This window comes from Marmota monax, unplaced genomic scaffold, assembly GCF_021218885.2.
Source record: "Marmota monax isolate L192 unplaced genomic scaffold, Marmota_monax_Labrador192_F-V1.1 WCK01_AAM20220418_F8-fsc00014, whole genome shotgun sequence".
Classification (NCBI taxonomy): domain Eukaryota; kingdom Metazoa; phylum Chordata; class Mammalia; order Rodentia; family Sciuridae; genus Marmota; species Marmota monax.
Window position 1 is genome coordinate 1,944,258 of NW_026695222.1, and position 72,089 is coordinate 2,016,346.

At 38.2% G+C, this 72,089-nt stretch overlaps 1 protein-coding gene across 3 annotated transcripts; it reads right to left on the minus strand.

Annotated features, from left to right (window-relative positions):
- Window positions 1-15,636: 15,636 nt before the first annotated feature.
- On the minus strand, window positions 15,637-57,375 carry Btbd3 (BTB domain containing 3). 3 transcript variants are annotated; one of them, XM_046433608.2, is made up of 6 exons: window positions 57,240-57,346; window positions 48,227-48,345; window positions 23,673-23,946; window positions 23,085-23,175; window positions 22,408-22,526; window positions 15,637-19,586 (listed from the first exon to the last, which is right to left on the minus strand). In XM_046433608.2, the coding sequence occupies exons 3-6, from the start codon at window positions 23,813-23,815 to the stop codon at window positions 18,554-18,556; spliced, it is 1,386 nt and encodes a 461-aa protein (XP_046289564.1). In that variant the 5' UTR covers window positions 23,816-23,946; window positions 48,227-48,345; window positions 57,240-57,346; the 3' UTR covers window positions 15,637-18,553. The 3 variants fall into 3 exon arrangements, with proteins under 3 accessions (XP_046289564.1, XP_046289563.1, XP_046289562.1); XM_046433607.2 differs by lacking the exon at window positions 48,227-48,345 and having other exon boundaries at window positions 57,240-57,375; XM_046433606.2 differs by lacking the exons at window positions 48,227-48,345; window positions 57,240-57,346 and having other exon boundaries at window positions 23,673-30,040.
- Between the last annotated feature and the right edge of the window lie 14,714 nt (window positions 57,376-72,089).

The following is a 72,089-nucleotide window of genomic DNA, read 5'->3' on the forward strand; positions in this document are numbered from 1 at the left end:
GTTCGGTTCATGGTTGGCCATAGTTGTGGGCCCAAGGTGAGACAGAAAATCATGGCAAAAGGGTGTGGTGTAGAAAAGCAGTTCAGGATATGGCAACCAGGAAGGAGGGGTGGGGAAGCATTCACAAAGAAGAACAACCCTTCCAGGGCATGCCCTCAGTGACCAACCTCTTCTAGCCACGCCCCACCTGCCTACAGTTGCAGCCAGTCCATTCAAATGAGGGTAGACTGAGAACTTACAGCTCTCACAATCTAATCATTTTACCTCTGAATATTTCTGCATTAACAGGAGCTTCTGGGGGACACCTCATGTCCAAACCAAAACATGCCTCATATGTTCACATGACTATATTTGCATGGACCTTTCCTCCTAGGCACCTATTCTTTCTGATGCTGCTGCTGTTGCTGATATGACCACCTGAACTTCCATCCCCAAATGCCTCCAGATGCCCTTGTGGAGTCATGCTCTCAGAGATATGAGCTCCTCCTTAAGCTCTGACACACACCCCTCTGTGTACATGTGTGCATTCCTCTGGGTGAGAATCATTTCCCTATCATAGTCTCTTCTTACTGTGGTGCAGGGAGCCCCCCCACCAACCCACAAACACACACACACACACACACACACACCCATCCAGTTGGAGATCTCACACTAAATCTAAGAGTTCTGCTCTTCTCTCCCAGCCCAGTTACTGAATATGACCAGCAGTCTTCCTTAGTTATGGGGATTTTCTTTTTCCCTCTTGACCCCATGACACTTCCTGCGATCTGGCTTGACTTGTTCCACTCTTCAAGTCCATCAGATGTGTCTATAATTCTGAACCATGATTCTGGTTCATAAATTCTTATTCTTTCCTAATGCAAGTAGGTATATCTATTTAATAGGAATATCTTAATAGTACTGAAAATTTGTATTAGAATCTTTTCTAAAATTAGTAGTAAAAGGAACTGAGTTTGGGGTGATTTTTAAGATAGCAATAACTAACCTATGCACAGATGCCCTAAGAGTAAATTTACATGCTTATTTTAAAAATTTTGTTCTCTTTCTTAGCATCAGATTATTTTGTGGTTATGAAACTTTTTGCTTAAAGCCTCGTGTCAAATGGGAGACTATCTTACAACAAATAGCTCCTTCCCTTTGTGTGTACCTCATCCAGTCTAGTGCCTTTGCACCCGCCTCCACCTGGACCTCCACATCTCAGTTCAGAAGGAGATCTCAGATGGTAGTGCAGAGATGGTATTGCCAGTATTTGTCAGAAACAATCATCAAGGGCAGCATTGGGTAGTTGGATGCTTCTTTTCAGTCTCCTTTCATGAGTTTGAAAAACCACTCCCAGCCTATGCCTTCAACAGGGGACACTGCAGGGAAACAGTTCAGGAAACACTAGAGTCTTTCCAGGACTGACTGACTGTTGACAGAAGACAATAAGAGCAGTTTCCATTCTCCTTACTCTGGGACTGTGTGTGTGTGTGTGTGTGTGTGTTACTGTTTCCTTTTCCTGAAAATTTTTATTCTGAATTTGATCCCAAATTTGTCTTTTTTCAGTATTTCACTTTTAAGATATAAACTTTGTTATGATTTGTTTAGACCACTGGGGAAGGGAGTGGGAAGCAATGAAGAGTTCACTCATTGCACCCTTCTGACCCAAAAATCCTGGTTTATGTTTTTAAAAGGTCTCCCTTGCTGCTGTGTGCAAAGAAGACTAGTGTGGGGTAGGTTTAACTGCAGGCAAAAGCATTAGGAGGCTGTTTCAGGTAAGAGACCAGGGTGGGGAGGACTTGAATAAAAGCAGAGGAGTTGCAGAGAAATGGACAGATAAGAGAAATATTTTTGGTGTCAAAACAGCAGGATTTGCTAATAGATTAGGTAGAGGCAATTATGGGAAAAGAATCCAAAATGATTCTGCCTTAAGAAAATTGATTGGAGTTGTGTCTTTTACCAAGATTGAGATGATGAGCATGTTGTTTTGGTTTTCTTTTTGTTTTTGCAGTGCTGGGGATTGAACCTAGGGTGTCTACTGAGCCACACCCATAACCCATAGGTTGTTTTGTGTTTTTTTTTTTGTTGTTGTTGTTCAGTTAGCGAGTGCTAATCAAGACTTTCACTTTGGAAAGAAATCTTTGGGATGCCCATACAGAGAATTGAATGGAGTTATGAGAAGACAGCTAAGCATACAAATTTGGAATTCAGGCATGGAACTGCTATAAATTTAGGATTCATTATTCATCCTGTCCCCAAACTTAGTGAATAATAATCATTTTATTCTGTTCAGAGATTCTATGGGCTAATATTGGATAAAGCAGAGCAAGGACAGATTCTCTGTTACCTGAGAATTCTCTGGAATTTCAGCGAGAGATGACTCAAATGGCTGGAGCATGAAGGAGGATCCATTTCCAAGGTGGCTTTTCACTCAGCTATCTTGTCCCTAGGTTGAAGGACTAACCAGAACACTAACATGCCACCTCTTCAGCACAGCTACCTTGGGATGTGTAGTCCATCTATTTCATGCCCACTTAGGGTTCCAGGCGCAGGCATTTCCAGTGACCAAGGCCATGTCCTTGAATGTCCTAGCTTGGGAAGTCACACAGCATCACATCCTCTGGGCACCAGGACCTACTCAAGTTCAAAGGAGTGGACATCAACCCTAACTTCCTACTTGATGGAGTAGCAAAGAATTTAGAATCATGCATAAAACTGTCACAACTTATTTATCATCATCATCCGGTTCCCTCACTAGAAAGAAAGCTCTATGACACAGGGATCATTGTTTTGTCCACTGCTATAGCCTGACATATTAGTTATAGATCTTTGGAGAAACAAAACAATAGGATACCTGTGTAGTATATATAGAGATACATAAAGAAAGACTTATTTGGGGAATTGGCTAATGTGACTATAGAGGTCAAGTAGTCCCATGTCATGCCATCTGCAAGCCAAAGACCCAGAAAACTGGTGGTATAATTTAGTCTGAGTCTGAACCCTAAGAGTCAGGGGTGGGGGTACTGGTATAAGTCTCACAGTCTGAATGTCTCAGAACAAGGGGGTGTAATGTTCAAGGACAGGAGGAACTGAATATCCCAGCTCAGGAAGAGAGAGTAAAAATTTGCATATCCTCTGCATTTTTGTCCTTTAAGGGACCTCAATGGAATGAATGATGTCCACCTACATTAATGAGATGAATCTTCTTTATCCATTTCACTGATTCAATGCTGATCACCCTCGAAGACATACCCCAAATAATGCTTTATCAGCTATCTGGGCATCCTCAGCTGAGTCAAGCTGATACATAAAATCACACCTCAAAATACAAGCAAAGATGTGTATTTGTTGAATGAATGAATGAGGCATATAAAACTATGGAACCTGATTAGGCAGAAAGTACTAGAGGAAAGAGTACAAACCTCAATAACAAGCCCTCAGGGGTATGTCACCACTTAGGGGTCTGATACAGGAAAGGTAACAAAATTCTTTCCTACAGAGAATCTGAGCCCTTCAGTCAGTCAAGGAAATATGGCCATCTAGAATCCATGCTTCAACCTCTGCATAATGCAATATCTGGGGCACTGTATTCTCTAGCCTCATAGCTTCAAGTGCCCTTCCTCACAACCACAGGCTATGCCACCAACATGTGAAGTTCTAGGCCCCAAAGGCATTTCTTCAATTTTGGATTGGAATGGACCAATTCAAATGTATGGATTGAGGAAATACACATGAGCAAAGAGATTCCTTGTGCTTCTAGAAAAGGGGTGAAAACAGATAGGATGTGGCTACAGGAAAGGGGCCGAGGATGTCAGGGCCATCTCTCCTCAACTACCACATTCCCTGACACAAATCTGAGAGGCTGAGAATTCAAAACTTGAACCTAGCCTTCCATGCTTGCTCTAAAGATGTACATATATCAAAGTAGGGTGCCAGGATATATTTTTACTTATCAGTTGATTAGTTTGATGAGTATGCTAGGCCAGATTTAATATAGCAGTTTGCTTAATTTATAACTTTTAATATTTAGATATATATAATTTGTAGGTAGACATTTGTGTAATTATACTGGGTCCTATAACTGTCAGAGCTGGGCATAGCTAGATGGAGAATCTGCAGTGGAAGGGACAGTATTGCTATATCCAGAAGACAGAATATCAGAGACTCAACTCCAATCCACGTAAACCCTTACTGCACTTGCAATTAAAATTTGCTAAAATTAGATTATGTTGCCACCAGGGAAACTGTGAGAATGCCCTAATGAAATCATGATCTAAACTTCCAGGCTTTTCCAGATATGATTAACGAAGAGGAAGAATTTAGAATGCTTTCCTATTTAATTAGGAATTTTATGAACTAGGAACCCTCATTTAAACAGCTAGGCATAAATATCAATCTCTGCATTTTGAGAGGATAATTTAAGTTTTAAAATTCAGAAGTCGAATGTTTATGAAAATCAAGTCTCTATTACATGCTGGTAGAGCTGGGCTGATCACAGAGACCCCTTTGTCCACAGGAGGGTCTAACACAAGCCAGGTTTACTTTGAAATGTGTTTTCAGCTGAAAGTTTTTGCAGTGGGTTTTGCTAGAATTGCAAATTAAATTTCAGGGGAAATGATCTCTACCCAGGAACGACATGCCATACAAAAACTCTGATCCTATACCTGCCACAATTTTAACTACTTTTTTTTTTATTGTGGAACTTTCCAAACAGAAATATAGGTTGTTCAATTCAATGATTATCATCATTTCCTCCCATTTGTTCTGTTTGGTGATAACTCTACAATAGACTCAAATACAATCCTATTCTTTACTGAAGGCACTGAGGGTTTTTCTTAGTTGGTTTTGCTTTTATTTCTTTAACTTTCTTTATGTGGCTACTGAATGAGATTCAGGGGGTTTTTGTTTGTTTGTTTGTTTAATCATCCAGAATGATGAAAACTTGCTCCCCAGATAGACATCTGCAGATAAATAAAGGCATTCATCCTTAGTTATGGATTTTCACAGCATTCATGTTGGCCTCTCTTTTCTACCCATTATTGCACAAATGTTTCCATTGTTAACCAGAAAGGAAAATGCTTGGGGGAAGAAATGGAAAAGGTGACATCAATTTAACATAGCCTTTTGGAGTTAGCACAAAACGACAGGACAGCAGGAAGCAGTTCAAAAGCTTCCCCTGACAAGAGAAGCTAAATGATTCTGGGAGCTGCTCCCAATCAGGCATGGTATTGACAAGAGACCCACTCCAATAATGACCTATGGAAGATTGCATTCTGGCCGCACACAGTAATTTGTTTTTCTAACCAGGGCATAGTGGCGGGACATTGGAAGACTACACGGTCCCTGTGTAAATGGCAGTCACACTGCGAAAACCAAGGACTAGCCTCTTCTATTGATTTAGTCTGTTAAAAAAACCACTTATCTGGGTCTGGTGACAGTGACCTTCCCCTGTCTCCATTACTGTGACAAGATGGTATCCATAAGCTCTTCCACCAACCTGGTCCCTCCCTGTTCTTCCCACCTGTCATGAAGTGTGGTCTTTTAGCTGTGACATGTGAATGTCTTTCCATGAGAGAAAGTCTCCATCACCTTCAATGTTTGCTAATGAATGCGGATGGAGGGGGCAGGCAGGAAATGGGATAGGCTGCCCAAGGTCAAGGTCTATAGCAGAATTTAAATCTGAAATGAAGCCATTAGGGCAAGAAGGACAGAAAAGGAAGGAAGGGTGTGGAAATTCAAGAGGACCTTTGGCTTCCTATATGAGACTGAAAATGTGTAGTAAGGAAAGTTCCATAAGGTCTTCTGGCCTCCAGGGATGTCTGAGCCTGCCAGGGCAAGGCCTGGTTCTTTCAGGTAAAGAAAGCCTGTAATCTTTTCAGCTGCTGCAAGGGCTCAGACAGAGCTCTGTGGAGAGGCGTCAGGAGTGTCCTTGTTTTTTGCTTCATCCCTCAACCCTGAATGACTGTGGGTCTGGCCTGCACTCCAGACTATTTGGAAGCCCAGAAGCTGAAAAGCCCCCAAGGAAAAGACCTGAGAAGGTCATTCATGGAGCTCTGGCAAAAGGCTTGGTCAACTCACAAAGGCTCCTTATAGGGTTTGGGAGACAGGCCAGGGAGATCTAAGAGAACCACCTCCCCTACCCCTGGCAGCTTTTCACTATGCCACATCCCTCCCTCCACCCAAAGGAAGCCAACTCCTTTCCTTCATCCTCCTTCCAAAGGCTTTGCCTCTCAGAGGAAATGGTGTGGCATGCTGGCTCTCTCTCACACACACACACACTCACTCTCTCATATCTTTCTTTTCATTTTTCTCTCCTTCCCTGATTGAATTTGCCTATACTTTCCTTGCATTTCTGGATATTTCTTAAATCATAGGCCAAGGTTATTTGCATATATGGAAGAAAAGATTCAGTTTTATCATTCTATTAACTGTGTACCTGGAAAAGTGGGTATTTCTTTGCAACTATAGGAATGAGCTCAGTTCATTTTCTACCCAGCTTCTAAACTCTGTCCCCATGCATGAGACATCACAAAGAAAACCCATCACAGATACCCCCACCCAAACACCCAAAGTTACATAGTTATTAAATCTGTATATTATAAACTATTAGAAATAAATGTAGCTACCTCTGCTTGGTTATGCTTTCCTGGGGTATTGCTGTTGATGGCAAGATGTTTCTCCTGAGTGCTGTGGGAAAAGGGTGGAAAGGGGATGGGAAGTTTAACATGTGGTAGATGGGAAGAGGTTTGGCCTGGGAGGTGCTCAACTGCAGCTCCAGTTTTTTGTAGAGCCATTCTCTAAGAAGCCACCATGTCACACTGAATGTTACCAACAACCTAAACTAGATCTATGGTCAAGGACTTTTATTATAGGTAAGAGCACTGAAAATATTTAAATACATTGCAATTGTTCCATGTTGGCATTTGTTTATTTTTAAAAATGTTGGCAGTCTAAACAAATTAAACAGCCTAAGTAAGTAATGCTCTCTAGATTTCTGACAAATCTATGATGTAAAATAAATCTCAAATTTGAGGAAAAAGTGCAAGGATTCAGTAATTCTTCCAGTAACTAAGTTTCTGACTAGTTACTAATAGTAACCAAGTACAATTCCTGGGTGAGTACTGTGGTCTGGGTCTTAATGTTTGGGTCCTTACTGCCCATTCATTTAATGAAATCCTAATCTCCAGTGTGATGGCATTGGGGGTAGGGCCTCAGGGGAGTAATCAGATTATGAGAATAGGGCACTCTTGACTGGGATTAATGCTCTCATAAAAGAGCCTGAGAGACCCTTCACCCTTTCACCTTGTGAAAACACATCTAGAAGCTGCCAATTATGAACCAGAGAGTGAGTCCTCTCCAGACAAGAAATCTGTCAGTGCCTTTATCTTGGATTTCCCAACCACCAGAAAAGTGAGAAATGCATTACTATTGCTCATAAGCCACCAAATTTATGGTATTTTGACATAACAGCTCAAACTAAATACGACAGTGAGTAAGGAATACAGCAGGATCTGGGAGACTTTGGCAACTGAAACTTTCTGTGCTGTAGAGAAAGGACATCAAGAAAGCAGCCTTAGTGCTGTCCTCCAGGGGCACCAACAAGGGAGGGGCTTTTAAAGAAGAAAAAATAGATCCAATGCGTTACTTCTCTCAAGACTATAAAAAACTGGCCTAGGAATGTGACAGAAGGCACCAGGACAAACCAATACTGGAAAGGCCTCATGAGAAACCTTTTCTGGAAACTGGGCATAGTGGTATACACCTTATAATCCTAGCTACTCAGAACCTGGAGACTGGGGCAAGGGGATGGCAAGTTCAAGGTCAGCTTGGGAAACGCAGGGAGGGAGGGAGGGAGGGAGGGAGGAAGGAAGGAAGGAAGGAAGGAAGGAAGGAAGGAAGGAAGGAAGGAAGGAAGGAAGGAAGGAAGGAAGACAGGGAGGGGGAACAAAAAGAAACCTGTTCTGTTTAAGAAGCTCCTTGGTGACATGGTCACATATTGCAGTCTTTAATTAATTAATCAAGTCTTTCCTAAAAATTCCTTTGGAGTATGGGTTGGTGATGTGTCCAGGTTACTGGCAGTTGGAACTTCTCAGCTCAAACAATATGGGCTGGTCTCATGTCAAGGAATTATGAAGAGATGAAGAAATCAGAGAGAAACTCCAAGTGAAAGAGCTATGTGAAGCCTCTTGCTAAACAGAGGCCCTATTCTTTCTCCCACTCCCAGTCAACCCTTTCTGTAGAGCCTTTCTGGCCCCAAGGGGTGGCTGGGCTGTTATAGTAAACTGCAACTCCTTCTTTCCTGCCCAAATTCTGAGAGCCAGCAATCAGTCTCTTTCTATCTTCCCGTACCTGGATGAAGTTAGGGATCATCAAAAGAAAGTTTTCTGGGGGTGATGCTGTAAGTAAGAATAAAGAAACAAAGGAGAAATGTTCCTTCCTATTCATCCCACAACCTTTTCTTGCTTTACTAGGGTGTGGTTTCCAGAGTAAAATTTAACAGTGGGGCTAACAGAACTATATATGAGAATATAAGTGAGGTCATAAATGACAAGGCAAAAATGCTACATCTAATGAAGCATGCACTAACTCCAGATGAGGGTTCCAGTTTGAGAAGCTGGAGCTAGGGGATGAGACATGGTCTGATGAAAAGTTCTCCCTGGAGGGCTGAAGCCTGGGAGGGAACTCTCCTTAGCAGAGTAAAATAGCTATATGGGGAGGAAACTTGCCAAATAAATATTTGGGAAGTTTATTCTCTGAGTATGACAGAGATTCTTCCTTCACTCCCCTATGAAAGCTTTAGTAGTATCTTTATGTTCAGTAATGCTTCTTGCATGAATAGATTATCTTTGGGTAATTTCAAGTGGCATTGAGTCTGAGGTCCAATTTCAAAAGGAGCATCTTCTCGATTGGTAAGCTCCTCCAAAACTCCATTAACATGGAGACTGAAAGACTGCATGCATAAACCAATAAGCTACTCCTCTCTGGACCCACAATGCTGGGTTATGACTTTGTAACCCTTCTCAGTAAAGAGGAAGAATCTAATTCCTCAGGACTTGTGACTTGCATTGGCCAGTGAAATATAGTGGAAGATGATATACAAATTCTGAGCCCAAGTCTTAAGAGATTGTGCATGTTTGTTCTTGTTGCATATGACTTTTTTTGTGCCTTCACTTTCGCCATGAGAATTTGCCCAGGTTAGCTTGCTGGAAGATAAGAAATAATGAAAGCACAGTTGCCCCAGCAAAAGGTAGTCAAGTCCCACACATAGGAATGAGCCCAGTCAAGACCCACATAGCTAGCTGCCTAGAAAATCCGTGGGAGCATAAATGCATTGCCGTATGCTGCAGAGGTTTTGTGTGTGCGTGTTAGGTGTTGTCCAGGCAACAGAAGGCTGACAATGGAAGGCAAAGAGAATGTATTTCATGTGCGACATTCTGGGTATCAGATCAGCAGTGAGGAGGAAAAGGACAAGAAACAGGGCTACAGATCAGGCTGCAGAGGGCTAGCTAGATCAAGGGGTAGGCAAAAAAGAATGTAAGCTGCGTTTGGATGCTGGAAGAGAGGGTAGCGCAGGCAAATACATATCTGAAGGAAGTGGAATGGGCACACAGGACTCAGAACTGGACCTAAACATGGGAAAGCATTGACTGTGACCTTAAGCAGGAGCATGGTATGTGTTTGAGAGTTGGGACCAGCACAGACTAGACCTCTGGGCTCCTGAGATATAAATGGAGGGTTGAGGGTCCAGGCAGACAGTCAAGCAGAAGCAAGATCAACAAACTGAGGTCAGGATTAAAAGTTAAGGAATCGGAAGTGAGGTCTTCTATACTCCTGGCTTACATCCATGATTTCAACCTACTTCAAATTGAAAATACTCAATCTGGGGTGCAAAAAATTTGCAACTGCACTGAACATGCGCAGATTTTTTTCTTATTTTACAAGCAATACAATATGACAACTATTTTTGTAGAATTTTCATTGTATGAGGTATTATAATAATCTAGAGATTATTTAAAGCATGCAGAGATTTAATGTAAATACCTTATATAAAATGCCATTTTATATAAGGGACTTGAGTATCCACAGATTGTAGTAGTATCCAATGGGGGTCCTAGAGCCAGTTTACCCATGGACAACTGGATTTCATCAGTAATGTAGATGGTTTTGTTTGGGGTCAGCTCCAGGGTTCATGAGTTCAGGGTCTAAGCATTGGGCTGATTAATGAGAGTGTGTGATGTCAGGGTCCCTAGCAGGGAACATGGTCCTGAAGTTTTAAGTCCATCTGCATGTGAGTAAAAGTCTCAGGATCTGTCTACATAAGGGGTTCTCAACCCTTCAGTGAATCACTGGGAATCCCAGATCCACGTAAATCAAGGTGCCAGGCTCTGCCCTGGACCTCCTAAATGAGACTCTCTGAGGGTGAAGATCTTACAGGTTTCTTTTGCAAAACAGCTAAGAATCTGATCCTGAAAAAAAAGAACCAGAAATGGACTTTGGTAAGCCAACACCTTTGGGAAATGAGATCCTAGCACTGGCTCAAGGACCTTGTGAGTCTGCAGAGCGATGGTTACTCATGGGGAAGTCAGAGAAGTGCCAAGAACTGGGAGGCTTCTGGCACACCTGTGTTTACCTGAGTAAAATCAATTAACCACTCAAATATTCCCTGTAATATTCACTTCACTCATAATAAAGGTCAAACCTGCTTTTGACACATGATAAATAGTTTCAATGCTAAAACTGATTTTAATACCAAAATATTTGGAAAAAGGGGTTATTTTAACACTAGAACTAGTAAAGGGGAATTTTTTTTTTAACTTGCAAAAAGCATACCTCTTGGAAAATGTCTCAAAAAACTCATTATGCACACATGCGTTCAGCTTTTGCAGACAAATTTTCTGAGGAATCCTAGACAATTCCCTAGCAGAGAAGGCGTCTGATGTGCTAGAATCCATCTGCATCAGAATAAATCATTTCTGTATCTCATTAACATGACAAAATTGAAATACTTATTAGAAATTTGGTTAAAGTATGAGAATTCCTCAATAATACAAATCCTTTGTAGCTTCATATACTCTGAAGCTATTGACCATAGTGATTTAAAAGAACAGCAACAAAATTACTTTTTAATTATCTGCATTGATGACTTGTTAAAGGGTGTATAAAGGAAAAGCAAACTGGTTCACATAATGTGTATATAAGGAAAGCTCATGAATTTAGTTTGTGGCCTTTTATATTTTGTTCCACTTGTAACACTTCATGGCACTTGGCTTGCCAGACACTGCTATAGAAATACTGATTTAAGTAGTTGTCATAATAACCCCCTGAGGAAGGTGTTATTATCATGGCCATCATTCTAGGGGGATCAGAGGCTCAGAAGTTGAGTAACTTGCCCCAGTTTCCATGCAGATGGAGCCAAGCTTCAAACCAGGTGTTAGTCCTGCTCCAAGTTCTGAGTTGACTGCTACACAATGTCCATTCTCTTTTTACCTCTTACCTACAAGAACATAAAGACAGTTGGGCACAGTGGCACACATTTATAATCCCAGTGACTTGGAAGGCTGAAGTAGGAAGATCACAAATTCAAGAATACCCTTAGCAATTTAGTGAGGCCTTAAGCAACTTAGTTAGACCCTGTCTCAAGATAAAACATAAAAAGGGCTGGAGGTGTAGCTCAGTGGTAGAGTACTCTTAGATTCATTCCCTAATACAAAAAAAAAAAAAAAAAAAAAAGGAATGTAAGTACAGAATCAAGAGGAGTTATCTATAAATCAACTACCTAGAGAGGATGGTATAGGAAAAAATGTTTATCTGGGCTGGGGCTGTGCTCAGTTGGTAGAGCACTTGCCTGGCACAGATGAGGCACTGGGTTGGCTCCTCAGCACCACATAAAAAATAAAACAAAGGTATTGTGTCCATCTACTAGGAAAAAAAAAAAAAAAAATATATATATATATATATATATATATATATAGAGAGAGAGAGAGAGAGAGAGAGAGAGAGAGTGTTTTCCTGCTCCATAAGAATAAATGTGAGACAAGAGGTTCCATGCCAACTTCAATCAGTCACTTTTCCACTGGAGCCTGGGGGATCTCCTCTGCTCCTCAGCTTCTTCCTTCTCTCCATTCCCCACCCTGCTTTAGTCTTCATTTACTTTACTCAGAGCCCCAATTGTTCCCCTTGCCTCCAGTCTGATCCATTCTAATCTTCCTGAGCAGACCAGTTTCTAAAACACAAAACTGTTGTCTACTCTAACTCAAATCTCTTCAATGTCACTGCTTTATGTTGAAGAGTCAAGTCTGATACAAAAAGTGCTTGCTTCCTGCTCTTGCCAGTTCATTATCCTATTCCAAACCCGCCACAATAGGTGGTTTCTTTCTTCCACATGGACATTTTACCAAGCCACATTGAGCTGTCTACCATTTTCTGTCCCCTGATTATTTCACTCCTGGAATTTCCTCCCCTTTCCAATGACAATTTGAATCACCAACCTTAACCTAGCTACTTTTAAGATAGCCTTCAAAGCCCACCTCACGCATCATTTCTTCTTCCTCCTTGCCCTTTCTCAATCACGTGCATACAGACACAAGCATTCTTATCCTACACCTTATCACTACTGATTTGTACCCACAAAATCCCCTCCTCTAAAAACTGTTCAGCTCAGAGATACTCCATGTGAACTTCATAGTAACATCACAGGGAGCAATTTCTCAGACCCCTCTGAAGACCTAACAAACTAGAATTTCTAGGTTGGGGTCTGGTCTTTTGATTCTTCTATGTGCTATCAGTACAGCAGCAATGCACTGAACTTGCCACCATCACACACACTGCCACATCTTATTGGTTTCTCACTCCCTGGTCAGCACCTTTGACTGTCTGGGATGAGGAAAAGGATCAATAAAAGATCAATGAATGAATGAATGGTGAGTTAATCCTCTAAATGATTCATTAAATCTTTCTCTTCTTCAAAGCTAAATTATGCAGGAAACACTATAAATATTCTTTGGTCCACTAGCACCTACACATATTCTTAGAATTGGAATTTGCCTTTAAGAGTTGAGATCTATGACAATTTTTAATTTTGAACTGGTTAAGGATCAGTGTATTATGCCAATATTATAATAAGGGATACTAAAATAAAGTGAAGTTAGAGCTGTTCAAGACAAACACAAAAACAAGAATTCCGTAGTATGCACAGAATGTCTCTAAAGTACATTTTCATCTATTCTACAGTATAGCAGAAGGTGGTGCCCTCTGCTTCAAGTTTTAAAAGATTATGTGAGGTACCTTAAATAATCAATATCTTTCTTTTTACTACTTTTTGCACATAGTAGTTTAGGAAGGAAAATGAAAATTGGAAAACCCCAAGAATGCTATGTATCAAAATATTATCTCAGACCTTTTTAGTTCCTTCATCAGTGTTCATGCTACATGTTGCTCAGATATATTCCAGACCTTCATGTTAAAATTAATAAGGCCACTGATGTGACTTTAAAAAAAATCACTTTTCTAAATATGAATTCACTCCTTTAAAACAACTGATAAAACAAATGATGTAAACGAGATAAACTCTTAAATATAAAACTGTCCAACCAAAGTAATAAAAAGTACATCTTAATTTTTGAGGCAATATTCTGGACTGTTGTCACATCAAGTGGAAAACAACATCATCCTAATGGTAACTTTTAACATACCTGCTCTGGTCACTACCAGCAGCTTGCAGAGAAATATATAACACACATTTAACTGCTGACATGTAACTATGTAGCTATGTCCTATATACAGACCTGTTTAAAAGTTCAGATTTGACAAAGCAAAGAGCAAACTCTTTTTAACCATCTTGAGGTTAGAGACTTTAGATGGCAGAGTATAGATTAGCATCTACTAGTAAAAATATGTCCACTGGACATTTAAGTAGAACGGCAAATAGAAAGGACTGGGGATATAGCTCAGTTGGTCCAGTGCTTGCCTTGCCTCATATGCATAAGGCTTTGGGGGGAGGGGGAGATAGAGATAGATAGATAGATAGATAGATAGATAGATAGATAGATAATCTGAGAGAAAGGCAGGCAAATAGAAAAAAAAAATCATTATAAGGCATTCAGAGCCTGCATAAATAGGAATTATATCCTGCACATCACACTCCACTCCCCAAAGAAGTTTAGAAAAGGCTACCAAGGGGAGATACCCATGCTGGGAAAATGTACCCATTCTTTAAAGACTAATTTGTAGCTGCTGGTGTCTTACATAACTTGACATATAATCAATGGTAGTTGATTCATCTCTTCAGAGATTCATCTCTTCACAGTTATTTCCATCTTGCCTACCTGGCAACATCTTGGCTGAGAAACTTCACCAGTGCTAACATTAGTTATGGAAATCATGAACAACAGAAATAAGTAACTAAAGAGTAAACTCAACTTTCAAAAAAATTGTCCAGTATTACTGTTTCTTAACTACAAAAGACTTGTAGAGCAAGGAAAGTAGTTCATCAATAAACATAAAGGACTCTGAAAAGAATGTTGAAATGTACAAATTAGAAACTCAAAAAGCATGCCCATCTTCTATGGAAGCACCTCAAAGGACTCAAAACCTTGCTCTGACAGATTTTTCAGGACCACCTGCTTGCTTTGGCCCCTAAATTCTGTACCATTTAGTTCCTCAGAAATACTTTCCACCTTTTCTGTTTTCTCCCAAGTGTTAAGTTCCTGATTTTCCCAGGCAAGTCAAACAGTCAACTGGGAAGAAAGTATAATTTCAGTTGACTTGTTGATCTTGAGCCCCAGCAATGGAGGAGGATCATTCCCAACTGTCTTGGGATAATGAAAACAAACATATGGATTAAATTTAAACAGCAACAGAAAAGAGATAATGGCTAAGACTTTTCTGGATTAAAGATCTTTGCAATTCAGGTTGTAACTGTGATTAAGCTGATGAGAATGGGGAATTCCCTTCTTCTTTGGAATAATTCCAAAAATCTTTTGAATAAGTGTATGCTGTAGAAACTGAAACCCAAGAAGATGAAGTGGTTAACTATATAGGGATTTCACAATAAATTCTATCAGAAAAGCATCAGAAAGTGGCAGAGAAAAACAATGTGTATATAGACAATTACGAATGAATATGGGTGTGTTTTGTGTGTGTGTGTGTGTGAATAGAATGAAAAACTAATTGAGTATATAACTATATTCAAATTTCTTGTATGTCACTTTATCTTTTTTTTTTTTTTTAATTTTTTTTTAATCCTAGACTTAAGCTATTTCACACTGAGAGAAGCAGCAGCACTGGATCACATCGGAAGCCAGATGCCATTGAGTACAATACCCTGGTTAGTACAGGGAGATCCAGACATTTGATCAACTATAGCTTCAGAATGCCAGCCAACCACAAATTCCATAACAGGAATATAAATGCATCCATTCACTCCCTCTCATTAACTTAACAGTCAGGCTTTGAACAATGCAATTGATTAACATATCCATTGTTCTCCTATGCTTTTGCCTCAAAATGTTTACTTCCTTAGGGATCAAAGATATCTGAATACTTAGCAAATAAATGCTCCTACAAAATAATTTCTGTAAAATATATTGGCACCAAAAAGTGCCAGAATGAAACTTTTACTATTTCAAGGAAGTGACAAAAATGGTAAGAAAACAAATCTATGAACCAGTTTTATTTTATTTGCATTTAACATGAGTATACACATTCATGTGTCTAACAAGATCTGCACTGTTACATTAAAAATACAGTACAATAACATTCAACATGAGGTACTTCATATTTATATATTTTTCCTTCATAAATAATGTTGTAAGCTGCTAAAGTCAAGCACTGATGCATAAGTTGCTACAGTGTCTTGAGTTAGCTGAGCTTATTAAACACCTTAAAAAAAACAAAAACAAAAAAGACAGTTCAGTGCAATAATTATGTAGAAATTAGACCATTTACTTAAATACTATTTTAAGATATGCTTAAAGAATGTTACATTAGAACTGCTAGCCTAGTTACCCTTTATCCCCAGTATGAACAATGACAAAGACTGCCAGATACATTGGGAAAAGCATCTACAGCGTACTCTGTTTAATAAAGTTGTGTTTATACACTAGAGTTGCCTGCCTTGTCAGAACAATGGTTTCTAATTTTAAAAGCTACAAAATTCAAAATTACCAAAGAAAACAAAGCAAGCACATTAGCTTTCATTCCATTTTGTTGAAAATGCAGAAAGGAGACTTGGTCTAAAATATATAATTTTTTATTCTAAATACAATTTTCAAATTTTATCCACAGGCCAATCAGATGGTGAAAGTGTTTTGTTTTTTGTTTTTTTATTTTTATTTTTCTTCTCTTAATTGACAGAAAATTAAGTTCTTCTATACCCAGCGTACAGGATCTCATGTGGCTTTCGGCAGACTAGCTGTGCAGAGGGCAACTCAACTGACAGAGCAGTGAAGGAATGACCCCACTCTCAGGCGGTCCATCACACTCACCCTCTCAACTATGAAATTAGTGCTGAGTAACATTTCTTCTCCTCTGGCTTCACGTCAAGTGCCTTCTAACCAGTTTTACCATTTTGCATGATAGTTATGAGTTACTGAAATGTTTAACCATAATTTTAGAATAGAATCCTTTGCACAAGTATTTTTAAGTGAAAATTTATCTTTATTTCATTAATGTTTTGCCAAAACTACAACCTGTCATGTCCATAATAAGATAATTCTAGATAGCTGTTCTGGCAGTATTCATCTATAGTCACCAGTAACAACTTTCAGTCAGCTATGCTAACAGATGTAGGTAAATGGCAAAAGTGATTAAAACAGTTCCCATAATCCAGTGTTCTCCTCCATCAGGGACACTCGCCAAAGGCGACAGGCCCACATCTACAGAGAAAAAAGCAGCCCAGAAGCACAGTGAATAAGCAAGGGCAGTCACTCATTGGGCCTGGCTGGGGACAGCAGGGGGACCATTGTGTCCCACCTCTCACTAACCAGGCAGGGAGGAGGGAATTCCTGAGTTGGCAATCGCACTTGCATGCACATGGGCACATGGGCTCACAGGCACACACACACCCCAGGACTAACTCCTGGCCCCAGACAAGCCAGTTTCAGGCTTGCAGAGCAGGAGAAGGAGGCGGCCAAGGGACCACACTCTAGGTGGCGGAGAAGCCATCTCAGGATCACACTGAGCAGAAAAGCTGCCCAAAAACACATGGATTCTTCAACTGGCAGTGATCACACTGGGCACTGCCAGGGTCACAGGCACCAAACCAACAAAAGCCATCACTGAAGGAGAATTTTTTAATGAGCTTTTCCTCCTTTGCTTATATTAGCCATGGACAAATAAGAGAGCCAGATGTGCTGCTGATGCAGTGAATTCAGGGACAACAAACTCTGTTACTCCAACCAATTTCTGAAAACCCTGCAGGCATATATTGGCACTTTAAGGTGGCCAGAGGCCAGATTCTAGCAGTCCAGAATGAGAACAGAACTATAATCAACAAATAAAATAGCATATGGTCAAAGATTAGATAAAGTATATTTCAAATAAAAAAAAAAAACAACAAATAAAAGTATTTTATGACATTAACAATGTAGTGCTACAAAACCAGTTGTTACTCCATTCCTCTAAAGAAATGTTTGGTCCTCTTTTAAATGGGAGAAAAGGGATCAGGAATTCTATACAGTACGATTTATAAAAACAAGCAAATGATAGGGACCCAAAGCTATGTGGCAAGAAAAGAGTGCCTTTTTCAAACGCATTATCAATTAAAGTATTTGTAGTATGGGATTTTTTAGGTTCTCTTTTAAAACCTTTACTGTAAATTAGCAGGCCTGCAATTTTTTTCTATTGACAATAAACTTTTATAATTTCATTACTTCCAAAAGAAGTGTTCATATTGTGTTACCTTGTCTTCTTAAAAGAATATAAGTCTCCTTTGCCTATAAAACACCACTCAATTCCTTAGTTTCTTATTTTACACTGCCATTTTGAGTTAATGTGTAATAATCTTATTGGTTTAGGATTAAAAAAGCAAAGTGAGAAGCAACAACTTTAAAAGAAAAAAATGTAAGAGCCAAACATGACTACTTTCTACATTCTAAATTATTACTTATTATAAAGTAAAATTTCTCTCAAAATTGTACACTGAGGTTTATCTGGTTTTTTGGGGGGGTGGGCTTTGTTTAAAAATAACTCTTGATTGTTATTATTTTAGACTATTTCCATTCATCAAATAAAATCCAAAAGGAAATTTGAGGTGATCCAAAATTTTCTTTAGAGACATGAAATTGGGAGGTCGGTGGGGCATCTGAGAGAGCATAATCTCTCCAGGTGTATAGACGCAACTCTGAAAACCACAAAGCCTTAGTAAGAACTTGGCTCTTTTAAGCATATAGTTAAAAGCGGAATGCTGCATTTTAGCCTGTACATAATTAAAAAGGGTAAAAGAAATTAGAAACTGCCTACCGCTTCATTCATAACAAATTACCTGCACTGATCACATATCTGCAGATGAGCTAAGCATCAAGCAAGGAGAGGCCAGATGTGCACCCGAGCTCACACTGCTTGGGGAAGTGAAGCTTTAAGCATAGAATATAAGTTCAGGGATCTGCCCTCCCTGTACCCCAGTGCCATTTGTGCTATCCGAGGAGCATTGAAACTGGACAGTCACTTTGCCACACTGAACTTCCGTCATGCCTTCTTGTCCAAAGTAGCTGAGTTCATTGCCATCCAGTATCACACTGGCTGTGTAGAAGGTGTCCGGCTCGATCTGCACAGGATACTCAAACCACACAGGGAAGGTATTGCTGGATCCATCTGAGAAGTACTTGCTCAAGTTCTGCCCCAGGACAACACCCTGCCGCTTGAGTTCAATCTTGGCACTGTATTCTGCAGAACCACAGCTGGAGCCATACAGCCCAAAGCCTGCAATAAACACTCTTTTATCAACAGCAAACTGGATGCTGTCACAGCGACCCCGATAGCGCCACTGGTTGCTCCTATAGGCACAAGACTGGAAACGGTGACAGCGCTGGGGGACAAGGCCCTTGCGGGCTTTACTCACAAACTGCAACTCTGGCTTTTTGGCCGCAGTGTACCAGAGGAAGATGTCATTGGTCTCATTGAGAGTTAATACTCCGGACTGGGCAGCACCATTTGCAAAGTCATCAAGGGCCATTGTGGGTATGCGGATCAAGTACAGTGCCTTTCCTAGGACCTTACGTTTATTTTCAATGCTCAAGGCTAGATCTTGTCGCTGGCATTCTACTTCAGCCCAGTTGAGAGCTGCCTCAAAAACCACGATTTCTTTGGCATTCAGAGTTTCCCTGCGGAGGATACTTTCTAGTGTCTGGAAGTCGATATCACAGAATCCCTCAGACTTGAGAGCTAACTCAGCCTGGGCATCGATTACCTCCCAGCAACGCTGGGTCAGATCAGGCTCCTCGAACAGACAGCTCTGGGAGAGGAGCACACAGGCATTCTTGGCGCTCAGGCTTGTCTCCAGGAAATTAACACAGGCTCTGGCAAGGTGAGGGACAATGTATTTTTTGGCAGCATACAGTGTAGCCAACACTGTGTCAGCAGCCAAGTCAATTTCATCACAATAGATATATCTGAAAGAAAACATACAATATATAAATGGAATTTTCACAAAATGAGCATGCTCAGCATGTAAAGAACCAACTATTTTCACATTTGTTCCAAGAACATCATCTTATGTGACACTTATTATAAACATGCTTAAAGAAATATCTGAATTATATTTATAAGTTATTACTATCTCAGCTCAGTAGTAAGTTTGTATCATGAAAGGCATTAACTTAGTATTACCATTCTGGCCTATGTTTCACATGCTATATATAGTGTCTTCTCAACAAAAATAGAAGATACTGTAACTATTCAAACTTGACTCAACATCAGAAAAAATAGCAAAATTGTATTACATATGTTATATTTAGATAAAAACAAAATGCCTTTACTACTATAATTTCAGCATTAACCCTATCTTGATGCTTTTGGATTTCTCCTAAAGATTAAAAAAAAAAAAAAAAAAACTGATACTAAATATTTTTCAAATAGATCCAAGTTCACAAATAATCAAATATGGACTTCAATTCTACCTTCCAGGTTACTCAGAACACAGCAGGCTCTGTGCCAGTTTATTTGTTTAATTCAAAACTTCTAAATTCCTCCCACATATATTCTTTTCACCTTCAGAATTAAAGAATACATTTTTTCCATACGTATTAATTAAAAGACAAAATGGGAAAACTTAAATGTAGAGTTTCTACGTCAATAAACCACACTTTGTGGTATTTTAGAGGATAGCGATAGTTTCTCAAAATGGAATGTGAAAGTAGAAATTATCTGCTTCTGGTAGATGGTTATGGTTAACATAAAAAAAATAGAAATAATAACATTTACCTTTAACTTTTTCTAGCTAAAGTGCTAGGTACTTTATCTGAAGTCTTCCTGTATTTATTTTATTTCATCTTAGTAAAAGACACGTTAACTCAAAAAATCAGCAATACCTTCTGTGAAAAAGTAGAGAAATTCAAGCATGCAAAGAGAAAAATGTCCACGATCACAAATGAAACCTGCCCTTTTGCTCCTAGGAAGCCCTTCTCCTCTCTGATAGGCTAAGCCAGATGCCATTTGACAATACACTTGCAGCTCAGTTCTGCTTTGACCAAGAGCCAGGACTTTGGGAAGGATCCTGGAACATGGTGAGTAGGTTTGTAACTCTTACCCTGTAATTGTCAAGGGCACAGTCATCCCCTTGACAATCTCTTCTCCTGGAATAATGGCTTCTCACCCACAATGTACAAGGAAGGAAATCTGGTCATCAGTATCACAACTATGGCATGGCAGCCAAAGGCATCTTACAGCATCTCTGACTCCTACCACTTTATGTGGCCTGTGTGTACAACTTTAAAAAGCTGTATTAATACATGCTCTAGGTGATACAACTATGAGAAAAGACACTTGACCAATGCTGAATCAAATGAGTTAGGTGAAATGTAGCTCTTGGCCATCTTGCTGCTTCCTAATTATGCATATGTCTAGAACAACTCAACAAACTACTTGGCTGTAGTGAAGCCCAAAATGCTGAAGTATTGCTGCATTCTGCTCAGCAAGAGATAATACTGTCAAAGACACTGAGTTGACTTCCTCTGATGGAGGGTGGGAGAGAGGACCCTTAGAGGTAAAACTGATTTCTGCACGTACTTCTCTAAAAGACCACAAAGATTAAAATTGGTGGATTAGTTTAGGCTTTGGTGCTTCACATGCTTACTTGCCTTTCATTTCCCTATATTCCACTGTGAAAGTCCTAGTCAACAGCAATTAGATTTCAGAATTTTAATATGAATAAAAAATACATTTAAGCTGTAGAACTATAATTTTTCAGCAGGTAGTAATAAGACATAGCAACATTTTAACCATTAATGGGAACATTGTCCAACTTGTTGACCCACTGAATGATTTTTTTGAACAATAATTTTATTTATTTCAGTGAAATGAAATCCCTAGAGCAGCAGATGACCTTGAACTCAGTCTTTAGTGTCCTAGAAATTAATGCAGATTAAGAGAAAGCATATAAATAATATTTAGAATAACACTAAATTTTAATAACAGGATAGACTATCACACATTGTCTAGCACTGGTACATAGTACAGAAGATGATTCATGTATCTGCTTGACATATACTGGAAGCTACAAAAGACCCACTAGATAAAAAGCTAATGTAAATTAATATTACATATACTTTTGTATTTCTAGATTACCAATTGAAGTTTTTCTGTATACATCTACATGAAATCATAGAAAACGATTTATAACTTCCAAAAATTTCTCCTCTAATATCAAATGCAAATGCTTCTTATTCTGGAGAAAGTGTCCAATTTTATAGAAGAGTAAGTGTACCGTATTTGTGCAAAAAGATCGGACTAAGTCAACAGACAGCGAATTCTACATTTGCTGTTAGGAGATAACAACTCAGAAAACTTAGAAGTCTTCCAAATTGTAGTGTTTAAATAAGGTATATAATTTCTGGAATTGTGAAATAAAAATGTATTTCTTTGAAGACTTCTTCACACATACTGATTTCAGATAGAACATGTGCCATTAAACAATGCCTACACCTGAAAGTTATTTTTCTTTAATTACAAGCCATTAAGAACCAAATTGCTATACATGCCACTTGCCCCCACATCCTGTGCCAAGGTGTGGATAAATGCTTGGATCATTCCACATGCTTTCCAATTAAAGATGAACAGCAGTTTTCTCCAAAAACATGTACAGGATAAGCAGCACCCTCTTTCTTCATCAGAGTCTCCTTTTTTTGTTATGCAGAACTTACATTTAACTTTGAAGCCAGCAGGGTACAAATATAGCATAAACAAACTCTTTCCAAACATAGAAATAATGCTTACTTCAGCATGGCGAGAAAAGCAGCAGGTTCGACATCTGGTATACGGATTTCATCTTTGTCCTCGGCAAGTTCTCCGTAAAACATTGCATGGAACACAGAGCTCCCAACAGCTAAGACATACTGTGGAGAAAGGGAAATCTTATTTCATGCACTAAATTGAAAGTGTTTTCAGCAAATCAATCCAGAAAAACAACTCTAAGCAATCAGGTTTAGTGGGCATAGAGTACCTAAACCTGTTCCTTTGAAAAAACCAAGATACAGGGTATTTGGCAGGGAAATATAAGATGTTCATACAAAATAGCCTCTATGCTAATTATTTCAAAGCTTTCAGAGATTAACGCAGGGGTCCCCTCATTGCAACATAAATACAATAAAAGCTTATCTCACTATTTCTAGGAAAGGGGTCAATACATGACTTTCCTAACCTGTCACAACAACTTCCCAGGGCTGGAGAGTTAAGAGGGTATGTTTCTGTGAGAGATATAAAGCAGTATAGTAGGAAACAATGAAAAAATTAAGCGTGGTCAAAGCCCTTTGGATAGGGTATGCTTTCTCTGTAACTGGGGGAAACATGCACTGCCTGCCATCGGCAAGCTGCCCACACCAAGTTCCAGGCTGACTGAGAGGGTCCCTTTTTGTAAATCTCAGGACAAAACCGGTAATGCAGCTGTTGCTTACTTTGTGTCCTGGCAACCGCTGAGTCCCACCTGGTGGCCCAACCACAAAATGTACATCTGCCATCAAATCATTATTGAACATCACCGCATTTCTATAAACAGAGGCAATTCATTAATTCACAGCAGCCAGCATTCTTAATCCCTTTCTCCAACATAAAAAGACTCACAAGCTAAGCAACAGTTTAGTAACTTCATAGCAAAATTTAAAAAATAAAGATTGAAACTAAACAACTGTGTTTGTAGTTATTGCAAACACACAGGAAGTAGCAAAAGTTTTTTTTTTTTTTTTTTTTTTTTTAAGTTATACAAACTTTTCACAAGGCTAAGGACAAATTAAAGGTTTCTATTTTTCATGGCCTATAGAATATAACCCTGTCACTTAAATATTACAGCTTGCAAAAACATTTTTGTCTAAGAGAAAAACAGCTGTACTGTTTTGGAAAAGATACAAGGCAGTTTTCCATTACCAATAAAGCTTCTGGGAAAAGAGGAAACACAGATTTGTGTTAAAATACATTACAGGTTGTTCAAAAGCACAAACTTCAACACAGGAAAACTTTTAAAGTACATGTGCTGGCTCAGTACTTACCTTTCTCTAATGGTGGGATAGAGACCCTGCCAGTTGGGGGCCGGGATCAGGTTGTTGTTGCTGAGATTCTGCTGGTGGTACTGCTGGACAGTGGTGCTGCTGGAGTTAGCTGGTTTTTTCCGGGGAAATATATCAGCAGCCATCTTCTTCTTCTTTTTAGTCTTCAAGGTAATTATTTCATAACAAACTGGGGGCAACTTGCTGCTGCTACTGCTAGTGCCGCTGCTGTTATTTGCTTTCTTTGAGCTTTTCTTGGACCTGTTCTTTACCGTCTCTGGAAGCATCAAGAAGAAGGTGAGACATTTCATGTTCTTTTCCTTGTCATCTACCATGAGTACAGTATGTTTCTCTTTACAGCTAGATATCCCAAACTGGTTCAAACATCAAGGAAAACAGGCTGGCCGGAGCCAAGATGTTAACAGAAACCAACAAGCTGATATTTTGCTTCTTTTCTCAGCCAGGCAAGGTGACCTTTTCACTATGTTGAATAGAAACTGGCTTTAAGTTTTATCCAGTACTGGGTCTGTTAAATACATCCCCATCATGATTCCTGTTTCTCTTACTTGCTCATAAAAACAACCGTTTCCTAGATCACCTGAAAACGCTACACCGAGCGAAGACGACAGGCACAGAGCTGTAGCACTTGTTTTCTGAATTAGGTTAGCAAGATGTGCTGGAGCTGAGTGAGTCTGTTCAGCCAGCTGAAGTTGTGTGGTGAATGGATCGGAGGAGAGTAGGTATTACAGCCCTGCAGATGGAGTCAGACAGCCAGTGCTCGGAGCCAATAGCTGAAGTCACCAATCATGATTGGACCAAGCAAAACAGTGACACCTATTGTAACGTGCATAGTTCTGATATTAAAGGAACAGCAGTTGTATTCTCTGTCTACTGTATATTTAAATAAGATAAACAATGTATGAAATATATTTGAACATAGGAAGAAAGGAGTTTATGCCCACAAATTTCTCTTTAGTTAGAATATACATTTTTATTTTTTCAGCTAAACAAGCAGATCAAATTAACAAAGCATAGGACAGACAGCTATTTCTAGATTTCTGGTAAAAATATTTTTTACAGCAGCATTTAGTTTCAAATATTTTAGACAAAATCCTCTATAGTCTGTAAGTTTCAAAGGATTAACCATAGCAAAACCATATTAAACATATTTATTACATCTGAAAGAGGAAGGAGGTTGTTTTTCCTTTTCATTTTTCAGTTTCTTTAAATGCAAGTTATATTCCAGTATAAAAGAAGAGAACTAAGGCCATGTGTTCATTTTACCTTCCAGCGTTCTCTAGCTCCTGTCTTTAACAGGACTCCCAGGTCACAAAACATTATTAAGATAAGATTATACCAGCAGGCTGAGCTGCACTGAAGCCTAAGACAAATTCTAGATGTAAAAATAATATTCAAATGAGATAAATCTGGTAATCAGTGTTTAAAGGCTGTAATTCACTAAAAATATGTCAGATGGTGCTCTGTTCTTGATCTCAAAATTCCAACTTAACTGTTATTTCCACATTTAATCTTGTTATAATTTTAAAGAATATAATCTACAATTTCTAACACAGAGCCAATAGTAAGGCTATTTAAGATGATAAATGTCTGATGCTACCTAGTTAAAATGCAAACAGGTTCTCTCTGCTTTGGATCAGAATATAAACTACTGTATGGTTTTCAAAAATATGAATCCTCCAACAATTTCTAGTAAAAAACAAAACCAGAAACACCTGCTGTAGAGTCTTCATATGCATATTTATTTGTAAAGAGGGACTAATGAAGATATTTAATCTCACCCCTATCTATTTGGATTATTCTCATTTGTGGGAAGCACATCAGCCACTTGCTGCCCCCCACAATCTAATGTACCCTTCTCAACCACAGCCCTGATTGTTGCATTTTATGTAAGTAATGACTAACAAAATGAGAACTTAGCATATGAGAACTATTAGTGTTAATATTATAATTAGTAATCTAATAAAGATAATTCCAACAATTTTTAAACTCCCAGGATACTAAATCACTAAATTAAACCAAACAATATCCTCCTTTCTGTCATTACTATTATTCTAAAAACTATTTCAAAGACACTGCAGAACACAACTGTGTAAAGAGAGCCACAATCTTTAGCATAAGGTTACCCATCCCGATTTTATATGGACCCTGAGTGCTACTAATTTATTGCAATTATTGTATTATCAATCACAGGGCTAATATATCATACATCTATACATACAAATGACCTTCAAATACATTTTAATGAACAAAGACAACGGGATCTGGAAAGGAGTTTAAAAAAGCACCTGGAAAAAGGCATGAAGAAACAAGTAGGCTCCAATTTAGGTATCTACTCAGAATATGGTTAAAAACCAAAGGATTTCAATTCTCCAAGGCTACTGAACTTGGATCATATCCCTCCTCAGCAAGGCCCCACCCTGGGAAGGCCCTTCTGACAGAAATTCATCTCACAAATCTAGTATCTGGCTTTTCAGGTCAGAAGTAATCAGGATGGAAAGAGACACCAGCCACTTTGAGGAGACATCATTAACTAGCAGATGAATGAGACAAAACAGAAAAACATACAACAGCACCATGGAAGGCTTTGTAGTTCTTATTCATTTTGCATATAGCTCAATATTCACCACAAAGAGAGCCTCTAAAAAAATATGGCTTTTGCAACACTAAGTTGAAGAAAAAAAAGAGTATATGCAAATACTTTTAAGAAAGAAAATTCTATAACATTTAGAAAATGATCTTTCTGAAATTAAATATTCTAGTTATGTGGAAAATTAAATTTTGTAGAAAGGCTTGAAAATCCCAGTTAAATGAAGTAGTGCTAAGTCTGAATCACCTAGAAAAGTGCTGCAAAGAGGGGTATCATCAATTTTCACTCAGGTGAATGTTGGGGCAGATGAGAACAGCTGTTTAAAATCAAGACAACGGGGGCTGGGGTTGTGGCTAGCATGCGTGAGGCACTGGGTTTGATCCTCAGCACCACATAAAAATAAAATAAAGGTATTGTGTCCACCTATAACTAAAAAATAAATATTTAAAAGAAATAAAATCAAGACAACAGAAAAATGATCAGACAGCTATCTTTTCTTGCCACAGTAATAAGTCGGGTAATACAAGTTCTTGCTACTAAAAGTGTAATCCCAAGATCCAAAGTAGCATCTCTCAGGAGTGTTTACTGAAACCCACAATCTCAGCCAGATTCTGCATCACAATCTGCATTTTAACAAGACCCTTCACATTTATAAATGGTATGGAATTCAAGTTTGAGGAAAAAACTCACAGAGAAACTAAGGACATTATAGTGCCTTCCCAAAGATCCCACACCAACATTTCAGCTCTCAAGTGAATGAACAAAACAACTCAAACCATTTTAATTTGATTTTGAAATAAAAATTAGCCCTCATATCTTGTTCTGAAAGTCCTTCTGGTTAAATGTCAACATTTTAGGAATAGGGGTGCAGACAGCCAACTGAGAGGGCTTAGGATATCTGCTAATCCTATGGAAAAGAAGTTTAAGATCAGATTATTTTAAAGGATAATGACAGAAATTATTTTAGTGGGAAAAACAAAGGATTCAAAAGTGCCAAGTGTGAAGCAGATGAACTATCTTTTTAAAATAATCTACTTCACAATTCTGTTTCAAAAAATTAGCAATGCAGCAGGGTAAAATTAGTAACAAAGTAATATGGTTCAATCCTAGCTGGACCACTTGAAGTAACACAGGGACAGCAGGGATTTAAACAAATCATTCAGCCTTTAAGGGCCTCAGTTTCCAGTTATAAAGTGAAGAGGTTCATTTACAATAAAAGAGTGTTTCTCATCTAATAGATGAGTTTCTCCAACTTTATACTCAATCCATAGTAAGAAGGACATTTTATATTCTGACAGTATAAACACACATAGATGCATACAAATCAAAAGAATGAACAAAACAAAATTTACTCTGATATTTTCTACTTTATTCTTTTGTTTTGTTTTGTTTTAATCTTGACCCATTCAATTGTTCTCATGATCACAGTTTAATAAACATTGATCTAGAGTATTTTGAGGGGCATCACCAAAGAATTTACCAACCAGAGTTTTTTTCTATCAAGAATTTGGACCAAGAATACCAGATGGAAAAGTAAGGCTCCACCCACAGTGGGGTATCCATGAAACTTTTCAACCTGCAGGTAAAATTGGCAATGTGCATTTATTTTTCTGGAAAGAGTAATGATAGCTTTCATCTATCCTTTTGAGTAATCCATGACACCTAAAACAATAAAATCTCGTGAAAACTCTAGTATTGATTTAAATATACAACTTTATGACTTATTCTCCCTTGATTAAATATAAACAGTTGAAAATCCCATCTATTCAGTCTATAACCCAAACCTATCACATACTGGGTTGAAGGACAGTAAAGGATAACAGCCTAAGACCTACTGTCACATTTTAACTCTAACATGTCTTTCCAACTAGCATTCCATCACTTGTTCTTACACTTACACTTCCTGGATTTTATAGCTGCTCTGAGACACAGTAAATATCTGATCAAGAAACCCACCAATCTTTAATGAAAGCATTCCCAGAACATACCATGCTGATTATTATTGCATGTTGTGCATACAACAGGAAAGATTAGGAACCAAGCTCAAAACTTGTAAGTTAATAATAGTGGGGTTTCAGTTCAGCTTACAAGCACCACAAAGTTAAATCACCATGATCGATTTCATTCAATTCTCAATAATGACAAAATTACCAATAGAATTTAAGGTCCAAAAGAAGGTTTACAAGCTGTCCTACCTTTAGTACAATTTTACATACACAGATTGGGGACATGAATGAGATTTGTAATTGAAAGGGACTCTAGAAATCATGTAACACAGCTGTTGGCTCGCAGATAATGCAAGGGGATATCAGAAGTTTGTAAAGATTGGTGAAAAGTCCACAATTAAGTAGTGGGGCAACACCTGGACTAGAAGGCAGAACTGCAGGCCACGTTCTGTTTATTCCACTCTGATTTTCACTCACAGTAATCAGTCCATATCCTTACACAATGTTCTGTTTGTATTTCTAATCTACTGTATAAGAAAAATACATGTGCAGAGTTCAGAGATGAAAATCATGAACATGTACCATTCACAGCCCTACAGGAGCACACTATAGGAAAGAATGCTGAGACACTTTCTGGAAAGAAACAGGAAAGAATGTAACAGGAAGGAAGAGCCAGGAGGAAGCCTAGTGAAAAACAGAAGAGGCTCTCCACATAAAATGAAAGTTAGAAAACCAATCATTCACAGTTAACATCAAGTTCTACATCCACAACTCACAATACTGGCAACTCTTGTTTAACTTGCTCTAACTCTGGACTCTGTCTGGACTTGTACATGGTTTACTATAAGACACCTAAAAAGTAACAGCAGTGAGGTTAGCTGAGGTTTAAACAGGGCAAAGCAGAATAAAAAAAAAAAATCACTTTAAAAAACGATTCATTGCACATAACAAAGTAGTTTTATCTGATAAATCAAAATGAAATAGTATTTTGTTTTCCTTATTTTTCCTTTCAATACTAAGCAAAAGTTAGTTATACTTGTTGATTTGGGAGGTAAAAACATAAGTGACAAAATATTGGCAGTTCATAAAGATAGTAGCAGCTGCTGGAAAACAAACTATATGCTTGCTAAATTTGGAAATAAATATGGAATCAAGCATTGGCAGCATATATAGTGAAAAAAAGCAAGAGCCAAATGACCTTAAGGCTAGTAACTTAGGATCTGTGAGTCTCATCTGCCAAATGGGTAATTATATCCAGTTCACCCCTCTCATGTTTACAGTAAATGCAAAATTATATGTTTGTAAAAGCACTTTGATAAAGGTGGAAAACACTACAAAGGTAATCTCTATTAACATTACTTGTGATGCAACCAACAAAAAACACAAAACCCCAAATAAATATGGCTCCCTATCCTTGTACTCTTCCAGGCTGCATAGCTCCAGACCTCTCTCTCCAAGCCTGCCTCTTGCCCCATCTGTAAGCCACATGGGTCCTGAGTGGCTATAAATCTTGCTCTGATTTTGCAAATAAGGGTCAATAATCAAGATGCATTGTTTTATGTTTTGATCAGGTCCACACCCAATGTCTGAATCCTGTAGCATTATTTTTAAAGCTGGACTTGGAACCCACATTCTAGGCCACTGTGGACTTCAAACCACAATGATGCCCTGGTGTACCTACCTTCTGACAAAGCCTGAAGCTGCAAGCAGTCTGTCTAGCCAGCCACTTTACAATGTCTATGCTAGCAACTCAATTTGGCCTCTCTCAACAATGAGCCAGTACGAACTATAACGCCAAGAGTAATAACTAATATAAGCCTTTGAGCATGGCATACCTACCCAGAGCTGTCTAGAAGGATGAGGCTCATGGTCAGTTTTACCAATTCATCTTCTTATCACAACACAGACCTCCAGTTAATCCTGAACTGTATTTTTTAAATTTAGGGAGAAAAATGCCTAAAGTTAGAATGCGACAATTTTCAGGAGGCAGGAACAATGATTCTTTTTAGAATTCTATATGCCACTTAACAAGATATTTCATGATTACAGCTCTTAAACATACTGTGTCTCAGGTTGCACCTTGTTTGGAATACTAAACAACTCATCTAAATTCCAAATTATTCTCTTTTATATGTTAAGTGAAATGATCTTGAAAAGGAATATTTAAAGTTTATCATGAGAGACTCTAAAGATAGCTACTTAAAAGAATATAAGTTCTTTTATAGAGTTTAAGATACTTTGGTAAAAAAGTAGTCAACTGGAAATTGTTACATAATATAGATGATCTTATAGATTTCCTCAAATATGTGATTTCTTTTCTGATTCTGGCTTTCAAGGATTAAAGAAACTATATAATATTTGGCAGAAATAATAATTTAAAAAGTTTCCTTTATATTTAATATTATGATTATGACCTTTACACAACTAAAGTGCTATGTGTAAATAATGTGCCATATTCTATTGATTATATACTTCCCCACAAACACACATACATTTTAGCATCTCTGAAATTAGGTTGTATCTTATAATTGATGGCATCAACTGAATATAACTATTAGGATTTTTTTCCTTAGTGTACATAAAACAATGGCATATCATAACTAATGGCACTTGACAGTCAGTGAAATAAGGGAAATTTTATGTAATTCAAAAGAAAGAAAGGGATTTCTTCTTTAGGTTTGTTAATTATTCCCTTAACCAAGCAAAATGACGGCTCAGAATTCTGGCTGAACTACATTAGAATAATTGAGCCTTCATCAAGTAGTCATTTGATAAAGTATATAATCACAATTCTCAATTGAGACTGCTACTATGACAACCGTTGATATGGTAGAAAATCTAGATGGAAATCTCAAAATGAGAACTTCCATTGCTAGGACTGGTAAGAATTCCAGCATTAATATAATCCATTTCTAATACTCTCCCATAGCACACAATTATACACGTATATAAAACTGATTCAGAGTCTATAACTTTCTGGGCAATATTTGCTGAAGAAATTTATCAATCTAAGATTAACTTAAAACAACTTCATATAAAGCATAAACCTAGAGCTAAATGAGTCCTTAAAAGATACTGAGTACTTTCATACTTCAAACAAATAGAATCTAAAAATGTTAGTTTAAAAGGGAGAAATATTATCATATTATAATGATCCCATTACATACATATATCGACTTTCTGTTAGGTACTTAACACAGTTTAACTAAAGAAATGTCCAGGGCTCAGGAAGTCTCTTCTGAAAAGCCTTAAAGGGAGATCTTCTGTTCCAACAGGAGTTATATCCTACTAGAAACAGCTGGAACAGAACAACCTCACCCAACCATCTGTAGCTTTTTCCAAGTCATTTGCTTTAGATGACAGAGGAAGAAAATCATGCGTTTTGATCAAAGAAAACAAGCTAGTTCCAAAGATACTGTTTACTTTGGCTGGTGATTTTTTTTCTGATATTAGGAAGATAATCAACAAGAACATCTTAACAATCATATCAAAATCCAAAGCACCTGACTTAGGTACTTAAAGAATATCTTACTCTGCTTGGGAAAGTCACCCCTTTCCAGTGAGCACATGCAATGGAATAAAGATTCTAGCAATCTCCAAACCACTAAATATTCTGCATCAGTCCTGATTATTAGTGAAATTGCAAATGTCACAGTCCATTTTTTTTCCAACATTCACAAATCCTAGGGAAAAACCTTTATGAGAAATCAAAGATTCCAAATTCAAGATAACTTTGTGTATTGTTAAAAGTTAGTCACCCAAGGGTGCTTAAAAAAAATTTTTTCTCCCATTCTTCTACTTATCCCCCACCTCCCCAAATACCTGAATGAGACAAATAACCTTAGATTTTAAATTGTTTTGAGAAAAGGCAAGGCCAGAAAACTCTGAAAGACATTTTTTTTTTTTAATTTTAGCAACACTTCACAGAAAAGACCCATTACGATTTTTTATTTTGATTATCATAAGGGTCTCACTTAATTAGTACTTAATGAAACATCATCCTTCATTTCTACAATGTATGTGATTAAAATGAAACATGGTAATTAAAGAAAAACAACACAAGATCTAAAACTAAGAGGTCTGCTATGCTGAGTGAGGTATGAAAAATACTACTGTAGGGAAAAGAAAAAAGCTGTGAAATTAGAGACTACTTTTACTATCAACTTCCAACATATCTTCTCTTAAGTAGATACCAACAGATGTAATCAAAGTCACATTCATTACTAAAATGAGTAAAATTATTCCCCAACAAAAAACACTATGTGGCATTAGAAGCCTGTGACAGGGTTAATGTAGAAACCAACTTCTGGCAAAAACTCAAAGTAAAATCTCTCCTGAGTCCAAATTAAAAAATGGTTTATGCTACTTGTAATTAGTTTTAACCTATATCCCCTGGGCATGTTTTGAAGGACCCAATATTAAGGTACAGCGTACTATAAGAGCTGGTATAACCTTAACTATATCAACACCAAGTAACCTTCAGAGACTCTTCCCATTTGCTGCAGGAAATAATCTGGCACTGATAAAGTACTCCTTTGTTGCTCTCATCCCTCACACTGTTGTAATCAGACTTGAAGCTGAGGAGTTTATATACTTAGCTTGACTTCATGTGTCAGAACTAAAAACAAAAATAAATAAAAAAAATAAGGTATTCCAAACAAAAATTAAAGTCTAATAATATATTCAGCAGGTCTATTTTTCATTTTTGTAATTAAGATCTACTATTTAAGTAGGCCAGTACTTGAACTACCCAGAGGTATAAAATAAAATAATCTAACTGCTCATAAAATAATACTCAAAGTTGTCTCACTTATAAAGTCAAGACTATTCATGGAGACTTGATATTAATTTGGGTTTCCCCAATCTCTACATCACAGAGACACAGGCAGACAGCCTTTATATGTGGACCTCAACTCTAATGAGCAGACTAAAAACATTATAGTCAAAATACACCTTCAAAAGGTGGCAACTCAACTGTCAGTACCCACATTTTGTTTTAATAACATAAGCAGCAGCCATTTCTTTAGTTAACAGTTGCATGGACTTATACATATGAGATCCATACTAATGATGATAACTGGAACCAGACCAAGAAAGAGCAGAGAGTCTCTGAATATAGTTTATATTATAGAGAAGAAAAAGCAGTGAGGTTGGCAGGAAGAAATGGAGCCATGTGCAGAGTGAAAAACAGTCCATTTTGCAGGGTAGGTGAATAAAGAAGACAAGTCAAAAAAAAGCTACCGCTGACTGGAGCAATGACAGAGCTCCATAATGCACAATTCGTGTGGCTTACCCTCACTGAGAAAGCTAACATTTGAGTCAGTTTCCTCTTCTATAAGTAGGTAGCTGTGGGACGACCGGATTTATTAAGAGTTTAGTACAGGAATCCTAGTTGATGTCAGTATTTGCTTAAAGTAATACCCCCTTATAGAATTTAAAATAAAACATTTTCCAAAAGACCAAAAAGAGCCAGGTACAGTGGTGCACACCTGTAATCCCAGTGGCTCAGGAGGCTGAGGCAGGAGGATTGAAAGTTCAAAGCCAGCCTTGGCAACTTAGTGAGGCCCTAAACAATTCAGCAAGACCCCATCAATAAATAAAAATGGCTGAGGATGTGGCTCAGTGGTTGAGAGCCCCTGAGTCCAATCCCCTTTAGCATTAAAAAAAAAAAAAGAAAAGAAAAGAAAGAAATATCAAGTGCAGAGAGTCTCGGAATATAGTTTATAGAGAGAAAAGGCAGTGAGGTTGGCAGGAAGCAATGGAGCCACGTGTAGAGTGACAAACAGCCTGTTTTGCAGGGTAGATGAAATCAAGAAGAAAGTCTCTGAATATAGTTTTATAGAGAAGAAAAGGCAGTTTAAACTATGTGCAGTGGCAAAGAACCTGCCCAAATCTAAACTGTACTTTGTGATGCTCTTCCTACAGAGGTTATCAGGTGAACTGAGAGTAGGCTCTTCTGCATGCCAAATGCATGCAGACAAAGCATCTACCCAGAGAGGGTAAATTTTATCTCACATTTCTCAATGAGGGGAAGCCACTTAACTTGCAATGCATTTTGGATCTCCGTGACCCCACTCCAACTCACGATCAGTTCCTTTGATTTGTTCTTGTCATTTACTCATTTTGTAACCAGACAATACTCTCACATTACAAATGGTTCCATTGCTTTATACCATCTTCACTGTCTTTTCTTCCCTACTAAACCGCCTATTGAAAGTTTATGTGTCCTTCAAGATGCGGTCCACAGGGTAGAAACCTCAGCAAGGGGACTGGGGTTGTAGCTCAGCAGTAGAGCGCTTGCCTGGGTTCAATCCTCAGCACCACATAAAAATAAATAAATAAAGTAAAGGTATTATGTCCAACTAAAACTAAAAACAAACAACAAAAAAAGAAATCTCAGCAAGGAAGGTTTCCTGATGCTTCCAGACTCTCTATGGACAACTGCAATACTTTCTCACATTCTATTTTGCCTTAAGTTGCCTGACAAGAGTGTTCATTATCTGAGGACCGAACCCTATATTTCCAATGGGAGCTAACAGTGCCACACCCACACACCTGGCTTTTCATTGGTTATATCAGAAAAGGTTCAAACCCAACACTCCAAGTCCAATTAGCACTCTAGATTGCATTTGTGAAGTGCAGCTAGTCTAGAGATAAAATTGTCTGAGACTGAAGTTTATAATATGTTTTAGTTGTCTGAATTGCAAGTTTAAACTATGTGCAGTGGCAAAGAAACTAGATACCTATTAAATGTGTCCTGGGGCTCTCCTGAACATGTCTAAGCACAAATATAGAATTATAATACTACATTCATCTTGCAGCTAATCCAAATGAAAATACTTAAAACTCAACTTAAAGCAAGTCCCTACATGTGCTCAAAGTAAGGCTTCATTAGAAGTCTAAAATTCAATGTAATGTAGATAGATATTCAGAGAGAAGTACGGGTTAACCAGAAATAAGAATCAATTACCAGGACAAAGCTGCTTTTATCAACCAACTTCAATTCACGGTCTGGCATATTTATTTATAACACAAATACAGAATTTTGGTGATTTAATGAACTGGAAAGAATGAAAAATTCTCAGTAGCTCACATGAAAGGAGTAAAGCAATAATATGAATAATCCCCAAAAATGGATAATTAAAAAGACTTTTTATGTGGCTCTGAAATGTGTTTCGTCTGTATTTAACATTGAATGGATGAATTTCCACTACATTAGACACACCCAATCTTCAAACAAAGTAATAAAATAGGCTTGTGTATACAGGGCAGTCTACAAACTCATGCTTCCTCTGCAAACAAATCACACTGCTAGTATGGGTGATACCTCATTTTAGATGACTGCAGAACTTGGGCACAAGCAGCAAAAATACACTATTTATCTCTCTGCTTTACTCTACTAAAAACCAGAGTGTAATCAGGCATTTGACTTAAAATAATAACAACTACCACCTCAAATTCTCAACTTCAGTCTATAGTCCCTTACTATATTGTATCAAAATAACTGGAAATGGTAATATCAATAATGAACTACCTAAATATTTGGGGCATGGCTAGAAAGTCTCTGGCTGGACTACTCCCTTTAGCAAAGGAAACTTATACCACAAAAAATGATTTTAAAAACCATTAGTAGTGCTAAAAATGTAAACAAACTGTTTTAAAGTCACAGTATGAGTTTTATTTTGGTCAAAAAGAAAAAAAATAAAACTGTTTAAATGTTCAAATAGCAAATTCAATTAGTTAGAAAAGTTTTTCTTAGAAGGTGGGATGAAGTAAATATATTCTGAGTGTGCCTGTAGGATATGTGTATGATTTGAAACCATTAATCATTTTAAGCAATTCTGAACTTCACCAGTTAAAGAAAAGTATCTGAAGTAGGCACAAGAGACAGAATCCCTCAGAAGCCTCTCAGCAACATCTGGTCCGAGTGACACATGACTAAAGGACCTCATAGGAGGCCCATTTGCTTCAAACAGAAAGACAGGGTTTTCTTCAGAAGCTCTGAAACAAAAGGACAAGTTTTCACTATCAATGCTTCTGGTTCCTTAGCCAATTGAAGGTCACCCCAGGGAACCCTGAACAGCTGAAGGGAAGACAGGCTCAAGGGCCCATCCAGTCACCTTTTCTTCTCCATTCTTCACCATTCCCACCCACATGATGGGGGATTTAGGCAAGTAGTGAAACAACATGGGTGAATGAATGCAGATTAGCTACTGTACTTTACCAAAGTACTGTTTCTTGAGGAATCATTGGGAGATACATCAGTAAAAACTGTTTAATTTATTAAACCTCAACCCTTGAGTACATACCTTCTTAATATTCTGTGTCACAAAATGGGGAAGCATGCATAAAACATTTCTGATGAAACTGAAATAGAATGGCTGCCTTCTATTTCTTCTATTGAGAAAAAACACTTGTTCAACTGTTTGTGTTATGAGTCAAACCAGTAGCTTTTTTAAAACATCAGTGTCACTTAAGAGAATAAAGTGTGCTTATTCATACTGAGGTATCTGGCAGACATTTTCTCAACAATGAATGAAGTCAGCCTGTCACTTCAAGGAGAACTGACAGTATTTATTGCTGATGATAAAATTCAAGCTTCAACCAAAAATTAGAATTTTGGGAACCTTGATTATGAAACCATGAGTCTGACAGCTTCCTAACACTTAGACTGTTCTGATGGGAGCAGTGATAGTAGATGAATGTGATTTATTTGATATTATATAATGAAAAGTGTCAACATCTGAAAGATTTGCATTACTCAGTGAAATAATGTTTCCTAATAACAATGTAATTACTGTACAGAATCACACACTGATTTTAAAAAATCCATTCAAAGTACAAACAGATCAATGGATTTTAGTACAATAATTGTACAAAACATTCACAGATACAGTTTTAGATTCCACATGCAATTAATCCAAAAAACTACCATTTATCAAGTTTGGGTGAGGTATCACATATACACAATTATCTGGAAAGGTTTTAAAATATTCCTTTCTTGGGCAGGGGATATAGCTCAGTTGGTAGAGTACTTGCCCTGGGCACCACACACACATACACACACACACACACACAAAAAAAAAAATCCTTACTTGTCCAGCTACTTTATCTGGATAGGGTCAGATTTTCTTCATATGTTTCAACCAAAATAGCTACTAATTTTTAAGTAAATATTTAGAATTTTTGTATTTCAATTTCTACTCCAGTAAAGATTAATAGGTATGACTCCCACAAACAAGTTTTCTGGACTTTTCAAAATATTTCAAAGTACAGAGGGTCGGTCCTAAGACCAAAATGTATGAAAACAACTGATGCCCAGATTCATAAGTAGTTTGGATTTTATTGGCAAAAACTTTCTTAAAAAACTATACATGATCAGGGCCAGGGACAGGTTTTTACACATACCTGTTTTCCTATTTCACTCAACTAGAAAATAAGAACTAATTCTTAGAGCATAATTTTCAACCATTTACTCCAAAATAATTTTTTGTACACTGTAGACAGACTGGAGGATGCAAGAGAAATATGACAATCTGTGCCACAAAAACTAACATCAGCAGTCAGAGCTAATATTCTGTTGTTCATTACACTGTGTGGCAGCTTGGCACTGCCAGATCTCAGAAGATTCACAGACTATGAAATGCAAGATCATTTTAATTGATACCTTAAGTTGTTTTAAAAATAAAATTAAATAAGCTTTTGAGTAGACTGTATTCCTATAAACTTCACACACACACACACACAAAAAAAAGAACAGAAAGAAACAAATATTTTTCTACACATTGCTTTCTCCTATACGAAGCAGCAACCTCTGCTGCTCTCCAAAGTAAGCATGGCTGTCGATGTTCAAGAAAATTTTTTTCACTGTTTTTTCATTTAAAGAGACACATTTGATAGAAACTGCTTCTCCCATCAGTGTCATTTTATTATCTACCTAAACATTATACTGATACGGATGATAGTAGATAGTATACAATATCAAAACGTTCTAACAGACTAAATAGAAGAAAACAGCTTGTTGGACATAAAGGTTAAGACTGAAAAATTCCAAAGAAAATATTTCATCTACCAGCAATAATTTTTCATTAAAAATAGTCTTTTACTTACAAAGTTGGTATTGAAACATTTTCTCAGCTTCACTCTTCAAAAAATGTTTGAGGTTGTGCATCTTAATAGGATTCTGTTTCTCAAATTATTGCACACTTAATAATGATATCACGTTATAGAAAGACTGTAAAATCAAATATAGCTTGTCCTGATTTGGGGCATTTCATTTTTTCATAATCCAACCCAAACATTATTATATACTGACATGTTTAATCCATACCCACATGGTCACATAACTCCCTGACTAATGTTGATAGAATATATGCCAGAAGTCTTTTGCTAACCAAGAGTTCAGGATTGATTTTGGCATTCTGATGAGACCTTCTTAACTTTGGTAAGATAAAGTCGCTAATAAAGTAATCCAAAATTTCAGGTAAGATGGACAGATTCCATAGGTCTCGAAGAAATACTGATTAAATGGTATAAGTTAACTAGAAAATATACAAATTGCAACAAAAGAAGTTAGACAGCATGTATTAAATATGTGCTGAAATCACCAGAGGGAGTGGTGGGGAAATCTACCATGCAAGACTGACCATGACTGCACAGTGTACTCTTGCCTCCACTCTCTCTCTACATTCAGGTAACAGCTCACCTTCCAACAGAAGCATTCCAGCTTCAAGCACATAGGTGCCCTATATCCCAAGGTGGGCACACTCTGGGATGCAACCCCACTTACAAAGGGGTTGGGGGCAAAGGCTGCATAAGAGACAGCAACAACTGAATCTGTCCCCTTGAACAGGGAGGTGCTTCTATGCAGCTTCTCACCATTTTGAATGTTGGTAATAAGATTATTTCGGGAACAGTAGTCTGCTCTAACCCGAATTAAGAATTTTATCAATTTTCAGACTTTCTACGAACATAAATAATTCCCTGAAAGCACATTAAATGTAGTTTGACTTTATTATAATTACACTCAACTCTCACCTACATTTTCCATTAATCCAGGTTATGATATAGGTGGTGGTCTATATTATAAGCCCTTCTCTGTTCACAGAGATTTAAAATATAATTGTACCTGAGGACCAAAATAAGTCCCCCACTACTGGGTAGATATGTTTGCTTGTGCTGGATAGGCAAGATCACTATTTCCAAATAACAAACAAACAAACAAAAAAACAACAGATGAGTAGAAGAAGCAAGGGAGCAATTCAAAGAACTAAAACACTTTCATGAAGACAGCAATCATTACAGAGTCTCTAAACAAAATGTAGAACTACAAAAACAAGGTCTGTTTTCCAAATGGGCTATCCAGTAATGTAGCCTAAACGATGGGAAATGCAATCCATCAACAGAGTAAGGTCAACACTTTCCATTCAGACTTGGCCCATAGTAGTGACTATTTAGAATTCAATACAAAATAACTTTTTAAGGACGTGATTTTCAAAAGTCTGAGTCTTCATAATAGCAAAACAGATCTAATCAGAGTTAAAAAGTCAAGACAAATTCATCAGGTAGACTGATTCAGAACAACATGCTTATGAAATTTTATTTCTGTATGGTAATAATGGCTAAAATGTTTACACCTCTAATTGAACAGGGGGCTGTTCTTGCTCATATACTATCACAGAAAAATTAAGTAGAAATAACATACATGAGGAAGTAGCTATACCTTGAAAAGAATAGTAGAATTGAAAATTTTCACATTTTTGTGTTTAGGTAACAGCTGTAAGGCTTATACATTTCTAGAGATGCATTCATCATGATTTTTACTGTCTATACTTTAGTTGCTTTATCTCTAAAATAATCATCTTTTGTCTTATAAGAGACACCACTTAGCTGCACAGCAATTCCAAACAGTACAAATCATTCAAATATTTCTTATTCTCTTAAAAAGGAAAGAGTCTGAGTTTTTGAGATATTTTTGGATTTGAAGGGCACAAAAGGAGACTAGAAACACTTTAAGTGCAACTTGAAAAATACTGCTATAAAGATTGCTATAGGGATGACTCCAGTATACTCTTGTCTGTGAAACAGAAGGTAAAGGACTAAAATCTTTGATTTTGTGGATTTAGTATCATGTTCAATTATGTGCCTCTCTGGGGTCTGAAGAGTTTCAAAATCACCTTATAGAAATGATTTCAGTTAGAACCTTACAGGGAAAAAGGCTTAAAGGAGACATGAACGATGTCCTGAATACTAAGAAAGCATTGAAGAAGAAAATGGTTATATTCCACTTTAAGAGATAAATGCCAATGGGTTAGAGAACAAAATATAGTTCATTGATATTTAACAGGGAACCCAGGCATATTGTAAAAGGCTTCTCAGTGATATCGCTATCTATCATTGATTAAGCTAAAATCTGAGAGAAGTTTCTAGAATTCACAACTGAGGCTCTTCTGAAAGTTAAGTGATCTGGTCCTACACATTAACACAGCTTAGTGCTTTACACACATACCCTATTTAAACCTCATAAGCATTCTCTGTATCAGTACCACCATATAAATTTTACATGCCCTGGAACTTCTCCCTTACTGGTGGGATACTAATTCACAAATACCAAAAGATTATGCATATACTGCTTTCTCATAAATTCACTGGGGGAAAAAATGAAGGAAGACTGTATTCATTCAAAAAATATTTACTGACCATCTTCTATGTGCTAGGCACTTTGGGGACACATAATGACCAAACATGAAATATTTAACTGGGCACAGTAATGTGTGCCTATAATCCCAGCAACTTGAGAGGCTGAGGAAGGAGGATTGCAGGTTCAAAGTCAGCCTCAGCAACTCAGCAAGGCCCTAAACAACTTAGTGAACCCCTATCTCAAAATAAAAAACCTGGGGATGTGGTTCAATGGTAAAGCACCCCTAGGTTCAATCCCTAGTATAAAAAAATAAGAAAAGAAAAATTTGCCTTCATGGAGCTTATAGTCTAGCAGGGGTAGGGGAGAGAGACATTTCACACACAAAAATAATAATAAAATAATGTATCCTATTAGTGATTTAAAAGGTAACATATACTATAGAAAAAGAAATGGCAGAGCACTGCATGAGAGATACAGACTACACCTGGCAATTATAAAGTGAAGACTTGAAGATGAGGGAGTAGATCGTGAACATATCTGGAGTGTGGGATGCAGGCAGAAGGGAAGCCCACAAAGACCTAAAATGGGAATATGCCTGCCATGTTCAAGGAAGAAGGAACCATGGCTGGAGTGGAGAACAAGAGGGAGAGAAGTGGTGGAAGAGATCACAGTTAACAGGAACCAGATTGTATAGGACTTTGTGACTCTTAAGGAATCTGGCCTTTTTTCCAAGAGACCACTAGAAGGTTCGGGTTCTTGTTGCTATTTTGCTGGTCTGTGGTTGTTGTTATTTGTGGTACTGAGATGAAAACAATCTGACTTAATATTTTAAAATCATTACTCTGGTTGTTATATTGCTAAAGAGAAACCAGGGAAGAAGAAAGGAGAGCAGTTATTTGTTAGGAGGCCATTGCAATAATCCAGGCAATAGATGCTAGAAACTAGGGCAAAGATGCTAGTAGTAGAGGTTAGAAAAGTGGTCCGGATTTACTCTGAAGGCAGGATTCTGGAATCACTTATGAAGACAGTGCAACAGGACTTGCTGCCAGCCTGGATCTACAAAGAGAAAGAGAAGAATCAGGATGACCCCAAGCCTTTAGGTATAAACAACCTGGAAAATGAAGCAGGATGCAGGTGGTGAAGGTTTGCCAGAAAGATCAGAAATTCCGCTTTGGTACAGTTAAGACTGAGTTATATTTTACATATCCAAGTTACGTGAAAGAAGTAAAAAAAAGCAGTCAGCTCTACAAGAGCTGGAGATATACATTTAGGAGTCTTATGCAGCTACATGGTATTTTATTCTAGACTTGTGGTTATCTGTGCCAAGAGCTTGGCAGGAGCTGAGCCTTGGTCCTTTACAAATTAATAGACAGGGTTAGAAGAGAAAACTAGCATAAATTTTAAAAACAATGGAAAAGAGGAAACCAGCAGGCCAGTGGTACAGAAGGAAAAGCTGAGTGTGTGGAATCCTCAAAAATCAATTGCAGAAAGGGTATCAAGAAAGACGGGAGGGAGCTGGGGATACAGCTCACTTGGTAGAGTGCTTGCCTTGAAAAAAAGAAGGTATGACCAATTTTATAAACTGATATCAATAGGTATAGATGAGAAATTACTGTACAATTTAGCAATGTGAAATACTGTCTTTCAAAAAAAGCTCTGGTGACTTGTCTTCTACCCAACTTCACTCAAGAAGATATGATTACGCATTGAATACCACATAATGTTTCAATGTTCTCATGAATTCATTGTTTCAAGAATTATCCCCAAGGAAGAATTTGATCCAGTTTGATATTTGAGACTCTGGTCAGTAGACTTGTTAAGAAATACCAGTGATAAAATGCTGATGCCAGTGGTCATTTGCTAATATGTAATTCACATCCCTTAAAAAACAAAAATAATTTTAGGTAAAATTGGAAATAAAAGGATAAATTTCCTTTGTCCTGATGAAGAACCATGATAAATCAAAAGCCATTATTTTGTTCTAGTGCTGTGTTTCCTATTAAAGAACAACACGAGTTTGTATAATATCATCATTACTATTTGATAATGTTCCAGAAGCATTTTATAAATTACAGAACGCTAACTCTACTGCAACCTGCCATAAAACCAAAATAAAAGGTATAATTATTAGGAAGAAGCAGACACAAGTGTCATTATCTGCAAATGATTATATAACTAGAAAACCCAAGAGAATAAACTGCAATGTTTTTAGAATAAGAGCCAGCTATAAAATAAATACATAAAATGAACAACCATCTTAGCCTAGCAATAGCCAATTTGATAAACACATCACAATAACAACAACAAAAACCTGAATACCTAAGAAGAACCCTAACAAGAAATACATGGAGTGAGGCAAAGAAAACAAAACTCAGTCAGGCATGGAGGTGCATGGCTGTAATCTCAGTGACTCAGGGGGATTGCAGGTTCAAGGTCAGCCTCACCAACTTAGCAAGGCCCTAAGCAAACCAGTGAGACCCTGTCCAAAAATAATAACAAAGAGTTAAGGAATGGGGCTCCATGGTAAAGTACCACTATGTTGTTCAATCCCCAGTCCCCCCCACCAAAAAAAAAGTAAAAAAAAGAGCAGTGTGACTTGCTCTACTAGATTTCTATATATTCTAAATCTAGGATTAAGAGGATTTGGCCTTAAAATTAGAGATCAATTGTGTAGGTGAGAAAGATCTAAACAGAAGAAAAGGTATTAAGATTTAAATTTTTTATGAAGTAAAAAACACAAAATAATGAAGAAAGGATGGATATACAGTGTGACAGAATTAGCAAATGGAATGGAGCATGATATAAGATCAATTCATCTCCATATACAACTGTACAACTATGGAATTTTAAAAGATCTAATGTTTCCCAAGTTTTTGTTTCATTTACTTCACCTCTTGGCTTTCTAAGCATAAATGTTTACAAGAAAAAACAATGAAAAAAAAGATATAAGATAAAAGGCCTGACCACATAAAAACGGTTTTTGTTTATAAAATACCATCAAGTAAATTATAAAACAAATAATGAGTTGTGAGAAAGGGAGAGAAAACTCTACAGATATGATAAAGTCATAGTAGTTTTCATATAAAACAGGTATTTACAATCACCTTTTTTAAAAAAATCATTTAAAAGTAAAGTAGCAAAGTACCAGGACAACTCCCAAAAGGAAAAACAAGAAAGCAAATCACTAATTTCATTAGTTGAAAAAAAAAAATTAATTACAATTAAAATAAGATCAATTTTATAGAAAATCAGGAAGGATTAAACACTGAAGTGCTGAGATAGTGGGTAAAAGAATGTGTCATGGCATAAGCAATTTGGCAACAAGCCTCACAGTTCACCTCTGCCCAGGAATTCTGCTGTAAATCCAGCCTAAGCAAGTCACAGGGAAGCAGACTCCAAGCAAAGGTATTTATCTCAAATCTTCCTGCTTAACTGAATCTACACCCTTGCCAATCTCGATTAGCCTTCCTATATTTGGTTTATTCCATCTCACCAAAACTCTATAGCGTGTGAATGACTACTCTTATCCCCAAAAAAGGAGATTAAAGAATTAGCTGATTAAGGTCACTTTGACAAGAGGTGGACAACCCAGGTTTTGCAACCTTAAAATTTAATACCATATTCTCAAACAGTAAAAATGGAAATAAAAAAAAGTATAAATGGAAATAACTAGGCATATCCATCATTAAAAACTCTATTTTCAAAGGACTTAAAGGAAACATCTGTGATATAATATTAAGTTAAAAAGCAGTTAAAACTATATGTTAAATTAAAATGCTGATTTTGTTACAAACCATGTTTATGCACACAAAGAAAAAGGGCCAAATTGAAGCATATTGTCCAATTAACTCATTGATTTCTTTATGATATGACTGTTTGAAGGATTTCAAAAAACAAAATAAAAAGTCTGAAACATAAATAATTTATTTCTGCACTATTTTACTTAGAACATTTTTAACAATTCTAAGATAGGCAAACTGAAATTAGATGACTACCAATTATCTCTTTTGAGCATGAAAGAATGAACACTTAGTAAAAAACTGATCTTTGTGTGTGTGTTGCGGGAGGGAGGAAATGGGCAAATGCTTAAGACCCTGCCTTTCCCTTTGTTAAGGTATAACATTACACACGCTTTAACTTTGTAAAGGGTTTAACTTTGTAAAGAATCTGGGGCAGAGTACTTTCTAGGAACAAAACAACTTGAAAATCTGATAATGGCATTTTTTGCCACAAATTGTCCGAAATTTTTTGCATAGCTGTAAGACATTTCACTTTTCAATTGCTTACATATGTTAGGACTTTAGAAAAATGATGCACACAATTTTCAGGTTTGTGTACCTGAAAGGAAAAGCAAGAGACACAAACTGCTTCTACCTCATTTTGGAACTTGGTTAAATCAGTTTGGGGTGCAAAGATTTGGAGAGAAAAAAATATTCTGGGGAGAACAATATAGTGGCAACCAGTATCACCCTATACAACAGCAATCGTTCTATAATTATCTTAGAAAACCTGTAACTAGACATGCTCACCCTTACCTGCGCTGAGTGTAAGAACTGAAAAGTGATGTAAAATCTTCTGTTTAGAAAACTCAGGGGCAAGAGGGCCTGCCCACTTCCCCTGAAGGATCTGTTGCTATCGAAACCCACTGTAACTCTTCAGGTACAGTATCTGATTCTAGAGAGATTCTCTCTAAGGTTGGAATATGGTAAAAGAGTGGGGCTCAGGGAGAGGAGTTGAGAAAAGGTTAAAAGGAGAAGCCCCGTGGCAGTGGCAAGAGGTCATAAAAGGTGAGCCTAGTAGCCCAAGAGGCAGAGCAGCAAGGTGTGAGACTCAGATCTGAAGAATGAGATCCATGGACAACAGAGGGTAGAATAAAGTGACAATTTATTTCTTTCTTTAAAGAAATTGAGAGGAACTGCAGCTTCCAGAAGGGAGGGATCCTGAATTGATCACCACTGAATAGCTATTGTCTAGAGATTTATATGTAATTCCTGGAAGTAACCTTTAAAGCTATTGGTTTATGACCTTTGGGGGGAGTTTCTGCATCCAATCAAAGCGAGACTCTGACTGATCATGCCCCTCCCACCCAATCAGGATGTTGATCATGTGCTGTTCACATGCTTAACTACAGTCCTGTCTGGCCCATCAGACACTCTGTATCAGGAATTGTTACAATGAAGCTCCAACCCTGTCTGCCTACCAAATTTCTAGCTCCTGCTCTTATTCCGGCTCTGAGTAACCCTAACTGACATTAGGGTATTTGGAAGATGATCATCTAGCTTCTGCAGGATAGATGGGGGTGTTGACTGTGGCAGTTAGGGAAACTCTTCAGTGGGTCTATCTAGAGGACCTCAAGGATGCATCTGGGGCTCTTTCTTTAGCAACACCACCTGAAGTGTGATTGCTTCTAGGCAAGAAAATTTCATTAAGGCATTTATTTAACATACATGGACCTAAAACCAAAAGTAAACACACCATAGCTAAGAGGACAAGAGCCATAACCATCTAAGGAGTTGTGCCCACAGTGATGTCCAAGTTACAATCTGATCAGTTTTGTTAAGTGGACCTGAATCTGGCCAAAATTGTTAACATAAAAATAACATTCTTCTCGCAAATACACAAGTTCTCCCAGCATGGGTGGTCAAAAGGTCCAGGGCTTGATAGTAGGACCATCCCTGCCAAAGGGTCTACCTTTTGGGTTAGTTTTTGCACCCTTCCTCTTAGCCAGCTAGGCAGGGATGTCCTGAGGTTCCTCCAACAGCAACCCCTGCTGTGCCTCCCATTCCTTATATCAAAGGTATTAATTATAGGGAGAGCTGCAGGTATTGCCCTTTTGACTATAGAATAGCTTTTAAAGATCAAGGATCTGAGGCATCTTAGTGTCCCCTGGTACTACTGAAATTTCTAGGGCTAGGTGGGCCAATGAGGAAAAGCCTGTCCAGACAGGTGGCAAGGAAATATATGCCTTATCTCCACAAATGAAAAATAGACTCTGTTCTGGCTCCAGGTTTATTTGGAATCCATACTGAAAAAACAAGGTAGGGGGTTTTTGTTGAGAGCATCTGGAGCCAGAAAGTTCTTCGGAAATTAAATCATCATCAATTTTATTCTATTTGAATAATGTATTGGCCCAAACTCCAATAATATGCTTTTTTTTTTTTTTTTTTTTTTTTGGTAGTACTGGGGATTGAACCCAGGGCCTTGTGCATGCAAAGCAGGCACTCTACCAACTAAGCTATATCCTCATCCCCAATAATATGCATTTTTAAAAAGAATTTTTGAGAGGAAAATAGTAAAGGAGGTCAGTTCCCTTAAAAGTTCCTGAACTCCATCCTGCTGAAAGACTGGAGGTGTTAACTTTGGAACAGGAGGCTTTACAGGGAGGGGGGAAATTTAAGCTTAAGAATAAATGTGGGTTTTTTTCTTTTTTTTTTTCCGGGGCTTTGCATGTAATTGACTATATAGGGAAGAATTATACCCTCTGTTGTGGTGTATGTCACCTCAAATGTCCAGGAGCATAGTGATGTATTTAGAAATCCCAAGACAGGACCATCAGATGGAGTGTAAGAAGAATTTTCAAAGTAAACCGGAAATGTCAATTAGGTGTTCATATGAAGCTTACTGAACCCAGAAAGGGTCACAGAATCATTACTGATATTAAATTATTTGGCCTGGCTCTGAAAAATCCTCCTCCCATGCTTTTTTTTTCTGTACAGGGGATTGAACTCAGGGGCACTCAACTACTGAGCCACATCCCCAGCCCTATTTTGTATTTTATTTAGAGACAGGGTCTCAATGAGTTGCTTAGTGCCTTGCAGTTGCTGAAGCTCGTTTTCAACTCGAGATTCTCCTGTCTCAGCCTACCAAGCCTCTGGGACTACAGGCATGTGCCACCACGCCCAGATCCTCCCATCCTTTAAAAAACAGTCTATTTCTTGATTAGGAAATTATTTTTCATATTGCATCTGAAGTGACATAGTGCAATTTAAGTTTTTCCAAGCCTCCAGAAGGGCAGGGATAATTCCAAATGATTTTCTTCCACATACCCAACTATCAGGTAAGTTAAAGGCAGTAGCCAAAAGTTGAATCCATCATAATACAGTTCCCATATCTACATAAAAACAGTATGATAACTATTATCCAATATCCCTTCACAACCATACATTTTCACACCTATTCCAAGAATCAAGGGCAACTTATGTTAGTCCTACTCCCATGAGCAGTTATCCCAATTATCATTTATCAGACCCCAAATTCTCAAGGGTACTGCTACTTATATCTCTTTGTCTGAACAGAAGTTTGAAATCCTCCAGTGGCTCACAGGAGTACTAGTTGATGTCTTTTTCTCCCTGGGGATGCTTACCTTTAGGATTTTCTGCTGGTTCTCGGGTTTAACTTGAGAATGATGATCCATGAGTTGATCCCAACCACTTTAACTGCTGTCAGAGAAACCAGGATTACTTGTGAGGGCCCTCCCAGGGCCTAAAGATGGAGAGAGAGGGGAGAGACTTGACCAATACTAAATCTCTAGGACTGAACAGCAAAGGACCATAAGGACCAGTATTTCTAATGCATGCCCCTGAAAGTTTTTGTAAGGTATTTTAGAATTTGGCTACGGCTGGTATGTCCTGTATTTGTGCTATTTCTTTGTAAAGCAAGAAGTCATTATTCGAGCAGTGGAGGGCGGGGGAAGATTGGAGGAACTTGAATTGGGCAAAGGGGGCATGGGAGCAGGAAGGATGGTGGAATGAGATGAACATCATTACCCTAGATACATGTGGTGTGACTTTACATCTTGTACAACCAGAGAAATGAAAAATTCTGCTCCATTTGTGTACAAAGAATAAAACTACATTCTGCTATCATGTATAAATAATTAGAACAAATTTTTTTTAAAAAAAGTCATTAGGGAGGAATGGTAATCCATATAACATTTCATAGGGGCTTAAGCCTAAGGTCTATGGTGTGTTCCTGATTAGTAGTAAGGCTACAGGAAACAAGGCAGGCTACAGGAAGTGGGTTTCTTAAGCTAATTTTCTAAGGTATCTTTTGAAGACATTGTTGGTCTTTTCCACCTTTCCTAATGATGTGGGCCTCCAGGCACAATGCAAATGATATTGTAAACCAAGGTGCTGTAGATACACTTTGAGTGACAGTTGCCTTGAAGGACAGGTCCTTGTCACTCTGTCAACTTCTGGGAAGTCCAAACCTGGGAATGACTTCAGAGACCAGGATTCTTTTTACTTCTAAGGACTTTTCCATCCTGCAAGAGAAGGCTTCCACCCAACTGGTGAAAGTGTCTACCCAGACCAGGAGATACTGCATGCCTCTTGATTTTGGCATATAAGTGAAATCTAGCTGCCAGTTTTCCGAAGGATATTTACCTTTATGTTGTATGCCTAAAGGAACTATCTTTTTATTGAGGAGATTGTTCTTTTGACAAATTTCACAGGCTTAGTGATCTGGTGAATCTGAGATTTTTGCCTGTGAATAGCTTTTGTATCATATGATGAGTTTTGTCTATGCTCAAATGAAAAGATTGGTGGAAGGCTTTAATGAACTCTCACTGATTGGCCTCTGATATGACTTTCCTATTTGTTTGCTACCATCCTTAGGGGTAAGGAGAGTATTCTTGTGAGAGGGCCCATTCTTTTTAAGTTCAGAGTATTGAGGCTGCATCTCTAAGAGTATTCCCAGATCACAGGTGCCTCTATTGTTCGTACAGTTAGCCATTCCTTGGCTGCAGCTGTAGCAGCCTGATCAGCTAGTTTGTTGCCTTCTCTGATCTCATTACTTCCTTTGTGATGACCCCTACAATATTTTACAGGGACTTCAAATTGACAGAAAAAGCATTTGTCAATTTCATTATGGTATTTAACAGGAGATCCATTAGCTGTCAAAAAAAAAAAAAAAAAAATGTCTCAGGCTGAGGTTGGGGCTCAGTGGTAGAGCGCTTCCCTGGCAAATGTGAGGCACTGGGTTCAATCCTCAGCACCACATAAAAATAAAGGTATTTTGTCCACCTACAACTAAAAAAAAATACATATTAAAAAAAAAGTCTCTCTTTCCAAAAGCAGCATGGATATAAAGAACTAAAAAGGTATACTTGGAATTTGTAAATATATTAACACTTTTATTCTTTGCAAATTTCTACAATTCTTGGTGAGAGCTATGAGTTTTGCACACTGAGCATTAGCACCTGGTGAGAGGACTGAGCTTTCAATAGTTAGTTGCCTCTAAGGTGACCACTACATATCCTGCCTTATGAACCCTCAGCTCCATAAAGGAACTTACACCTGTAAAAAAGAACTAGGTCAGGAGTTTCTAGGGTGGGTGTCTTTTAAGTCTTCCCTAGCAGCATAGGTTTGGAGTACTACTTGTTCACAGTTGTGTTCAGTTTCCTTTTCCTAAGGAAGAAAGATGGCTGTCCCTACAAAGGGACAGGTTTTTAATTGGACAGCTGATTCTTCAAATAATAGCACTTTAGTACCTGAGAGCCAAAGACTCCCTTTGTCCTCTAGGAGTCTTGCCACATTATGGGGAGTAAGTACAGTTAAATCTCTTCCTAACATCATTAATTTGGCAGTCTTGGGGATTAGAAGTGCCACTGGTGTTACTGCCCACAAGCAGGTTGGCCATCCTTTGGCACCTAAGTCCAATTCTTTGATCAAGTATCCCACAGGTGGTTGTATGGGTTCTGTTCTTGAGTCAGAATTGCTAATGCTTTCCCATGTCTTCCAAAGACATGTAAATAAAAAGTCTGTGCAGTGGGGAAGCTCAAAGCAGGTGCTTGAAGTAGTGCCTTTTTAAGTTGGTCAATGGCCTGTTCAGGTTCCTATTCCCAAAGACGGGTATTTGAGCTTTGAGTGTTTTTTTTTAATTAACTGATAGAGAGGACGGGCTGTTTGCCCCATACCCTGGAATCCGTAGTCTACAAAACCCTGTTATACCCACAGCTCTCTTAGTTTCTTCAGAGTCCTAGGCAGTGGGAAAGAGGAAATAGGTTTAATCCTTTCCTCTCCTGATATTCAACACTAATCCCAGGTATTTGACAGACACTTGGCAAAGCTGGGCTTTAGACTTCGAGACCTTGTATCCTTTTCTGCCAGAATATTAAGTAATGCTTCGGTATTCCTGTGTGAGATTTCATCTGAAGAAGCACAGAGGAGAAGGTCATCCACATAGTGAAATGACCTCTGTGGATGGCTGAACTGGAAAAAAATCCTGAGCTAGGGCTTGTCCAAACAAGTGTGGGCTATCTCTAAACCATTAGGGTTAAATAATCCAAGTGAACTAAGTAGATTGGTCAGAGGGGCTCTTTAAATGCAAAACAAGGCATCTTTTAAATCTAACATTGAGAACCTTTCAGAGTCCTCTGGAATTTGAGATAGCAAAGTATAAGAATTAAGGATTACTGAGCAAATGAGGACCACAGCTTCATTTACCAACCAAAGGTCTTATACTAATCTCCATTTCCTATTGGGCTTTTGTACCCCCAAAACAGGAGTACTGCAAGGGCTACTGCAAAATTCAGAAGGCCATGTATTCTTAAGTTATCTATTACAGTTTATAACCCTTTCTTTGTTTCTGGTTTTAAGACAAACTGTTTCTGATGTGGGAAGGAGATGGGACCTTTATATGGATTTTAACAAAAGTTGTTCTTCTCTTCCTATTTTGCCCATGCTTCTGGATTAATATTAGTCTCCATCAATGCTAGACAGAAAGTTCCTCCTGGTGTCATGAGAATGGATGGATACACACAGACTAAAATGTCCTTCCCCAGTAAAAGGGCTGAGCTCTCAGGTGTGATTAAGAAAGTAAACATAAAAAGAATGCCATCCTATTCATAGCAGAGGGGTCTTGAGAAACTTCTGGTAAGAGGTCTTCCAGACATTCCTTTTACAGTTACAAGAGTGTTGAGACAAGACCAGGACTTGAAAACAGGGCAGAAAAACGGCCTTCAAGTCCAAAGGGAAACTAATTTCCTCTCCCTCTATGGTCTTGGTCACTCAAGGCTGCCTTATGGACATGATGGTTCAAGAAAGGGGAGCCAATGAGGGATGCCCTGGGCCTCCTCAGTCCGGCTGCTGGACCATCAGTGAAGTGTCTGAACTAGGGGACTTTCACCTCTAGGTACAACCAACTTCCAATAGTCCCCCTTGCAAACAGTACAAGGTTTGGGAGGGCGGTCCCCCGCCCTTGACTTCCATGGTCAACCCTACTTGAAGTATCCTTCCTGTCCACAACCAAAGCAAGTAGAGGTAGACTTCCTTTCTCCTGAGCCTCACTTTGAGTTGACCTACTCTGTTGTAGTCACTAGAGCCACTATCTTTCAAAAAGTTCTGTTCCTCTTCCATTTAAGTTTCCTCCTGATCTCTATTGTAAAATATCTTACTGGCTATTTTAAGAAGATTGTCCTGAGTATTGTCAGGTTCTAAGGGAACTCTCTGAGGTATCCTTTTGATGTCTGAAGCTGACTAGGTTATAAAGTGATCCCTTAAGATCAATTGGCCCCCCACAGACTCTGGGGTCATGCTGGTATATTTGGTCGGAGCCTCCCTAAGTGTTTCTAGGAAAGCAGAGGGGGTCTACCTGAGCAACCTGAGATAACTTAGAGTAATCTAAAGGCTTAGTGTAAGTCCTCCTGAGCCCTTCTATAATACAGGAGCTGAAAATGTTTCTTTCAAGTCCTCTGGGGAAGAGTTAGGATCCCAGTGGGGATCATTTTGGGGCACTGCTTGTCTTCCCTCAGGGAAGTATTCATTTCCTTGGCCAGTCAGGAAATCCCTGCTCCCATTGGTTGCATATATTTCATCCCCCACACACCTCAGCAGCCTGTAGGGCTGCCATCTTTTCATCTGGAGTCAGGGGTTCATTGAGAAGCCACATAACATCTTTCCATGCCAGGTCAAAAGTCTGAGTTAGTCTCTGAAAAAACTCAAAACAGCTGTCAGGGTCATATGAAATTTTCCCTAAGTCAGCCTTTGTCTGCTTTAAACCATGTAAAGAGAAGGGAACATTCTCTTTACATGCACTGTGGTAGGTCTCCCATCTAGGCCCATACCTGCTTCTTACAAAGGCAGAAGGGAGGAATAAATACGGGGTGTTATCTTAGGGGCCTTGGGCATCTTTGGGGTCCCTGATAGGAAGGGCAGTTACATGGTGTATTATTCTTTTTTAAAAGGGAGATGTCCTTCCATGATTTGGTCCTAAAGTGAGAACAGCAAGAAGTACCATATCTATGTAGCATTTGTTTTTACATAATTTGGGGTTGTCCCTTAAAGCAAAGAAGGCCTGCACATAAGGGATTTCAGACCCTTTATGTTCTTGTTTGCAAAACAGGTCTAACTGTAAAATGGTGTTATAGTTGATATTTCCCTCTGGAGGCCATTTTCCCCATACTCCAGGTTATACTCACACGAGGCTCCTGTACAGAAAAATATCAGGCGTTTCTTTTTTACAGTTTGTGGGTCAATATGATCTCAACTATTTAAGATACATTCTAAGGGTATGTGGTCAGTAGAGGGAGTAATTCCCATCTGTAAATCAAAAAGGGAAGGACAAGGTGTCCCATTATTCCTTTTGTCTCCCAACCAAGGCGTCCCCTGGTGTTCCTCCTCTTTCTCATGAGTGAGCAAGGTAAAGGAAGGTAGCCTATCAAACTGGTCACTCTTACTGATGGGGCCCTGCATCCTGTGATTCCCTGTCTGTCATGATAAACTTTGACCTACCTGTGTTCGGACTACCACTAGCTGAAAGACTTCTAGAGGGAGAATCAGTATGAAGGTTACTCAAGGGTTTCTTTAAGGGCAAACCTCAGTCCACTGACACACACCAAAACCCAACACCTCATGCATCAAATCAACAAGGTCTTCTCAAAATACCAATATGGTCCCATCAAGATAATCTCCTGCATCTACCAGGCCCTCACTACTCAGGCAAACTAAGTCTCAAAAGAATCAGAGCCCACACCTATTCAAAAGTCCCCAAATGACCACCACATAACTGGGTGAACAAAACAACCATCATTCTAGGCCACTACAATGCAGGCAACACACCAAATATATGCAACCAGAGATACACATCTGAGAATCAAACACGCTCACTTGAGAGCCCCATCCAAACACCACTGCGGAAGTCCACAAAATGAAAGTCCATTCAGACTTAACACAGGTAAGGCAACCATCTTGCCTGTAGCAGCCCATTAGAGCCTCTACTTCACAAACCCATCAACACTCAGATAACTAACTCCTGGACAAACATATCCAGCCCCTAGATGTATACACGCATCCAGACAAACACACCTAGGGCATTGACCATACTGCAACAACCCAAAACATAGGCGTCTGTTCAACCAGTCATGAAGCAAACATTTAAAAGACCCCAAAACAAGTATAACTCCAACCTTCCAAGCCCCAGCCTCCAAAGCAACAAAAGCCCATGAGACACACACAAAAAATCGTCCTGACAATTAAGAGCAGACCAAGGCTCCAAGAAATACTGCCAGTCCAACAAAGAACTAGACCCTTTCCTGTACCAGCACACCAAAACTTGACCCCATAAAAATCTCAAACAATGTTAACCAACTGTACTAATTATAGCCAATTAAATCACATACACAAAATTTTTGAGTATTTACCTTCCACAAACCATCCACAACTTTCTTAAACATTCTATAGCTTCTTTACATCCTTAGTTTTGTCCTTATCATACAATATACTTTCTCTTCAACTTTTCCTAGCAAAATATATCTCCATGCCTATAACTTTCTTTTATCTCTTTCCTTCTTGGTGACCCTTTCACATCCTGAAATAATCCTTATGAAATTCCCAAACATTACTCCCTTCCACAACACAAAGCGCATTAATAATAAAACAGCCCAAACTCCCACATTCTCTGCCTTTTTCCACAGCCTGGACAATGTTCTGATAATGTTCTGAGTAATATCCCCAATTAAGGAGAACATACAATTGGGTCCCTTCTACTAGAAGAGATGCATGCTTATTTGACTATGATTAGCTTGAATTATATCTTTCATCCTAGGGTCTAGCCTAGGAGCTGTTAAGAGAATTGAGGCAAAAAAAAAAAAAAAAAACTGCAAAATTGGTGCCTATCTCAGAAGCAATTACCAAGGATATGATTGGGGTTCCAGCTCAAGGACTTGAAAATTCCCAATAGCCTTGATTGGGGGGGGGGGGGGGGGGGGCTGAGAGCAAGAGATCGATTTTTAGCAAGCAGAGGAGTAGAGAAAGAGACAGATTGCTCGGTTCATGGTCTGCGAATTAATGAGTTGCCTCTTTTCCAAAGACTTCAGATCAACAAAGTCTTCATATCTGAATCCAATCTGCATGGAGTATAAGTGCCCTCCACCATGGAGCAGAATCTATCAGAAAGTGAAAGAAGCAGAAACTTGAACAAATAGGTTGACCTGGTTCCTGTTCCACAGAGAAGCTGAAGTAGAGCTTGACCAACATTCTTCCCTCCAGACAGAGGGGACTGAGTAAACCTCCTCCAATAAGCCTGTACCCAAGTCTTTAGACCAGCCACGAAGCTACTAGTTTTGTCGGTGCATTTTACTCACCCTTCCCAGGAGCCCCAAGGAGTCCCCAAATCTGAGACATCCAGCAGCAAGATGTAGGTTCTTTGTCTCGAGGATCCAAAGAATGAGACCCATGGACAATAGATGGTAAAGAGACAGAATATATTTCTTTCTTTAAACAGAGAGGAAGTGCAGCTCCCATAAGGGAGAGGTCCCAAATGGGTCCCTGCATAGCTACTGTCTATTGGTTTATGTTATTGCTGGAGGTGACCTATAAAGCTATTGGTTGATGACGTTTGAGAAGGGGAGTTTCTTCATCCAACCAGAGTGAGACACTCAGTGACCATGGGGGAGGGGGGGGGGCTCCAATCAGGATGTTGATCAGGTGGTATTCACGAGCTTGTTCACAAGTTATTTGGCCCCTCAGATACTTTGTACACTGGATGTTGCAACGGAGGTCTTCCCCCTCCGCAATCAAGTTTCTAGCTCCTGCTCCCAGCCCCAGCACAAATTCAAAAACATTTAGAACAATGTTGTGCGCACCAGAGTCACATTATATTCTGCTTCGCTCCCTCCCTGGTGGGAAACAAACCACCCTTTGTGAGTTCCTATCTAAGGAAAATGAGCTGGAATTTCATCCCATCAATTATAAACTGAATGTCATTACTTTGTAAAACTTAAGTCTTGACTTACGCCAGCAGTTCCCAAACTCTTCAAAATTACCTGGGCATCTTTAAAAAAAAAAAAAAAAAAAAAAAAAAAAAAAAACTACATTGTGCTTTAATTGGCCTGGGCTGCAATTTGGGCATGCCAGAGTTTTAAAACTTCCCAGCGATTCTCCTGTGCAGCCAAGTTTGGAAACTACGTACTATGTTAAAGGATTTGCGAGGTGACGGGGAGTATTTTCAAAATAAATCGAAAAAACAAATATCTCCTTTGGTCTTTTTGAAACTAATAATAGAATTAAGATAGTTTTCTCCAAGCAGGCAGACAATAGGTTGCTTGATAAATAGGAATCCCCAGCAAACTCTAACAAAACTTTCTTTGAGATAGTAAGACAATGCAGCATAAGACTTTTCTTCCCAACAGAGCAAATATCCTTCTTACCAAAACACCAAACTTCTACATCTATCTTAACAGTGAATGAACTACAAACGCCACTCTGAACTTGGGAGGACGCGCTCCTAGCACCAGAGGGAAATCAATCCCCGCAATCGCCCACCATCTCTCGCTGAGGTCCTGCGAGGACCAGAGCTGGGCAAGCCTTGGGTGTCGGTCCTGAAGCACCCAGCCACACACCTGTCCCCCTAGACCCTGCAGGCAGAGCCTCAATAAAAGTTACTTGGGGGAAGTTTGCTCCCGTTCCCAACTGTGCGCCTCTCCGGGCGAGGGGGTGCGGCCGCCTCCCCGCCGCCCCACCTGCAAGGCTCCAAGATTTCCCGGCCGCGCCCCCTCCAAGGACCTGTTCCCCCACCCTGAACCTAAGCTCCCTCCAGAGTCGAGCACCCAACTGGCTGGAGCCCAGGCGGGTTCGCCTCGCCCTTCCGTGCGGTCGCTGGGCTGCAAGCAGCCGGCCCTGCCCCTGGCCCGGGGCGCCCCACCTAGAGCGCCCTCGGGAAGCCCGTCGGTACGGCCAGCACCTCTAGAACGGGGGCGAGAGTCCCAGGAGCCCATGCATGCCCTGGCTCCAGGTGGGCCGACAACCCGATGCCCCCGGCCCGGCCCCGCCGCAGTTGGGCACTCCGGCCGGCGGCCGGGCGCGCGCCTCTGACCGGGCGGTCCAGCGCTGCGCACGCGCGGAGGTGCCCGCCCCCTCGCCCGCGGGGCCCTCACTCACCGCCCAAGCTCCTCGTCGCCTCGGGGGTCGTCGCTGCTAGCCACCTCGGCCAGGTGCCGGCTTCTCTGGCCCCGGCCGGGGCACTCGGGGATCTAGCGCCCGGCGGGCTCGGCGAGCACCCGCACGCAGGGCACGCTCCCCGGGACCGCGCGCGCGCGCCCGTGCGCCGGGAGGAGGCGGGGCGACGCGCCCGTAGGAAGCCCTGGATACAGAGCATGCGCAGTGCCTGCTTCTTCCTAAGGTCGGAGGAGTGGGCGGGGATCCTGGACCAGTGGAAGGGAGAAAGGTGGAGGGGAGTCAGCTCTCTTCCTTCATAGGAAGGCGTCTTCCTTCTCGTTTCCCTAATTTCTATTGTCTCCTCTGGTTCATGTCACAGTTAATGTATCAAACATTTATTGAGCACCTACAGAGGCAGGATAGGGCATCCTCCTGCAAGGGGGGATAGATTGTATTTGACTTTGGGACTCTTTTTAGACACTGATTTCAGTGCCTTTTGAACAGATGAATAGAGATCATGCATTACCTAAAACTGGAAACTTTAATCCCACTCAAACGATCTGGAAATTTCACTGAGAACGTCACTGAGAAATGAAAGGATAAGCAGAAACGGAATCAGCAGTTAAGTTCATCTGGAGAGAAAGATGAACACAGAGGCATTAATTAGCAAAATGGGCAAAGAATATGTGAACCCATGAGTCCTCTTGGGAGCAAGTTTAGTCCTACTGTTGTTCACAGTGAAGGGTTGAAAGGCTGGAAAGGTAGTTGAAGCTCATCTGGAAATAATTTTTAACGCTTAGTTCAAGACTAAATGCAGAGTTGGGGAATATAAAGTGAAGATTAAAGACTCAATATGCCACAATATATTGGAATAAACTATTGTCATGGTTATAAATAGTAGAGCCTTAAGTTCAATTGTTTGCATCAAGAAAGGAAATGATGGAAAAGTTTCTGGATTGTGAAGGACAAGGTGACTTAGTTTTTGTAACTCCTCTTTTTACAGAGTTGTCTATCATGACAAGCATACATCCCATTAGAAGAGATGGTCATCTTTGGTTAATGTATATATCAGTAGCTAAAAGACACCTCTAAAACATACAGCCATGGTCACTAAATGCTTCTTTTAGCATGAGTTTGTCTCTAAAAGAGCATATTTCTGCTTAATTGAAACACCATTACTTCCACAGACATCTGGGCTTTGGAAAACAAAAACCACTTTTATACAGTCCAGAAGCCCCATAATAAACTGTCTATTAGTATCCAAATATCTCTGAGTCCTTTACTGTGCTCATCTATAACATGGGATTATAACATTTAACTTGTATAATGGTGACTTTTTTGTGTTAATTTGCTAACGCATGGTACCCAGATGGTCAAACGTTATTCTAGATGTTTTTTAATAAATGTATGCTTAATCTCATCTGAGATTAACATTTAAATCAATAGACTTTGAGTAAAGCATGTTACCCTCTATAATTCATGTGAAACTCAGTCAAGCTAATTGAAGGCCGTAATAGGAAAGACAATCTCCCCAAAGCAAGAAAGAATACTTCCAGAAGACACAGTCTCTAGAATACAAGTCTTTCCTGGGTTTCTGGTCTGACAGCCTAACCTGCAATTGCCAAGATTGCCCAAGCATATGGACTGTTTAATTTTGTACCTTTTTAATTCCTTAAAATAATCTCTTTATATATAGACAGACATATTCTAAAGAATGTATATGGATATACATATATATGTACATATAAATATACATACATATATATATAATATGTATATAAAATATGTGTATCAATATACATTTATGTGTATCTAGAATATGTATTTTTACACACACATACATATATATGTCCTTTAGAATATGTATGTAGATATATACTCTTTAGATATATATATGTGTACATACATATTCTACATATTGAGAGAATATATATATGAATATATAAACATATATTTTCTCAGGAGAAACGGGATTATATTCTAAGAATATGTATACAGATACATATTCCTTAAAAACACATACACATGTTGTAGTTTGGATCTCTTAATGTCTTCCAAAGGCTCACTGTTGGAGCCTTGATTCTCAGCTGGTGAATCTATTGGGATGTGGTGGAAAATTTAGGAGGTAGGAACTAGTTGGAGGAAGTGGGTCACTAGTGGCAAGACTTTGAAGGATATATTTTCTCCCTAGAACCTTCCTCACTCTCACAATTTTCTCTCTCTCTCTCTCTCTCTCTCTCTATCTCTATCATCTCTCTCTCTGCTTCCTGGCCACCCTGAGGTAAGCAGTCTGACCACACATTCTTGGCACCATGATTTTCTGCTTTGCTTAAGGCTCATAGCAATAGAGCCAGGTGATTATGAAACCTCTTAAATAAAAATTTAAATCAATATAAATCTTTCCTCTTCTGAGCTGATTTTCTCAGGTGTTTTGTCACAATGATGGAAAGCTGTGTAATGCACATCTATATGTAACATATATGTATCTGTTACACACATCCATATTAAAAAAAAAAAAAGCAGGTCCAAAATGGAATCATTCATAATAAAGTTCCACATCAACACACCAAAACCTGAGCTATTTACTTATATGATGTGACCTTCTGAGAAATTGGGATGGAGATAAAAGCTAAATCCAATTGAGCCAAGAAGATTTTGTTACACCCCTATAAGAAAGTAACCTTGAAACAACCAGTCCTCTATTTGTTCCTTGTTCCTTCTTTTTCTACCAATGGTACTCACCCATTCTGATTAGCTCCTTGGAGCGCCTTTCTGTTTCAAAGGCTCGTTGCTGCTCAGTTCATGAATCATTGATAAAAGACAATTAAATCTTTGAAACTCAATTTGTGGAAATTTTTTTCTTTGGTGCATATGTATAAAAAAAATACATTCTTTGGGCCCTGTTTCTATGGAGAACACTGGCCATTTTACCTTGGAAGTTTATTTAAAAATATGTAAATTAATTCTGATCTGTAAAACAAGCATTATAATCTTTAACTTGTAGGTTAAGAAAAATGAAATAAAAGTGGGTAAAGCACCCAGTTCATAGCAGGGTCTGAATAAATGGCAACGACTATTATTTGTGAATGAACAATGGAGGCAAAAACTAAAGAGAAGGGAGAGGGCACTATGAAGCATTTTCTCAGTTCACGTACAATATATATGTAAAAAAATAAATGTGTGTCTCTAGCTCTAGCAAACTAAAAAGGTGATACATATGTATGTTTTAACCACTTGCAAATAAATTACCTAGTGAGCCATTGTAACAGTGGTCCACTTTCTACTTTGAATGTAGCCCTGCTGCTCAGCCACCTAATTTACTTTTAAGAAGACATGTTTCTCTTCCTCTTTCCCTCCTCCCTAGTCTCTCCCCATCCCTAATCTCAGGGGAAACAGGATTATCTTTCTTCCCTAACCTAGGCAGAGCTATCCATCCTTGAGAACTCACCTACCACAGAAAGGAAATAATTCAGACTTGGGGATGGTACCAGAAGGTCTCAGAAATTATTATCTCCTTAATTAACCAGTGAATTACGACTCAGAGAACACATGGAATGTAGCCTTTCAATCACCTCTTTAAAAGGCCCCCTGTTCTTGCTGATGGACAGAATCACAGCCTCTGGGACAGGAGTCCCCTGTGTTTTTGCTTTGCTAGCAAAGCAGTAAATTTTTTTTTCCCTTTTTCTCAAACTCATGTCCTCATTATTGGATTGGCATCAGGGACTAGGAACCAGCTTTCTATAACATAATTAACCTAAAGATAGAGCATAGCTATACTCTAAAACACCAAACATGCAAAGCAGAGATGTGAATCACTTCTGAACATTTTATTCTAATTCAAGTTCCAGTTCAATTCACTCTACTTGCTTCTAGGAAGGAAAACCCTAACAAAAGCTTACTTTTGAAATAATTCTCAATCTCCACAGAAGAGTTGCATGATGCAGCATTCAATCCATTTTAGTGTGTTTATTGAATCTCTTGTAAGGAAGCCTATAGCTATGGAGAATATGCAAAAAAAATGGTTAAAATATTCCATTTTTCCTAAAAATATCACAATTTATTATATGCTAAGCAATGTTCTTGTTCTCAGGAAATTTATCAAATGGCCTAAGGGAAAAACATAACAACAAGTAACCATAACTGTAATTTAAGGCAGAATTGGACAAGTGCCATAAGAGGAACATGAAGGATTTGGTCAAATGTACTTCATGTAGATAGTTAGAGCTGGGAGCTCACTCTCCTGATTATGGTTCCACTGTGGTTCTCAACTTTGCATATTTGGGTTTGATGAAAACCAATGAACCACACCAGAACTTTTTAAAAAGTTTTGAGCAAAGTTGATAAATATAAGTTAGCTTTCTCATTCCACTGACATTTGCTTTTGAGCTCAGAGGATATCAGAAGAGAGGGTAAGACAGGAGAGGCACAACCCATTCAGATCTAAAATCTGTCTTTTGTTCTCTCTCTCTTTGTGACTTTGGCTATTACATTTAAAGGCAATTTAAGTTTAGAGTAAAAATAACTGATAATAATAATAATCATCATGTATTCATGGAGTTTTATAACAAAAACAAAATTAATGTAAAAATAAAAGGCAAAATTGGGGTTTATAATAGGACAGTGAGTTGAAAACCACTATGAGTAGAAAAAAGTTAACATATTATATTAGTTCTGTGACCAGTGCTGCTATGAGGTGACACCCTTTTTCCTTTTAGCTAAAAATAAAATATTCCATTTGTGGAATAAACCAACTCCAGGACTGACCAAAAAAATAATAAATTATTTTGGGGGAAATGAACATTATTTTAGTAACCTTTAAGTAATAATGATGATATTTTTTGCAGAACTTGTGAGTATATTCATTCTTTCAGTTTTGCCACAGTAACTGGGATATAAATTAATCTAGGTTTAAAGGAAACCCTGTACTAGAAAAAGAAGAGTTTTAATAAATTAAAAAGGGATGCCCATAAGCCATGGATGATAATTATCATCTGATGAATAATAGTGGTAATAATAGTAGATGTGAAATAAGTTAAATCATACCCTGGCCCAGATTTTTTTTAATTACAAACACAAACCATAGAATGGTGCCTTATATACTTAACTAATGTGCTAGTTCTAAATGGTTTTAAATTAAATTTAAAACACAATTAGCCCTATACTATTATTGTGCAGCCCTCTCCTTTCCATAGTGTTTTTTTTAAATTAATGCTATTCAAAAGCATTCAAACAGATCAGTTTCATAAGAAGAATGTTATCTCTTTACTCAATAGAGAGCAATGTGGGTACTTTCTTACCATAAGACTATTTGATCATAAAAAGATCAAACTTAACAAAATCACTAGCAAGTACAGTATTGATTATGCTTTATAGGTTCTCTATCTCCCAATTTCCTTTAGTATTTTATCAAATTGACAAAATGTGATTGATCAAAACAACATTTCAACAAGAAATTTTTGCACATTTTAATTATAGCTATATCTTAAATCCTACATAATCTTTACATCAGTGCAACATTTACAATATTAAATTGAATATACTCATAAAACTTAAATTCACAAATTATTTTGCATAAGCAAAAATTTTAAAAAAGAAATTTTTTAAAACAAAAAATTTGGGAACAAATCTTTACTCCTCACACTTCAGATAGAGCCCTAATATCCAGAGTATACAAAGAACTCAAAAAATTAAACAATAAGAAAACAAATAACCCAATCAACAAATGGGCCAAGGACCTGAACAGACACTTCTCAGAGGAGGACATACAATCAATCAACAAGTACATGAAAAAATGCTCACCATCTCTAGCAGTCAGAGAAATGCAAATCAAAACTACCCTAAGATACCATCTCACTCCAGTAAGATTGGCAGCCATTATGAAGTCAAACAACAACAAGTGCTGGCGAGGATGTGGGGAAAAGGGTACACTTGTACATTGCTGGTGGGACTGCAAATTGGTGCGGCCAATTTGGAAAACAGTATGGAGATTCCTGGGAAAGCTGGGAATGAAACTACCATTTGACCCAGCTATTGCCCTTCTCAGACTATTCCCTGAAGACCTTAAAAGAGCGTACTACAGGGATACTGCCACATCGATGTTCATAGCAGCACAATTTACAATAGCTAGACTGTGGAACCAACCTAGATGCCCTTCAATAGATGAATGGATAAAAAAAAATGTGGCATTTATACACAATGGAGTATTACTCAGCACTAAAAAAATGACAAAATCATAGAATTTGCAGGGAAATGGATGGCATTAGAGCAGATTATGCTAAGTGAAGCTAGCCAATCCCTAAAAAACAAATGCCAAATGTCTTCTTTGATATAAGGAGAGCAACTAAGAACAGAGCAGGGAGGAAGAGCATGAGAAAAAGACTAACATTAATCAGGGATGAGAGGTGGGAGGGAAAGGGAGAGAGAAGGGAAGTTGCATGGAAATGTAAGGAGACCCTCATTGTTATACAAAATTACATATAAGAGGATGTGAGGGGAAAGGGAAAAAAAAACAAGGGTGAGAAATGAATTACAGTAGATGGGGTAGAGAGAGAAGATGGGAGGGGAGGGGAGGGGTGGTAGTCAAGGATAGGAAAGATAGCAGAATACAACAGTCACTAGTATGGCATTATGTAAAAATGTGGATGTGTAACCGATGTGATTCTGCAATCTGTATACGGGGTAAAAATGGGAGTTCATAACCCACTTGAATCAAATGTATGAAATATGATATGTCAAGAGCTTTGTAATGTTTTGAACAACCAATAAAAAAATTTAAAATTTTTTAAAATTTGCTTAAGCAGAAGAATCTCTGTATTGTGTTATTTTTTTTCTTTTTCTTTGAAAAAGAAATTGAACCCAAGTGCGCTTAGCTAGTGAGCCACATCCCCAGCCCTTTTTAATTTATTTTTTAAATTTTGAGACAGAGTCTCACTATGTTGCTTAGGTCCACAATAAGTTGCTGAAGCTGGCTTGAACTTTTGATCCTCCTGCCTGAGACTTGTAAGCCACTGGGATTACCTGTGTGTGCCACCATGTCCAGCCATTATTTTTCCTTTAAAGATGAACCTCTATAGAACATTATATCCTGTTTTTGTGAATGTAAACATGCAGCTCATTAAGCAAGTTCTTGTAAAACTATGTGAACATTAAAATAATTACTTCCATTTGTCATATTTCTAGTTTAGTGAGGTAATCTAGATCAGTGTTCTTTAACAGAAATGTAAGCTACAAATGCAAGCTACATATGTAAAGTTTCTAATAGACATTTCTAAATGAAACAGGTATAATTAATAATTTATTTTATTTAACCTATCAAATGTTTCATTTGAACTTGTAATAAATATGAAAAAAATATTACTGATATGTTTTATATTTTTCATACTACATCTTCAAACTATTATTTTCATGTAGAGCTTAACTTATTCAGACTAACCACATTTCAAATACTTACAAGGCATTTGTGACTAGTGACTATCACTTTGCATAGTGCAGATGACTAAGTCATTGGTTACCATAATTGGCTGTACATTGGAGTCACCTGAGAAACTTGTAACATTTTTTTTTGTATCTGTGCCACTGTATTTGGATACTACCTAGTCATTTTGACTTTTTGAAAAACTGTTCAGACTATTCTAATACATACATAAATCTGAGAATCACTAATCATGCATTTTTTTAAAAGAAGCACATCAAAATTTTCACAATAAGAATCAGTACAAATTATTCTTGTATTTTTTTCTTGAAACAATCATCATTTGAAATCATACTGAAATATATAGAAATGGATATAATGTATATAGCCTATATGGTATATGTTCATCACTAGTACATTTTATCACAATTACTAATTGCTTATAATATTCCAATGCCTTGGTTAATCTGGGCATAAGTTCAAATGTAACGTGGATAATTCCAGACTCAGACATAATCTCAATACTTGATTTGAGCTTTTGAATAGGGATACTTTTGTATATTTTTGGTCATGGAGGAAAAAATTTTCCTCTGCCCTCTTGAGTTCTGTGTTTGGGAATCTGTGAATCAAACTGAAATTCCCAAACAGGAAAATAAAGTTTATCCATATACACATGAGAATGCCTAAAAGGAATGAATCTCTAAAAGATTTGAGTTTCTATGCATAATTTTCAGGGAAACTGTAGAAAGAACTATTATGGGAGAACAGATGGATTTATAGGAAAGCCAATGGGAAATACCACTATTTATTTCTTTTTATTTTATATCATTTATTCATTTCATTAGTTAATTTACTATTGTTTGAGACAGTCTCACTATGTTGCCCAGGCTGGCCTCCCACCCATTCCTGGACTCAAGTGATCCTCCTGCCTCAATCTCCGTAGTAGCAAGGACTGCAGGTGTGTGCTACTGAGCTTGGCCAATGGAAAATGAAGGCTCGTGACACTGTTAGATCATACAGGTTGCAAGTGGTTTTCCCCATCTTTTGGTTTATGATGATAAAACTCCCCCCAATGAAGGTATTCACAGCAACCTCATTCCCAGAAGTTTATGCTTTTGTTGTGATAAATGGAGCTCTGAGAAGGCTTCCTTTTGTTTCTGCTAATTCTGAAATGTCTTTATTATCAACATTAATCAACATTTTCCCCAATTATCAAGATTAACCCCAATTCTGGGGTCTCAAGTGGGCCCCATAGTTCTCTGGATTTTTTTTATATATAATTGTTTAGCAAATCTCCTATTAGACACTGTGTTTCTGATAGTGGCACATGAAATCTTTCTGTCATGAAAACATTTATTTGATGTATTAACTATTTTATTCCATATCCCTCATCCTAAGTTAAAGAACTGACCCTCATTTATGGCAAATATTTCTCATCTTGTTTTCTCCTCTAGTGAGTATTGATTATCTATGCCTAATATATCAGGTACAGCTAATTCGGCTGAGTAGCAAATCATTCCAGGATTTGGTGGCTTTAAATCAATCACCTCAAAATTATCTAGGAGACTGTATTTACAAGGAGATATTAAATCCAGTGGTGACCTAGTAATACTTTTTGATAGCAAGAAAAAATTCTGGTAGTGGAAAAGATATTGTTAAAGTTTTGGTACAACTTAGAAAAAAAGTCAATTTATTGTCCATGTATCTGAGTGAAGCAAAAGCCAACAGTGATTAGTAGGAAGTACTTTTGATGTGGGAAAGGAAGTAAGCTACTTTGGGAAATAAGGATGTTATAGAAATTAATATTTTAAAGTCTTTTGAGGATTCCCACAGGGCACTCATGTATTTTCCAAAGGTCTTTGTTGTGATGAGCTATGGAGGGTTATTTTCTAAGTGCCAATTTGTGAACATGAGCACATGTGTACCAAGGAAGATCTGAAATGCAAGAAACTGGTTTATGTGAAACTACTTGTTTGCTTTTGATGTCCTTAATAATTTTGTTTTCATCTCATCCCTCATGTCCAAAGGTATAAATAAAGTTTGCTACTGTAAAAAAATCAAATCAAATCAATCAATCACCTCGCCAACCTAAAACACAAGTCAAGGCACACGAAGTATAAGAACAAATTTTATTGAAGCCAAAATGAGGGTGGTCATCAGGGGAGAAAACAGGAATTCTAGTTGCCCACAATAAGTACTTCCAAATGGTGTCTGAGAAGATTTTTTTTTTTTTGTCTGAAATGTCCTTATTTAAAATTGAAAGAACAACAAGGAGATTATGGAAACTGCATTGTTCAACAAGAACAGCACAGGGTGTCCTCAGTCATTTACGTTATACATTCCAGGTTAGAATTGTGATAAGCAGGAAAAGACTTTTTTACTGGGGTTATTTATTATGTTTATGGCGTCAAGGAGTCCACAGAAACCTGCTGTGCTGGGTCAGAATGACCTAGATGACTGTCATATTTCCTCTAGGGCTAAAGAATTTTGTGACTTCGTTATTGTGACATTTTAAGTCCTTTCTCAATCTTTATTACTTTCCTCAAATCTCTGGATCTGCTGGGTAGTTCTGCTTCTGGGAAGATCTCCACCAATCTCTCAACCATCCATAGTTAGATGGTGGGTTGCTTGGAGGCTGGTGGGTCTAGGACAGTCTCAAACAAGACAACTCTTCTCTGCTCCATGCAATCTCACTAATCTGAGATTAAACCTGAGCTAGCCTTCTGAACAATGAGAGACCACCTGAAACAGAAATTTGCACCATCACATTTTCAAGCCTGGATTGTATCAAGTTTCCACTGTCTTCTTGGCCAAAACAAGTCTTGTGGGCAAGCCCAGAATCAGTGCAGAAGACATTTCCAAAGGGAAAGGATATAAGAATTAGTACCTTCAATATATCATACATGGTGTTTTCTTCAATTAGTCCTGTCATGTTTTATTCTATTTATTTTTAGTTACTATCACTCAGAAATATTATCTTAATGATTACAGTACTGAGTATCTCTCCTTTTCGTAAACTAGATCTCTCCTTCTCTAAGTTTTATGAGTTTTCTTTTTCATTTTTAGGATTATTCTTCAGAGTTCAGTCATTTTTTACACTTTTAAAATCTCCTTTTAAATTTGCTTATGTGGATAGATAATAAACACAATCTTTGATCAATTAAGCAAACAGTGAATAGATGCAATATGTTTAAAAGACTTTATGCATTGCTGGAGGTTCCAAAAATGTTTTAAGTCCTATACATTTTGTCAATATTCTAAACCTAATTTCAAAAAAATTAAATAAATAAGTTGTTCATCATATACAATATGGATAAATGTTCCCTTCCTAGCTGCCCATTGTCTATTCAACATTTGTGGCTTATGTGAGTATTTCTGATTGTATTCCTTCTCAAATGATTCATTGTTTAAAACCTTTCCATATGTGCAAGGCCCTGGGTTTGATCTCCAGTATCTTACACACACACACACACACACACACACACACGCACCCCTTTTCTGGTTGAATTTTGAGAAAAACAGGAAGAGTTATACACAGGTTCTTAAACCCAGGCATTATAGTAAAAGGTATTGTATTTTATCAATTGGCAAAATGACTGAACTATGGTTTAAGAACAGAACAAGTTGTATTTCCTTCCTAAGGGTCACTTATTTGGCATCTGGAGTTTCACAATCCTCTAGGATTTTTTGTCCTTTTTCCCTTTAAGCAGGCACCGTAAATTATTTGTTATGAGATAAGAACTTTGTAAGAGTAAACTATAGCTCAGAGAGCTTGGAATTGCCAGGCAACATTTTGAGCCTCCATGAGTACATGTCAAAAAATAAACTAAGAAAGCATGACCTAGTTATATTATGTTGTTTGCCCTTTGAAAATGTGTCTCCCTGTGTAAATTCTCATAAGAAAGAAAAGACTGAGTCCTCTCCTGTGTAGCTGGAGAAGGCATTCTTTCTGATCAAATAATAACTTGCACTGGAACAAGCCCTGTGGACTCTGATTCTCCCAAGGTCTCCCCTTCGTGGGTTTGAGGAACAAAGGGATTCAATGTGATGACAAAATGCTGTGTCCCTCAAGACTGCCTTTCTTCAGTTTTCCTCAGAACCAAGCAGGAACAGAATTCAAGTGAAAGTGGTTTATTTGGCAGTGACCCAAGGAAACACTGGTGAGGAGTAGGGAAGTGAAACAATGAAGTGGAGGTAGCCAAGTTACCAGTGTGGGCAGCTGGAGCTCAGTTCTGCTGGGGAATGCTGGGAGCTGGCTTAGAATATATGGCAGGGATGTTCTGATGAAGGGCCAAGGGAGCTGGGATCATTACCCACTAACTCCTGTTCATCAAGCCACAAGAGAGCTATAATCATTATCTACCAAGGCCCATCCATCAAAGACTATGGGTTGCTATCAGAGAAGCTAATTTCCCAGGACCTTCATTCAGTTCCTGCTCATGAGCTGAACATGATTCTGTAGCCAGAAAATGAGGTAAAGAATCTCAATTGCTATCAATTGAAAGTCTAGTTCTTGCACTTGTATGAGCAAAGGAGTCCCAGGACGCACTAAGTACAGGAAACTGCCAGAGGCATCATGGAGTCCCTTCCCAGAAAGACCTGAATATCATCTTCAATTCTCTTCAGAGATTCCTTTTCCCCCATATTTACTTTTGCTACCTTCTCTGATTGTCTCAAAACTCTATACCTCCAATAGAGGGATGCTTTAAGAATGAACACCCAAGATAGCAGCCCACCATTTTTTTGAGAACAAGATGGCAAAATATAAGGTTTACCAAACCATCAGGTTATGGGCACAACCTCTGAACAAGACTCTTCACATCCAGACTATTTCCAGACTACTTTCTAGAAGAAACTATACAAAGGTGTAATTGTAGCAGATCTGAAAACAAGGGTATTAGCAGAGATTCATGTAGAACAATGATTCTCACTGGAGGAAATTTTATACCTGGTCTCACCTCATCATCACCCCCCAAGGAGATATTTGGCTATGGTTGGAGACATTTTGGTTTTGGTTGTCACAGATAAGAGAATGGTGTTACTGACCCTCAGGAACCCTGGAATGCTTAAAGGACAGGATTGCTTACCAAACACCCTACAAGGCACATTAGCATAAACTTCCCTGCAAGTATATGCCATCTCCAAAGTTCCACAGTGATGCTGTTGAGAAAAACATCAGTGGGAAAAGAGGAAACTGCAGGTCATGCATCCCAATTTCCTCTCCAAGTCATTACGCCCAATTTTTACTCTAACAAGGAAAGTTTCCTTTGATTTCTAAAGGTGATTCTAACCATTTTGGGAGGCACAGAAAGAAAGCTCATTATGTTTTTTGAAACTTTACTAAATCGAATAAGAGAGTAGCAGTCTGACCTTTCAAAATGTTTCCAGATGCTAAGCACTGGATTGAAATGCTAAATCGAAAGAACCAACTATTACTGATTAGTAGTGCTATGGCAAAAAGGGCAGCTTTCTTTTGATGGAGTGAGTCATGAAGGACAGAAAGATACTGACACTCAGTGATTAATTTCTGGAAATGTGGTTGAACGAATCAAATTATGTATCATTTGATGCCATTAAATTTGAGTTCCTGCATTATATGTAGACCTTTTGCTTTTCAAGCATTCTCAGTGTGTGAAATTGAATGTGCCATTTACAAGCTATCATGTAATTTTCTGTTTTCTGAAACAAAAGCAACAATCTGGGTACATTAAAGACCATTATATAATTGACAAACCTGCTTTTTAAAATTTGATCCAAAACACAATTACTATCATTTGCCAAATGGAGCTCTACCTTAACAGTGCAAAACCATTTAAAAAATTAAGATAACTGTGTTTTGTTTTTGTTTCTATAATACCTTCCATGTGTATACATTCTGATAGTTTACAAAGTTTCTTTTTTTCATGCCCATTAACTCACTTAATTTTTAAATCAACCATACGAATAGAATAGTTATCAATATCTCCATTTTAACTTTTTTTTAGCTCCTCGAAGGAGCTAAAACTTTTGGATTGCAATTGGCTGACTCACAAAAAAAACGACAACACAGAGTGTCAACTATTTGTATAGCATCATATTACATTGACTTGATGTTGAATTTCAATTTTAAAAATTTTATGAAGTATTCCATACATATAGAAAAGTATACATAAACCATAAGTGTTTAACACAATGAATTTTTCATAACACCCCTGAAACCAGCTCTCAGATCAAGACGCAAAGCCTGACCATCATCCCCAAAGTCCCTAATTGCCCTGCTTAGATACTGCTGCTTCCCTTAGGAGGCAGCCAGTATTTTTACATCTGACCGAATGTATTCATTTTGCCTGTTTTTGAATTATATATAAAGTGAATTATATGGTGTGCACTTCACTGTGACCTCTTTTGCTCTTACTGTTTGTAAGCTCCATTTGGATTACTGAGCATGGTCGTACATTGCTGATTGTCATTGTCACATACTATCCTGTGTGAATATTTCAAAATGTGCTTATCCGTTTGATCACTGGTGGACATTTTTGTTGTTTCTAGTGTTTCCTATTACAAATAGTGATGCTATGAACTTATAAATATCTGATAAACACAGGTACATATTTCTCTGTGGTTAGACCTAGGAGTAGAATTGTTGGGTCAGAGGATACGCATATACTCCACTTAAGTAGACATTGCCTAATAGTAGTCAAATCAATTTATACTCTAACCACTATGGTGTGAGAGTTCCTGGAGTTTTTTTATTTGTTTTTTTGTTTTGTTTTTTATAATCCTTGCTTATACTTAATATCATTTGTCCTTTTCCTCAGAGTTATTCTGTGAGGGTATCATCATGGAGAAATTTTGTTTCAGTTTTAACTTTTGGAACCCAGATATTTTGGCATCACTTGCCTACAGGTTAACTGATTTTGATAATAAAACTTTTTTCTTCCTAGCTCCCACCTATGACTCACTTCAAATCCATCCATTTATTTCAGATTATGCATAGAATCTCTAGGAACCTTCTTCTGGAGGTTGTCTCTAGTCATTTCATTTTGGTGCCCATAAAGCATATAGACAAGTGCTTGCGTCAATATTGTAAATGCCAAACCTTCTGAGTGAGTGAGTACTCGGCATATGCCAAGAGGGATTTTGCCTAGTACTAAATACTATTGCCAAAGTCCAGGGCTATTAAAGAATATTAAAGAATATTGTATGGACTCAGCTTGACCTGACCATAACCCTCTTGAGTAATAACCATCACAACTGCCCCTGAGTAACTCTGGTAAGTTTTCCCTACATAGTTTCCCAGCACACTGTAAATAAACAAAGCAATTAAAGTGGTATGTGGAGCTTTATGACCACACCCTGGTGCATGGTGCTTGGCTTTAGTATTATCTTGAGATAAACCAGGTACATTCTGTCTTGAATGAAGTTGCTTTTTGTCTACTGGGTCTTGATGCTACCCAGGACTA

Coding starts and splice junctions, on each gene's coding strand:
- Btbd3 (XM_046433606.2), bottom strand. CDS start 24,004: ATGGTAGATGACAAGGAAAAGAACATGAAATGTCTCACCTTCTTCTTG. Junction 23,176..23,672: donor TATCCCACCATTAGAGAAAG/GTAAGTACTGAG, acceptor CTCTGTTTATAG/AAATGCGGTGATGTTCAATA. Junction 22,527..23,084: donor AGCGGTTGCCAGGACACAAA/GTAAGCAACAGC, acceptor CTTTCTCCACAG/TATGTCTTAGCTGTTGGGAG.